This window comes from Pseudorca crassidens, chromosome X (genome assembly GCF_039906515.1).
Source record: "Pseudorca crassidens isolate mPseCra1 chromosome X, mPseCra1.hap1, whole genome shotgun sequence".
NCBI lineage: Eukaryota > Metazoa > Chordata > Mammalia > Artiodactyla > Delphinidae > Pseudorca > Pseudorca crassidens.
Genome location: NC_090317.1, coordinates 133,762,642 through 133,832,850, shown reverse-complemented (window position 1 = coordinate 133,832,850; position 70,209 = coordinate 133,762,642). Strand labels below are relative to the sequence as shown.

At 53.6% G+C, this 70,209-nt stretch overlaps 2 protein-coding genes across 5 annotated transcripts; both read left to right on the top strand.

Moving 5' to 3' along the window:
- Positions 1-38,634: 38,634 nt before the first annotated feature.
- LOC137216320 (A-kinase anchor protein 17A-like) lies at positions 38,635-47,943 on the top strand. Of its 4 annotated transcripts, none has more exons than XM_067722245.1 (6): positions 38,635-38,804; positions 40,405-41,182; positions 41,808-41,956; positions 44,756-44,996; positions 45,994-46,961; positions 47,239-47,943. In XM_067722245.1, exons 2-6 carry the CDS (start codon positions 40,421-40,423, stop codon positions 47,249-47,251), a joined length of 2,133 nt encoding a protein of 710 aa, XP_067578346.1. In that variant the 5' UTR covers positions 38,635-38,804; positions 40,405-40,420; the 3' UTR covers positions 47,252-47,943. The 4 variants fall into 4 exon arrangements, with proteins under 4 accessions (XP_067578346.1, XP_067578348.1, XP_067578344.1 ...); XM_067722243.1 differs by having other exon boundaries at positions 38,636-38,804; positions 47,209-47,943; XM_067722244.1 differs by lacking the exon at positions 38,635-38,804 and adding an exon at positions 39,306-40,011 and having other exon boundaries at positions 47,209-47,943.
- Positions 47,944-60,326: 12,383 nt separating this feature from the next.
- Positions 60,327-69,473, top strand: LOC137216558 (acetylserotonin O-methyltransferase-like). The gene is made up of 3 exons (XM_067722659.1): positions 60,327-63,502; positions 65,473-65,608; positions 68,496-69,473. The coding sequence occupies exons 1-3, from the start codon at positions 63,247-63,249 to the stop codon at positions 68,560-68,562; spliced, it is 459 nt and encodes a 152-aa protein (XP_067578760.1). The 5' UTR covers positions 60,327-63,246; the 3' UTR covers positions 68,563-69,473.
- The last annotated feature ends 736 nt before the right edge of the window (positions 69,474-70,209 follow it).

Genomic DNA, 70,209 nt, shown 5'->3' with positions numbered 1-70,209 from the left:
GCTGCTGTAATGAATTGCCACAAGCTTAAGACAACCGAACTTTATTTTCTTTACAGTCCTGGAGGCCAGTAGTTTGAAATCAGTTTCACCAGCTCAAAGTGTTGGCAAGGCTGTTCCTTCCGGCAGCCCTGGGGAAGAATCAGTTTCCTGGCATTTTCCAGATTCTAGAGGCACCTCCATTCTTTGGCTAGTGGCCCCTTCCTCCACCTTCAAAGCCAGAATAGCTTCTTCTCTCCTCTCTGATTCTCTCTATTCTGAACATCTTCAAATATCTTTTTCTCTGTTCCTGTCATCACATCTCCTTCTCTGACTTTGAGAGTCACACCTCCCTCTTATAAGAATCCTTGTGATGACATTAAGGCAGCTTAGATAATCCAGGACCATCTCCCATGTCAAGATCTTTAACTTAATCACATCTGCTAAGGCTCCTTTGCCATGTCAGGTTACATATTCACAGGTTCTGGGGCTTAGAACCTGGACATCTTCGGGGAACATTATTCTGTCTACTGTATCATTCATGAAAAATCTCTTCTGTTTTCATCATGATTCCTCCTTTGGCCCTTGGGTTATTCAGAAATGTCCAGCAGTTGAAGAATCTTCAGTCATCTTTTAGCTCACGGGTTTCCAGCCTAATTCCACGAAGGTCAGAGAGTGTATCCTGAATGTGTCTCATCCTTTGAAACATGTGAGGTTTCCTGCAGACTCAGGAGATGTTCTGTTTGGGGGCTGCATGGAGATGATCATTATGTCTGTGGGGTCCAGAGCACAGATATGGAAATCCTGGGTGGCCTGAGGCCAAGGGCTGTCCACGTACTGTTCTCCATGGTCTCTGTCCCCTGGGGTGCCCAGCTTCAGTAGCTGACGGGAGAGAGAACTCTACAGGGTGGTCCATGTCCGTCTGCTCCGGAGAAGGCTCCAGCTGACAGGGGCCGTGGATACAAGGAGGTCCTCCTGGAAGCCACGCGCAGGCCACATTTTATTAGGAGGCCAGCGAGGGTGGCTCCGGACAGAAGGCGTCCTCTAGCAGACAACGGTGTCGGTCTCTCCTCCGTGGGACTGGTCACTCTTGCTGAGAAATAACAGGTTAGAACAGGAAGCAGAGAAGAGAGACACAGTGATCGTAGACTCAAGGCTGAGTAGGAACTAGTCCCAGCTGTAGAACGTCTGGTGACTTCTGTAATGAAGCAGACAGGGCGGCTCAAACAATAAACATTTATTCGTTCAGTCCTGGAGGCTGCACGTCCGCGATCCAAGTGTGGGCAGGGCTGGTCCCTCCTGAGGCCTCTCTCTTGCGCGTGTAGACGGCCGTCTTCTCCTTGTGTCCTCACAGGATCATCCCTCTGTGTGTGTCTGTGTCCTAATTTCCTCTTCTTCTAAGGACACCAGCACTACTAGATTAGGGACCTCATCTTAAAAGACCCTATTCTGCAAAAGGACCTTAAAAGATCCTCCTCGGCAAAGACCCTATTTCCAAAAAAGTCATATTCTGAGGTCTTGGGGATGTGGCCGTCCACAACTGGATTTTCCAGGGACACAGTTCAGCTCATGACACCCTCCCACATTTAAGGCAGAGATTTTCTGGCATGCACACATCATCAGCAGGATGCATAGCTAGGTAGACGGTTATTCTGTCGGTTTCCCACTGAATGAATTACATGAAACTTTGCTTCAGGCTCTCGCTGTTTATCTGTGTCTGTGAACCCTTGGAGACTTGTGCTGTGCAGACACAGAATCTGAGGCCCCATCTCCTACCATGCAGAGGCACGGCCTCACGGTGGAGAAGGGCTAGGTTTCCTGTGTGACAAGTGGAGACCAGGGGGCTGATCGTTGCATAATTGGTAAGATCATACGAAGCAGATCTTTATCTTTCTGTGAACGGAGTGATGAGTATCCCACAAGGTGCCTTTCCATTTACCTTGGGGTGTTCACGACCAGACAGCCTATCCCCTTACTGAGTTTCCCAGCGTTCACCATGGCGGGGATCAAAAGATTGACCCTCTCTGTCTCGATACAGCTGATGAATCTCCAAAGGCATAAATAAAGGTTTCTTCACTTTGGCTCTGACCACAAAATTCAGAGGGTTCTCAGTGAGATTAGGAAAAAAAAAATAAAGAAGACTGGTTTGCAAATGAAGGGGTTGTAATTTTTCTCCATTTCTTCCACTGTGGGGTGGCTGTGTCTTTTTGATTTTAATTTCCCTAAGCTATAGGACCATAAGTGGAAGTGCCCTAGGCTCTGTTGCTTTGTTTTTTAGATGTTTCAGGAAACACCATACACTTCTCCAGAGTGGCTGTTGGCAATTTACATCCCGCCCATCAGCATAACAAGGCTCCCTGTTTTCCATGTGTAAAACTTCCCTTCTGTTTCTGAGGTCCAAAAGAAGTATGGGCTTCTTTTATTGTTTCCCATTTCTAAACTTCATAACAGAAATCCATGTTGATTGATACTGAACAAAGCATCTTTGTTTCCTTCTTAAACTCTGCTCCCTCACACTGGTACCCCAATCATCGTGTTGTGCACCTGGGACTCAGACAATGTTATATGTCACTTACATCTCAATAAAGTTTGCGGGGATAACTCCTACATCCTAAACAGTTTAAATATTTATGAGAAGCAAACCCTATGTGTAGGGCAGCTATTGGAGTGAGAGACTTTTCAACATCTTTCTTGGGGACTCCATAAACTGCAAGTGTTGCTTTTCCTTTGGTAGAGGTCTGCCCATCAGTTTACATACAAAATGCCTTTCTGTTATTAAAACAAAGCAGTTTCTCAGGAGCTAGATTTCTGTCTTTGAGGTGATTGACATCATGGTTAAATGTAATAGTGTCCTGAGTTTTGACATCCTTTTAGAACTTAAGTCTAGAAGTTCAGAAATGTTAACTACTGTTTGTATTTGTGTCTTTTGCATATTGTTTGTAGCTAGTGTTGGCTCTTTCTCTCCACTCTAGTAATAGTTTAAAAAAAAAATGTTGGAGGGATAAAGAAAGGAAAAAAACACGTCCACACAAGGACTTGTATAAGACATCAAAACACATGTTCCCCATGCCCTTATCCCCTCTACAGTGAGATGGGAGGTTTGTCACACAGAAAGGAGAAAAGGGCTCACCTCCTTAGCGAGCAAAGATGCCCGTTGGGTGAATGTGAGGCTGTCGCCCACCCCAGATCCCCAAGGACCCTTGAGAGACCTCTCCCCATTGCTGCCATGGTGACCAGAAGCTCAGCCATGTCACCATGGCCCAGTGACTTATGAGTGTTACACTTGAGTCCTTGATATTTCTGTTTTCTGGACACTTGTGGTTCCCTGGGACATGGGTAGGCCCTGTGAGTTCCACAGCTACAGAAGAGGATTGGGAAGGGGCAACTGAAAGGAGACCTGGGGGCCCAGCCTGAGGAGTAAGGAGCTAGTCATAGAAACCCAGGGTGGATATCAGATCTGGGGGCCTGATGGAGGACACAGAGGAGACTTGGGGGCTGGTCTGACCCCGGGACCCAGGCCAGGCTGTGAGAGGCAGGGTCAGCCCTGAGCATGGCCCCACGGACCAGACATTATCCATGTGGATTGCTACCAAACCAAGATGCTGAATTTTGTGTATCGGTGTGGCTGGGCTACAGTATCCAGATACGTGGTCAAATGCCAGTCTAGATGTTGGTGTGAAGGTATTTTTTTTTAAAGATGGAATTAACATTTAAATCGGTGGACTTTGAGTACAGCAGATGACCCTCCATAATGTGGGTGGGCCTCATCTAATTGGTTGAAGGCTTTTAGAGAAAAGAGACTGAGGTTCCCCGAGGCAGAGGGAATTCTACCTTCAGACACACTTCAGACTCAAGCTGCAGCATCGCCTCGTCCCTGAGTCTCCAGACTACTGGTCTACCCTACAGAATTGGGACTTGCCAGGCCCCACAATCACATGAGACAGTTCCTTAAATCTTTCTCTGTCTCTCCTATCTATCTATCTAATCTGTAGATAACTATAGATGTATACATCGATCATGTATCTATCCTATATCTTCTCTATCTATCCATCCATGATCTATCTATCTATCTACCTCTCGCTCAATCTATTTCTATTATCTATCTATCGATCATCTGTCTAATCTATAGATAAATATAGATATATACATCTATCTATCATGTATCTATCATCTATCTTGTCTATCTATCCATCCATGATCGATCTATCTATGTATCCAACCATCCATCCTTTTGGTTCTTGTATTAGCATTCTCCAGAGAAACAGAGCCAATAGGGTGTGTATAACAAGGAACTGGCCCCCATGATGACGGAGGGTGAGAAGTCCCAGGATATGCCATCTACTCTCTACCCAGGAGAGTGAACGATGTAAGTCTCATTCTGAGAAGACTAAAGTCCATCTCAGAGATGGTCAGGTAGAGAGAACTCCTTCTTCCTTACCCAGCCTTTTGTGCTATTCAGGCCTCCAGCTGATTGGAGGATGGGACAAGGCCCACCCACCCTGGGGAGGGCCATCTGCTTTCCTCAGTCCATTCATTCAAATGCTCATCTTGTCCAGAAACACCCTCACAGACACACCTGGAATAACACTTAACCAAATACCTGGGCACCTTGTGGCCCATCAACTTGACACATAAATTACCCACCTGAGTCTGTTTGTTTGGAGAACCCTGACTTATACCTGAAAGTTCACAGAAGCAAGACCCTGGACGACCTTCCTGATTCCTCCCAGTGCAGAGGGAAAACACATATCTCTCTCTGACTTCTGAGACCCTCGCCTTCAAGAGAACCCTCCCACCTCCCACCAGAACACCCACATTACCCTCCCGCCATGCCCCCTAGGACTCCAGTGACAAGACTCTCAATCAATGGCAGAACCAGGTAACTTCAAAGCAACGGCGTGAATTGGGGCAGCGGAAGGGACAGGGTGACCAAAAGATGCAGTTTTCCTGGAAGCATCAGGGGCCCCGGGAGTCAGGCAAAGCCAAGATCTGTCCTGGGGAAGGTTCAAACCAGAGGCCATGTGGGTCCAAGGAGCCCTGTCCCACCATCACGAGGCTACTGGCGACCCCTTCTCATGCACAACCTACCACCTGCCTCTGAGCAGAGCCAGGAAGGTTTAGAAAGTGGGGAGTTGGAGGAGGTTATCCTGGATGGGGGAGCTGGGCTTATCCCAGAAGCCATCCCGTGATCGTGGAGGGTGAGAATTTCCAGGATCTGACAATCTACAGACCGATCACTCATGGACCAACATTGGGACCCCACCAAGCCTCAACACCAGAAAATCGTCATTGAGCTGATAATCAACGTTGCCTAATCTACCGTGTGTCCTGGGATGGAGGCACGGAGCTGATTCAACTTTCAACACCAAAGAGTGCCGGTATACCCATTGTATGGATTGCTAAACCGAGGCTCGGAGGAGCTGAGGACACACCATCGATAGCCGGTAAACCTGTTTCATGGGTGGACACCTCTCGTTTGTGGAGTTTTATATCTATAGAGGCTCGTTTATTAGTACAGCGTCCTTGTGCTGAGAAAGTGGTGTTTTTCTTCTTTAACAGAAGAGGAAATTGAGGTTAAGTCATTAGGTCATGGGGTGGCCGTGGTCAGACATACAGCTGGGGTTGTGTCAAGATCTGCATGGAAGATGCAAAGCCACACGGGTCCCTGCCACACACACGCCTCCTCACGGTGAGGCCAGACCATGCATGGTCCATGTCATGATGCTAGAGGTGGCCCCGTGGTTCTCACCTCCCACCACCACGGCTTCACACAGGGCCAGAGGGAGCCGCTGATTCAGTCTCATGGCAGAGCCCCGGACAGACTCCCTGTGGGTTTGGGGGAAGGACCAAGGGCTGGTCATGGTCAAAGTACATTGGATTCGGTCCAGCTAACACTGATTTTCTGGTCAATATTAGAAGTCCTGGCATCCCTCAAAACCGGGGGCAGTCAGCCCATGAGATGCAGCTGATATTGCGCTTTAACTAGGCTGAGTACCCATCGAGGGCTTTCAGCAATCTGGTCCCCCAGGGGACACTTGGCAACGTCTGGAGTTGTTTCCAGTTGTCACAAGTCTGGAGGGGGAGGTCCTACCAGCAGCTGGTGGGTGGAGACCAGGGAAGCTGCTCCGCCCCCCACAGGGCCCAGGACGCCCCACATCAGAGGGCCACCCAGCCCCACATGCCAGGAGTGCCGAGACTGAGCAGCCCTGACCTAGCATGAGAGACTCTATCTGTCTATCTGTCTGTCTACCTACCTACCTATCTGACATCTATCTATCATCTGACTATCTATCTATCCATCATGTATCTATCATTCATCCGTCTATGTATCATCTAAGTATCTACCTATCATCTGTCTCTCTATCCATCCGTCTATCCATCCGTCTATCCGTCCGTCTATCCATCCGTCTATCCATCCGTCTATCCGTCCGTCTATCCGTCCGTCTATCCATCCGTCTATCCATCCGTCTGTCCGTCCGTCTGTCCGTCCGTCTGTCCGTCCGTCTATCCGTCCGTCTGTCCGTCCGTCTGTCCGTCCGTCTATCCGTCCGTCTATCCATCCGTCTATGTATCATCTAAGTATCTACCTATCATCTGTCTCTTTATCCATCCGTCTATCCGTCCGTCTATCCGTCCGTCTATCCATCCGTCTATCCGTCCGTCTATCCGTCCGTCTATCCGTCCGTCTATCCGTCCGTCTATCCATCCGTCTATGTATCATCTAAGTATCTACCTATCATCTGTCTCTTTATCCATCCGTCTATCCGTCCGTCTATCCGTCCGTCTATCCGTCCGTCTATCCATCCGTCTGTCCGTCCGTCTATCCATCCGTCTGTCCGTCCGTCTATCCGTCCGTCTATCCGTCCGTCTGTCCGTCCGTCTGTCCGTCCGTCTGTCCGTCCGTCTATCCGTCCGTCTATCCATCCGTCTATCCGTCCGTCTATCCGTCCGTCTATCCGTCCGTCTGTCCGTCCGTCTATCCGTCCGTCTATCCGTCCGTCTGTCCGTCCGTCTGTCCGTCCGTCTATCCATCCGTCTATCCATCCGTCTGTCCGTCCGTCTGTCCGTCCGTCTATCCGTCCGTCTATCCATCCGTCTATCCGTCCGTCTATCCGTCCGTCTATCCATCCGTCTATGTATCATCTAAGTATCTACCTATCATCTGTCTCTCTATCCATCCGTCTATCCGTCCGTCTATCCGTCCGTCTATCCGTCCGTCTATCCGTCCGTCTATGTATCATCTAAGTATCTACCTATCATCTGTCTCTCTATCCATCCGTCTATCCGTCCGTCTATCCGTCCGTCTATCCGTCCGTCTGTCCGTCCGTCTATCCGTCCGTCTGTCCGTCCGTCTATCCGTCCGTCTGTCCGTCCGTCTGTCCGTCCGTCTATCCGTCCGTCTGTCCGTCCGTCTATCCGTCCGTCTGTCCGTCCGTCTGTCCGTCCGTCTGTCCGTCCGTCTATCCGTCCGTCTATCCGTCCGTCTGTCCGTCCGTCTATCCGTCCGTCTGTCCGTCCGTCTGTCCGTCTGTATTTGCACCCATTTATCTACCTACCCATCCATCCATATCTCGATGTCTAACCATCCGTCCATCATTTCTCTCTACACCCTTTCATCCATCCACCTACCCACCTACATATTCATCCATCTATCCATCTGTCTCCCTATCTATCTATCTCAGTGGTTGATAACTGGGGGTGACTTGGCCACCCAGAAAGACACTTGACAATGTCTGGAAACATTTTTGGTTGTTACAACTTGGGAGAGGGTCCATCTGGGGGGTGGAGACCAGGGATGTTTCTCAGCACCCCACAGTGCACAGGACGCCCCACATCAGAGCACCATCTAGCCCCAAATGTCCACAGTGCTGAGGACAAGAAAGCTGGCCTGGGTCATAATTCACTGGATTCGATACAACAGACTCTGATTTTCCATGACAACACTGTTGGGTGTTCCCTGAAACGTGAGGAAGCCCCAGTGTCCCTCAATGTCACCGACGGTCAGCCTCTGAGATGGAGTCATGTTCCTGTTTACCCAGGTGGGCGTCCATGAGCTGCGGTTAGATAGATCCCCTGCGTGGGGTCACCCTGACCATGGCCGGGCCATCCTGGGCGGGAGGGCAGGAGTGGCTGGTGGTCCGATCTTCATTATGGCCCCCAGGTGGCGTGGGCATCTCAGGATCAGTCTGCGGTCACTACCGTTAGGACTGAGTGTAGGACGGCGGGGCCAGGAGCAATGGCAGAAAGACTCAAGACCACAGTGCACAGGGAGGGAGGGGAACTGAGGCCGGGAGGCGCAGGGACCCTCCCAAGGGCACCTGAGTATCTCAGGGCCGGTCTTCTCCTCCAGCCTTCCTTTTGGACCCTCTCACTCAGGGCCCATCATAGGACATGAGTAAAATCAACAGGACGCGCCAGGAGGCTTGGTGGTCACAGGCCTTGTAGGTCTCCTTCCAGGGTACAGTCTAGAATACGAGTGTCCTGGGGCTGCTCTAGCAAGTGACCCCAAACTAACTCCCTCCAGAGGCTCCGGGGGAGGGTCCCTGCTGCCTCTTCCAGCTTCTGGGGGCTCCAGGCGTCGCTGGGCTTGTGGCCGCATCCCTCCCGTCTCTGCCTCCGTCTTCCCGGAGCTTCTCCTCTGTGTCTGGGTCTCTCCTCTTCTGCCCCTTAGAAGGACCCGGTCATTGGATGTAGGGCCACCCTCCTCCAGGAGGACCTCATCTCAGACCCTTCACTGCATCACATCTGGAAAGGCCCTGTTTCCAAATAAGGTCCCGTTCCTGGGTTCTGGGGGTCAGGACATGGATGTGTGCTTGGGGACGTCCTTCAATCCCTTACACCAGGGTAATCAATTAGTTCCATTTCTCAGGACTGTCCCCATTTTAGCCCCCAAAGCTCTACCCCCCTGGAGCTTCCTGCTTCCCGGGCAAATCGAGACAGCTGGTGACCGCACACCTAACACGCAGACTGTAAGGGGATGGCGTGGAGACCGTGGGCTGGTGCTAGGTGAGCGGCGAGGAGGTGGCGTAGGGGCTCCGTGCACACCTGGGGGACAGGTGAGTGTGGCGGTGTTGAGTGGGAGCTGGCTTGTGCTTGGTGGGTGTGAACCTGGACATCCGGGGAGGCAGAGACCTCCAAGGACAAGCTGTAAGCACCACAGATGTCAGCCCTCACGTGGGGGAGCAACCAGCCCCCGTCCCTCCCCTACGGGAAGCCCCGGCACGTGGCCTGGGGCTGATGGGCCCCCGCCCCCCAGAGTCCAAGGACAAAGGATAGGCACTAAGGAAGTTTTCTGATGCTCTGGGTAAAATGGAAACCACTTTCGGTGGAAAATGAGGGTCTGTAGCTAATCCGTGCGCTGCACTCGGGCAGAGATCAAATCCTCCAAGTTGGGGTCACTCTGCACGGGCACGGCCTTTTCATGTTCTCAGGGGAAAGTGTGCTCTGCTGTCTCAGAGACCCAGGTGAGATCCCCTGATGGTGGGGCATGAGGCCAAAATGTTCGCAATGTGTCCCCAATAATCTCTTGCCCCCAGTAATCTTTCTGAGGCCCAATATTTTCTCTGGTCCTCTAGTAATCTCTGGTCCCCAATAGTCTGTCTGGTCCCCCAACAATCTCTCTGGTGCCCAATATTTTCTCTGGTCCCCCAATAATATCTCTGATCCCCAATATTCTCTCTGCTCATTGATATTTTCTCTGCTCCTTAGGAATCTTCCTGGCCCCTAATCTTCTCTCCTGTTCCCAGCAGTGTCTCTGGTCCCCGATATCCTCTCCGGTCCCCCATCATCTCTCTTGCACGGTCCGTTTTAATCATTGGCAACGTGGACACAGATGTTTTTACAGAGCAGCCAGCAGGGAACCTGGCTGTGAGGCACCTCAGGAACCCGGAATCAAAGCCACGGCTGCACAGAGCCCCACGTGCAGAAACCTGGCCATCCATCATTTGCATGACTGTTTAGAAATGGCAACAGCCGCGTTTATTTAGAAGGGAGACGAGTGAGCTCAGTGAAGGAAACCAGCCAGCCGAGGCCGGGGAAAGGCACCTTGTGGTGGGGATCTCAGCAACGCCCCTTTACCGGCTTCCTGTGAGTGTGACTCAGAACCTTCCAGAGCTCTCGGAAGCTCAAACCCCCCTTCAGAGAGTTTATAGCCCGGGATGAGGAAGTAAGAGCAGGGCTAACGTAGCGGACAGTTATTTTCTTTCCTCTGTCTGTTTTTTTAAACGCAGATACAACTCACCATTTCAAAGGGAATCATTCAGTGGTGTTGGCTGCATTCGCCACGTTGTGCAGACACGACCCCTACCTAGCGCTAGCACGCTACCCGCACGCCCAAGTGGACGGGTATTTTAGCTTTAAGTACTGTCAGCAGACAGAATGCTCAGAATCCCCGTGCATGGAGGAATCATCATCATCATCACAGGCAGAACGATAGCAGGCAGTGTAGCCCACGGCCTGGGTGGCTTTGAGAAGGCCACGAAGCCACCTGGTGCATCAGTGTCCCCATATGTAAAGGGATTTAGACAGTGCTCTCTGAGGGACAACATGAGGGTTCCACGAGTCCATCTGAGCGCCAACAATGGCCCTACTGGGAATCCCGCATGATTTGGGATGAACTCCCCAAGGAGAATGACATCTGTCAGGGCCTTGCTCGCCACCAGTGTTGAACAGTCTTCACAATGACCCCATGAGGCAGTCTGCGGCCAGGGGTCCGTGAACTAGAGAGGGACTCAGAGTGGGGGCCGCCTGAGCGGGGCCCCGGGTCTCCACACATCCAACGCACCCTCTCTCCTCCTCTGGTTAGGATGAGTAGCACAGGGTTTCGTGGAGAATTTGTTTGAGATGTATTGAAGCCCAATACCTGAGAATGTGGACCTATTTGGAAATAGAGTCTTTGAAGATGTAATTAAGATGTTTACGATGAGGTCATTAGGGTGGGCCTTAATTCAATATGACTGGCGTCCTTGTAAGACTAGAAGACGCACAGAGAGACACAGAAACACACAGACAGAAGAAGGCTGTGGGAAGACAGAGGCAGAGATTGGAGGGAGCTGATCGTAAGCCAGGGACGCCTGGAGCCTCCAGAGGTCGGAAGAGTCAGGAAGGACCCTCCCCTGGAGCCCCGGAGGGAACGCAGCCCTGCAGAGACCTTGATCTTGGAGTTCCGGCCTCCAGAACGTGAGAGGATAAAATTATGTTGTCTCAATCCGCCCAGTGTGTGGTAATTTGTATGGCTGTCCCAGGAAACTAATTCAGGGGAATTCATGGGGAACCAGTCTCATCTCCTGTTTTATCTGTCCACTCATTCATCATCCATCTATCCATCTGTCTATCTACACACCCATCCATCCATCCCTCCATCCCTCCACACATCCACCCATCTATCCATCCATCAGTCCATCCACCCATCTATCCATCATCCATCCACCACCCATCATCCATCTACCCATCCATCCATCCAACCACCCACCCGTCTATCCATCCATCCATCCTTCAATCCATCCATCCATCCATCCATCAATCCATCCATCCATCCATCTACCATCCATCCATCCACCCATCCACCCATCCATCATCCAACAAACCGTCAGTGAGCTCATGCTGATTTATGCTGGCCCCTCACCTACAAGGTCACAGCTCATGCAGGCACCCAGCCCATTTGTTTCCTGTGGCTGTGCCTGAGGGGTTATCTCTGATCCTATCCCACCACGTGCCTGCTGGCTGGTCTGCCCCGTCCCGAGTGCAGAGATGGCCTTGCCCATCCCACCGCTGGCACACGTGCATGTTTCACGTAAAAACCTGGAGACCGGCGCCTCCAGTGGCAGGGTACTCGCAGGAGAAGATGCGAGTGGCAGATGGGCAACGCCTGCGGCAGGGAGTGACCAGGCAGCTGGGAGCTGCATCACCTAATCCACCCACTTCCTCTGTTCCCTTTATAGCACAGGATATTACAAAGAGTCTTCCTACTGGTCCTGGTTTGTCAGAAAAATGCCACTTGTTGGAGCCCATGTTTGGTTCTTGGGCAGATAATCCCACGGGACGGGGATGACACATGCTCAAGCCGGGGCCCTTCCTGTGGACTGGTGGGGATTAAATCCTGACCCATTTGCCCTGGGACGTGGCCTGCCAGAGGGATATTTGTTTATCCTATACACATGATCTCTGTGCCTATCACAGGGTCTTTTTAACTTTAATTATTATCTTATAGGAACAGGAGCGCACAGATAAGATTGAGACAAGGGAGAAAGTGGCCCAGGATGCCCTGACCCAGCCCGGTTCTCTCCCTGAGACCCGGGAGATGGGACCTGGCCCTGCTTCTCCCCCCAGCCCTCTGGCTGCACTGTCCCTTGACCCTTCTTGTGTTTTTCCGGGTCGTCCTGAATTGGGGGCAATTCTGCCCCCCAAAGGACACCTGATAATATCTGGGGGCAGTTTGGGGGTGTCATACTTGTGGGGCTGCTACTGACATCTGGTGGGTAGAAACCAGGGATCCTGTTTAATACTCTACAGTGTGTAGGACACCCCGAGAATTATCCTGTCTAAAATGCCAGTAGTGTGAGTTGAGAGCCTTCTATCTATCTATCTGGCTATCTATCCATCTATTATCTACCAATCAATTAATCAAACTACCATCTGTTTATCTATCATCTATCTATATTTTTCTATTATGTATGTATCTATATTTATCTGTCTATATAATTTATTATCTATCCATCCATCTGTCAATCTATCATCTATGTATCTATCATTTATTTTCTATGTATTTATCTATGAATCAAAAATCTCCTACTTGTCTATCTACCCATCTATCAGCTGTCAGTCTGTCTACCATCTATCTATCAATTATTTATTATCTACCTAATTTATTTATAATCTATTTGTCTATCTACCTAACATCTACTCATCTGTCTATCCATCAGTCATGTCAATTGATGTATCATCTATCTATCAATCATCTGTCTATTTATCGATCATCTAATTTATCTATCTATTTACCTGTCATTTATCTGTCATCTATTCATCTATCAGTGGTGAGTGATCAGGGGTGACTTTGCCCTCCCACCCGGGGACATATGACAATGTCTGGGGACATTTCTGGTTGGGGGAGAGGGAGCTCCTGGCACCTGATGGGTGGAGACCGGGGAGGTTGTTCCACATCCCACACTGTGCAACAGGACCACCCAGCCCCAGGGTCACTCGTGCCACATCACAGAAGATGGGTCCTGACCCTGTAAATGTGACCCTTGATTCTTCCCCAAGACCCCCTCGCCCCTCTCTTCCTGCACCCCCTCCTTCTGTCAGGGGTCCCATGCTCATGCTGCGCCCCCATAAACAACGCCCAGCCACCCCCATGACTACTCAAAGCCCAGGGTCCACACTCTCAGCCCCCTGCCCATTCATGAGCCTCCCTGGGGGTCAGGCCAGCACCACCTGGAACACACACAGCCCGGCCCGCCCCTCTGCCCTGCCTGGTCCACACCACCCTCTCCCCAGCCATGCGCCACCTCGGTCCCTACCTCCTGTCTGGCCCCGTCATCGGTCAGCAAAGCACAGATTCCACCCCTAAGTTGTTTTCCGTTCAGGACACCGTTGACCCCATTGACACCCCTGTTCCGGCACAATGGCCCTGCCCAGAGCTCTTTCCAAAGCACAGTCCAGCATCGCCAGCCATGTCGGAAGCTTCCACAGCTTTTCTGGGCCAGCCGCTAAAGTCTCACCATCCTCCCGGGACCATTCTGTCCAATGCGCCCCAAGCCTCCCTCCACCCAGAACACACCCCCCATTCCCCCCCCCGGCTCCCATTCATGACATCCTTTCTGCCACAGCCCTGCTCTCCCAGCTGTCCCACTCAGCCCCGGCAAATGCCTCCTCTTCCAGGAAGGCCTCCTGGATTCCTTCCCGCCCTGAACCTTCGTGGCCTGCATCTCCCTGTGTGGTCTTTCTATTCCCCGGAAGTGCTCAGCACCACGACAGGCACAGGGTGCCTAGTCCACTGCCTGCATCAACTGTCCAGGCCAGCGGCTGGACACTGAGTTAGGTAAAAGGGCCCTGGAGGGCAAAAGTCGGTGCAAGTTTCCCATTCGGCCCCTCAGAGGCGCCGTGGGCTTGGCCGAGTTCCAGCCTCAGTTTCCCCACCTGGGATGTGGGGATGATGACGGCGAGGTTAGGGTTGGAGGAGACGGTCCACGGGCAGCGTGTGCATTGGGGTCGATGCACACACAGTTCTGGTTCACAGCACCTATCCACAGACGCCCTGGCTCTGGCATGTTGCCCTCCTTTTGCCAAGGAGCCTGGGACGGAGAGAGCCAGCTTCTGCCCCTCAGGCCTGGCCACCTTCCCCCCAGCAGGAAAACTTGCACAGAACGGCAGGCGTTGCTCCCTCACCCAGGCGCCCACACTGATATGGCCCCCAGGTCCCAGCATGGACACAGCCCCCCAAGGTCCCGGCACAGACGAGGCCTCCTGAGGTCACAGCAGATACACAGTCTTCCGAGGGCCCAGGACAGATGTGGCCCCCCAAGGTCCTGGCACAGACGTGGCCTCCAGAGGTCACAGCAAGTACATACCCTCCCCCAGGTCCCGGCAGGAACATGGCCACCCGAGTTCCCTGCATGGCTCAAAAGCAAACCCAGTCACCAGCTGCCTTTCAAAGCATGGCTTTCCCTAGAATAAGGCAGACCCTGCATCCATGGGTCTGTCTGTCCAGCCAGGAGGGTGTGGACACGGCTGCAGAATTTTCCCTGGGGGTTCCCAGTGCTGACCCCAGGGGACGCACTGGGGGAGCCCACCCTGCAGCCCCTCTGTGTGCTCATTCGCCAGGTCATGCCTCCCCGCGGTGCAGTGTTGGCCCTGGGGCGCGTGGGTCTGTGGCTGGCGCCGGGGGCCTGGACAGCTGCCAGCGGTCAGGGAGCAGGGCGAGGTGTCAGGGGAGCATGGGGCTCCCCGTATCCCGCACGCCCAGCCCCTTGCCTCCGGGCCAGAACAGGGGTGTGGGCGGCAGGCCCCCGCTTCTGCCGGCTGGTGGCCACACCTACGGGCGGGGAGCAGACAGGCACAGGGCTGGGTGAGAAGCCGCACCCTGGGGACCGCCATTCTGTCGCTAACCCGTCACTACCCATACCCCCTGCCCTGTCCCTAAGGTGACAGCACAGGCCTCCGTAGGGTTGCCCGGGGGTCTCAGGTGGCCTGTCGAGGGTGGTCCTGCCCCTGCGCCCTCCTCAGTCCGTGTGGCTGAGCGGGGATATTTCAGAAACTACAGCCCAGGTCTGGAGGGTCCTCCTGGCTCTTCCCACGGCCCGCTTCCTCCTGGAGGGGGAGGGGGTCGCCGGGACTCAGGGACAACGCCCAGGGATTGAAGGCCCCTCCCTCCACCAACGCTGGCCTTGGCAACGCCCCAGCAAATGAAAACACCATTCTCGCGCCGTGGAAGCATCTTAAACGGAGAATACACGCGCACGTCCGGCCCAGCTGCCCCCTTCAAATCCAGCCGCTCAAAGGGCTTCCTACGCGGCCATGCGGGGGCGGCCCTCCGGGTCTTGGTTCCTCCTGGCTCCTGTCCGGGGCCCCGCTTCTGACCGCACACGCTGAGCGCACGTGACACCATGACAGACGGCAGAAAAAAACCCCACCTCGCTTTGGAAGCGGAACCACACGCTCCGTAATTCCTCTCGGCCGGGCGTGATCCGAAGGGTGCAGACGGCTGGTGTGCACGGCCGCGAATCCCCGGGGCCGCCGCCAGCCCGCGCGTGCGGCGCCCCTGCTTCCCAGGCTCGTCTGGGACGGTTTGTAAAATGCACCTAGAACTCGGGTTTCTGGGTGAGCCGGGGCCTGAGAGCTGATCCGAGGTCTCACGGGGGGCCCTCAGCGGCCGGAACCGTTCCAGGCTCAGCCTCCCGTCCTCCCTCGTGCCTGGCCGCCTTCAGCGCTCACCTGTACGCAGGTGCGGTTTCCTGAAGGAGTTTGCACAGGAGAGCGTGTCCCGAGCGTCTCCCCGCCAAGTGGCCGTGCGTGTCTTTCTACAGGTTTTCCTGTTCTGTCTGCACCGCGGAGACGAGAACGCACGCAGCCCGCCTCCCAGGCTCTCACCCCGTAAGACCCCCCCCCTCCGCGACCCTCCCTGTTGCAGACAACGCACGTCAATAAAGAGCAGGCATTGAACGCACCTGGAGCGGCCGGGGCTGCTGTAGCGGTGCGCGTCTGCAGTGTAGACGCCGCCGGGACTGGATCGGAAGACGCAGCAGCTGTGCCTCAGGGCCTGGTGTCAGGAAGCGGCGTCCCGCTGCCCACGAAGGAGCCGGGGTGGGTGTCGGGGCGCAGCCCCAGTGCCAGCATCCCCGCCGTCTCTCGGGCTAGGTGCGCGCGGGGCATGACGCGCCGGCTGCACCCTCGCCGGCTGCAAATCCTCCAAGGTCCCCCTGCCGGGCTCCGGAGGCTGCTGTGGAGACCCAGGGCAGGTGGAGAGGAAACCCGTTTTGAAATTTCCTGTGTAACGTCTGTTTGTCTGCTCGCTCCCGTAGTCCAAACCCGCCGGTCCCCGTCCTATCAGCGCGCGCCCTGCCGGGGGCGGGGTGCCGGCCCCCAGAGCTGCGACCTCAGGGCTCGTCCTGTCCCGAGGCGGCTGCGGGGAGACCCTGCCTCTCCGAAAGGGTTCGCTGCCTGCAGACCGGGCCGGGAGGGAGGGCCCAGTCCGATGGTGTAGCTGGCGGTGACCTGAAGTGGATTCCCAGACGGAACAAATAAATGCCTGGGATTTTAAATTTTTTTACGTTTTAAAAATATGCTAAGCGAACTGACTTCCTCTTGCAGGCGAAAGCTGGGTGCCTGGCGACCTCTTTTGGTCTTGCAGCCAGAAGGTGACCCGCCCGGTGACCCTTGCCCGGACACTGCCCTGGGGGGGCCGGGGGGGGCGTGCCCCTAACACATGTTCCCCATCCACCCACCCACCCCCGATGGAGCGGGGTTCACGCCTCCCGGGCCGCGTCCTCTAGGGCAGATAGGGAGCTGGGTGGCCGGCGGGGCGCACGTGCGCAGGTGAGGATGATGACTTCACAGCCAGGCGCGCTGTCATCGGAAAGAGGCAGCTGCTCGAAAGCCCACCCCCACACCCCACCCCCGAACCAAGGTCCAGCCCTGGCGCCCCGGGGTCACTTGGAAGGGGGAAAGAGGGTGGTGATTCTCAGAGGTTGTGTGCCGGGAAGTCATGGGGATGGTGAATTCGCGAATATGGAAACGCTGTTCCCGGGGAAATCCAGGATCATCTATTTACAGAGTATGGAGGATGTATGTACCCCTAGGCATCTGTTGTCTGTCGATCAATCATCTATTTACATTCTATACCTGTATCTATGTTTATCTATCATTTAATTATATTTTTCTATCATGTATCTATCGTCTATATCTATATATTGATCTATTATCTACCTATCAATTCTCTACTTATTTATCTTCTATCTCTATATCTATCATCTATTATCTATCTATATCTATCCATCAATACGCCTGCCTGATGACATATATCCATCCATCCATCCATCTTTCTATCTCTATATTTATCTATTATCTACCTATCAGTGATCTTTAGATATCAGATGATATTATCTACCTATCATCTGTCTTCTGTCTTTGATATCTATTATCTATCTATCCATCCGTCATATCTATCTATTATCTGTGTTTCTATTTGTCATCTATCTGTATCTATTTATGTATCATCTACCTATTATCTCACATGTATGTATCAGTCACTTTTCTATCAATCATTTATTTATCTATCTGCCTGCCCATGCACACACATAACCTTCCACCCATTCTTCTATCTGTCTACCCACCCATCCATCAGTCTGCCTACCTACCCATCCATCCATTCATGCATGCGTCCATCCACCCTTGCATCTATCACTGCTTATTATCTATCTGTCCATCTATCCATCCATCTGTCTGCTTACCTATCCATCCATCATTGTATCTATCACCACTTATTAACTATCCATCTATCTACCTACCTATCTACTATCTATCTATCCATCCAGCATCTCACTGTGTATCTATCATCTATCTGTATCTACCATCCATCAGTCCATCCATCGATTTATACATATCGTCCTTCTATAGACTGTGGTTCTCCCATGTTGCAAGTTCACAGCTAATGGTGGTGGGTCGGCCCCTCAGAGAGGACCTGGCCCCGGGCTGCTACGGTTCTGGGCACCACCAGGGAAGTCCCTGTTTCTTTTTAAATGGCCCAAATGTAAAACGGAAGAAAAGAAAGGACAATGGTGCACATGTGCTGGGCATGTGTCAGAGGAGAATTTAAAAGGTCAGTAAGTTGTGGGTAATGATTGGAACTGGGTGAAGGTATATGGGCTTCCGTGCGCTATTCTCTGGTTTGTGTTTGAAAGCGTCTGTGTTAGCTCAGCTCAGCTGCCATAACAAACACCACAGACGGGTGGTGGCTTAAACGTTAGACATTTATGTCTCCCAGTCCTGGAGGCTGGAATCTGAGATCCAGGCATGGGCAGGGCTGGTTCCTCCTGAGGCCTCTCTCCTGGGCGTGTAGACGGCCGTCTCTTCCCTGTGTCCTCACGTGGTCGTCCCTCTGTGTGTGTCTGTGTCCTGATCTCCTCTTCTTATAAGGACACCAGTCCTATGGGATCAGGCCCAACCTAATGACCTCATCTTAACTTGATCACCTCCATAAAGACCCTGTGTCTGGAGTTCCCTGGTGGCGCCGTGGTTAAGAATCCGCCTGCCAATGCAGGGGACACGGGTTTGAGTCCTGGTCCGGGAAGATCCCACATGCCGTGGAGCAACTAAGCCCATGCGCCACAACTACTGAGCTTGTGCTCTAGAGCCCGCGAGCTACAACTGCTGAGTCTGTGTGCCACAACTACTGAAACCCACACGCCTAGAGCTCGTGCTCCACAACAAGAGAAGCCCCCACTCGCTGCATCTAGACAAAGCCCACACACAGCAATGAAGACCCGACACAGCCAAAAATAAATAAATAAAATAAACAAATTTATATTAAAAAAAAAGAATTTGAGGAGGGGGACACAATTCTGCCCATCACCCCTGATATCTAAAGTTTCCACCTGGTGAGTTTGCACATGATTTCCATTTTCAAAACCATCCTTTCTCATCAAGGCTGAGGAATCCAAAGTAACTTTTGGGAGGTGGGGCTGGGGAGGACAAAGTTCAACCTCTAAGGGGGCTGACTCACTGGAAGGCAGATTCGAGAGGAACTGTTCCCTGGTGTCCATGGCTGATTTCAGGAAACCGTTACAAGGTTCCTGCGGAGGTGGTCAGGTTGGAGGGGCCATGATGGAGTTCCTCATGGGAAATGGGCACCGTGCGTGGGAAACGGGGCAGGTGGATTGGGCCACAGGGCTCAGGTGTGCCCAGGTGTGGCCGTGAGGTGGAGAGGTCCTATGAAGTCGTGTGGAGAAAGAACCACCTGGTCCAGGAGATGGTGGATGGGATCGTTATCTACAGGATGCTGCCCCGGCCATACAGAGGATGCTGAGTGATTAACTTCACCATCCTAAGGTCAATTCTCTCATCTCTAAACAGACCAGGTGGAGTTTACCTGAATCCGCTGTCCCATCAGCTCCAAAGTATGCAGGTCTAAGGCAGACCCATGCCAAGAAAGAAGTTTTTTAAATGATGCAGCCAATACCTCAGAATCCTGATGGGCTGAAGAATGGGCTGAAGGCGTCAGAGACCCTGCCCTGGAGTGTAGACCTGTGGTGAACACACATTGGAACGTTTTGTCTGTAGCGGGGAAGCAGGTACATATTTAAGCTTTGAGCCCCATGTGGTGTCTGCTGAGATCACTGGACTCTGCCATTGTAATGAACAATGTGGTGCTGACACCACAACAGTGTGGTGGACCCAGCACTGTTCCAATAAAACTTTATTTACAAAAGCAAGTTGAGGGCCAGATCAGGTCTGAGGGCTGAGTTTTGGAGCCCTGTTCTGTGGCCCCTGTGGTGGAACGGCGAAGTCCCCTGTGCAGAGGCCACACGCGGGGGTTTAACATAGGGCCATTCGTGAACCCCATGTGTTGGTGGGACGTGGTCTGTGTGTGCCTGGTGGGGCAAATGGACTCATCTTCCTGAGGATCTGCTGACTGTTTTCCCCAGCGGCTGCTCCATTTCGCCTTCCCACCCACTGTACATGAGTGTTCCGATTTCTCCACATCCTCAGCTTGCTTCTTGGTTTGCCTCTAACACAGACGGACCCCAGGACTGGCCGCAGTGTAGACAAGGTACCAGCTCTGGGAAGTTCAGAGGCTCCATGACAAATGGCCCCTGGTGCCCCTTAATTCCCAAAAGGCATTAGGAGGGTGACAAACAGCCCCACTGGAGCCACCTGCATGCCTGATGCTGGACCCCCCCTGGTTGATCTTCATCTTCTAGGGTTTTCATCTGAGAGGTGTGCCCCATCCTGTCCCCAGCGAACAAAACTGGGGTCCAGTCGCCTGCGTGCAGTGAAGCCAATCTACTGACCCTGGGTCGTGGTGAAGGAAAGTACAGCGTGCATTGCAGGCACCAAGCAAGGAGTCCAGGCAGCTGGTGCTCAGAAGACCCAAACTCCCTGATGGCTTTCAGGGAGAGGGTTTTAAAGACAGTGAGGGAGTGGAGCTGTGGGCTGTGTGATCAGCTGGTGGACCTTCCTCTGAGTGGTTGGTGGCGAGGTCATCGGGAGTCCACATCATCAACCTTCTGGTCCCAGCTGGTCTGGCGTCTCCATGCTGGCGAGCAGCATATGAAGGTAACTTCTCCCACCTGGTGGAGGTTTCAGTATCTGCAAAACAGCCCACAGGATACAGCTCAGAATATGATCTACAGCCCTTGAGGAGGAACTAAAGTCCTTGACTTTGTTTTATGGCCCAACTATTATAATTTTGTCTTGCTTGACTGTTTTCCTTTCTTCCTGCATTTTCTCATTCTCTGATTAAATGTATTCTTTGGAACTCGGACGGCCTCGGAGGCTAAAGCTTTTCTACAAATGAGAAGGCATGCGGAGGACATTGCAGGGTGGTGGTGGTGGGGATCTCTTCCCCTACAGGGCCCTGTTCGGTTAGAGTGGGGAGAGAGAAGTCCATTCTCCACGTGGTGTGACATTATTTAGTTGCTGAAAAACACTTTAGGATGACAGGATGGCAATGTGGCAGCCACCCAAGCCCCACAAACCCCCAAACCCCAAGACCCATCCTCTTGGGGTCTTTCCAGCAGGTGAAGGGTCTGCGCTCCATCCTGGCTTGCTGGGACAGCGGTCCTGTCTCCAGCAAACAAACATGGGGTGCAGGAAGAGAAGGGTGATCTGCCACTGGAGAGGGTCAGACCCCCCAGGGTAGACGCTGATGCCATCTGGGTTGAGCGAGTGCCCTGAGCATGTGTTGGGGGAAATCCAGTTGCCCACACTTCCTCATCCAAACTACAGAGATCAGACCCACATGCCGGGTCACAGCCCCAAGCCTGCACTTTTGTTCCCACCCCCACTTTCAGAGCAAAGCCGACCCCAAGAGGCAATGAAGCGAGGCCCCGGTTCTACAGAAACCATGATTGGTTTCTCAGGAAGGTGGGTCCCTGCCCCACGGCCTCCTGGTCTCTGTGCAGCCCTGGGTGGACCGAATGGTGCTGAGAATCTGGTGAATGCACAGGAAAAGGAAGGGACACACCCTCCATCTCACACCACAACATCAGGTCCTCAACTTCTGGGCCGGTTGTTTCCCTCCAGAGGCTGGTACTGACAAAACCTCAAGAGAAAAAACAAGCTCATGGGTACGGGAGGCCCAGGGAAACTGTTTCACTTCCCCATAGCCCTGGCGTGAGGCCAGGCTGGGCGGTCTCGGTGTGTGAGTGATCCTCCAGCTTTAGGGGGTGTCACAAAAAGCTCTCGGCCCCATTAACTGGGACCCAGGAGGCAATGACTCTGTGTTGTTCAAGCAGCATGATTCACAACAGCCCAAAGGTGGAAACAACCCAAGTGTCCATGGATGGATGGGTGGGTGGATGGATGGATGGATGGACGGATCCTTGGATGGATGGATGGATGGATGGATGGATGGATGGATGGATGGATGGACGGATCCTTGGATGGATGGATGGATGGATGGGTGGATGGATGGATGGACGGATCCTTGGGTGGATGGATGGATGGATGGATGGATGGGTGGATGGATGGGTGGATGGATGGATGGGTGGGTGGATGGATGGATGGATGGGTGGGTGGGTGGATGGATGGATGGATGGATCCTTGGATGGATGGGTGGATGGATGGATGGATGGATGGGTGGATGGGTGGATGGGTGGATGGATGGGTGGGTGGGTGGATGGATGTTGGATAAACAGCACGGGGTCCATCCATACAGTAGAATATGACTCAGCCATGAAAAGGAGTGAAGCTCTGACACAGGCTACAACGTGGATGGACCTTGAACACACGATGCTCAGTGAGAGAAGCCAGACCCAGAAGGACACACAGTGTGTGATTCCACTGATAGGAGACGTCCAGAACAGGCAAATCCCCAGAGACAGAAAGTGGGTTCGTGGTGCTTTCTGTGGAAGGGGAAGGGGGATGACTTAATGGGGACAGAGTCTTCTTTGGGGGGGATGAGAATGTCCTAAAACTAGATAAATGTTGTGGTTGCACAGCACTGTGAAAGTGCTAAGTGCCTCTGGACTGTGCGTTTTAAAGGGATTACTTGTATGCTATGTGGATTTCCCTGTAATTTAAAAAAAATAAAAAGAATCAGACGGACTGGCCTCCGTTCATGGGAATGTCAGCTGCACCAGGACATTCAGGTCTCCCACTGGGCCCCCTCCCACCCCGAGCTGAGAGCCCAGAGCCCACCGTTGGGATGGGGGAGTGTTTGATTCGGCAATAAGGTCCCTCTGGCATTCGTATGGTCCTGCAGAGCAGAGCCAGGCTGCACACAGAGCTGATGGGACCCTGGAGGTCGCTCTCTGGAAACAAAAAGTAAAACTGACAATGGATGGAAAATAAATAACCTGCTTTTGACTCACCCCAGTTTTAGTTTCTACGGCCCCATCAGCGTGAGCTCCCCATGAGGATTTGGGACATTGCAATGCTGATCTTGAAACCAAAAGCAAACACCAGGCTCTGTGGGACGCCCAAGGCCCACCTGCACTTGGCTGGCCTATCGGGATGTGTGCGGGCTCCCAGCCAAGGACACAGCCCCGAGAGAGCAAACCCTCACCTGCCAGGCCCGTGCGTGCCCTCTGGGTCTCCTGGCCTGGGGTCTCCAGACCCCAGATTTCTCTACATGTCCAAAAGACCCGAAATCTTGCACGTTTTAAATAATACCGGTGTGTGAGTCTCTTGGGGCAGCTGCCACAAATGACCATAAGCTGGACACCTTAAAATGATTGGAATCCATCTTCCCCCAGTCCTGGAGACCAGACGTCTGAGGTCAAGGTATCCCAGGGCCGTGCTCCCTCCGGAGGCTCCAGGGAAGGGTCCTTCTTGCCTCTTCCAGCTTCTGGGGGCTCCAGGCGTCCCTGGGCTCGTGGCCGCGTCCCTCCTGTCTCTGCCTCTGTCTTCCCGGGGCTTCTCCTCTGTGTCTGGGTCTCTCCTCTTCTGTGTCTTAGAAGGACCCTGGCATTGGAGGTAGGGCCACCCTCCTCCAGGGGGACCTCATGTGGATCATTGCATGAATTACCTCTGCAAAGACTATTTCCATTACGTCCCACAGAGAAGTTCTGGAGGTTGACATGAAGCCTCAGCTTCCAGGGCTCACCTGCGGTGGAGGGGCCATGGGGTTACGCCGGAGTCTCCCCTGGACCGGGGCTTGCTTTGTGGTTGTGAATGGGTTAATTCTGAGGCAATCCGGGGGTTGTGGACCCACCCACAGAAAGCACCCACTCCTGTGCGGTTTGGGGTTTTCCTCTGGGGCAAGTGCTGGGCCACTCTTCATCTGTCTGATTCCCTCTCATCAAGGCGAAGACAGAACTGCTCAGAGCGAGGGACCCCTCCCTGACTCCTCGTCAGACTCCTGGCTTTCGGCAGCTCAGAAACTGAGCAAAGAACCTCATCTACCTGCCTGTCTCTCTATATCTATCTACTACCTATCTATCTATCTACGGCTGTGGTTCTCACCCAGGGATGACTGCCCCCAGGGGACATATGACAACGTCTGGAGACATTCCCGGTTGTCAGCACGGAGGGGAGGGGATGCTCCTGGCATGTGGTGGGTGGAGACCAGGGAAGCTGCTGCACACCCCACAGAGCCCAGCACGCCCCGCATCAGAGAGTCCTCCAGCCCCAGATGCCAGGAGTGCTGAGGCTGAGAAGTCTGCCCTAAGAGGGCGAGTCTGCCCGCACTGTCCTTCCTGGTCTGTCCCGCACTGATCTCCCGGCACAGCGTGCTTTTGGGGTTGCTGAGCTTCCGTGCGGTCACCATCGCTGTGAATGGAGGTTTGGAGACCAGCCGAATAGAGAGACCCTGGCTGTGGCAGATGCACTGGAGGGCTCCTGCCGGCCCTTCTGTCCTGTGACCGGGGCCATACCACCCCCGGGGGCCCTGGCCTGGTCCCACCTGGCTCCGGGGAGGGTCACACTTCACTCACACTCCTGCCGTCCCCGTCTGGGGAGCGGCTGTGACCCCAGAGAGGACAGTCGTCTCCCGGGATTCACAGCCCCCTGGAGGGTGCACATCAGACCCAGTTGGCAGGGAAGGTGTAAGAAACAGCCCCAGGCCCCCAGGTGCCTTATGGACAAGACACCTGGTCTCCAAGGATTCTTCGGTTTCGGGACCAGGGCACTGACACTCCCCCTTGTTTTGCGGGTGGCTCTTCCCTATCAGGGAACAGTCACCCTATTGGGAAGATACGTGCTGTTTAGTTTCTGTAATAACGTGGTGTCATTTCTCAGGATGTTTTATGGGGAAGGAGACCCTGAGCGTGTGTGTGGCTGGAGTGTGGAGGGGTAAGGAAGCAGGAAGATGTCAAGGGCGAGACATTTGGGGTTGATCCTGAGGTTGGATCTGCAATGCAATTAGGAAGGACATTTGGGTCAGGAATTCCACCTGCAAACACCATATACTTTTTTTTTTTTAACATTGGGAGATAATCCAATAATGCTGGGATGATGGGATGTATTCCTTCAACACCGTGTGGCAAAGGGACCTTTCTAAGTTGGCTGCACACCCCGTGAAGTGGGGCTCCCCCCACCCATGACATCAGCAATCTCTGCGGTCAGCCGAACTTCACCCCACTCATCCATGGGAAGCAGGTCCAAACTCATCCTTCAGGGAATCTTTCTGAATTCTGAAACCTCCCTGGGACTCTCTCTGTTTTTCAATACAAGGAAGGAGGAGTTGTGTATCCTTTTATGTCATCAAAGTGAAATACAAGGGTATCTATATTAATTTACTATAATAAAGCCAGGAGGGAAGATCTATGGTGTTACATTAGACGTTGCATAACCAGTTTTTAAAAATTTTTATAGGGGTATAATTCATTTACAATGTTGTGTTAGTTTCAGGTGTACAGCAAAGTGAATCTGTTATAAAAAGACATATATCCACTCCTTTTTAGATTCTTTAAAAAAATAAAATAGAACTTGTATAACTAACACAACATTGTCAATCAACTATACTCCAATATAAAATAAAAACAAAAACATAAAAGCATAAAAAAAGAAGCTGTATAAAGTTTGTGGTATTTTCCAAGTACGTGGGGCAACAAGTGGAAAAAATGATTCTTTCTAGTTATAGTTGCCATTTTCTAAGACTTTCACATCAATTGTGCCTTTCCAAAATTGTTTTCTTCCCCTGTTGTGGGCTTCACCTTTATTGCCTTGTTGCTGCCTCTGCTTCAGTTTTTCTTAATCACTTTTCTTCTAATTGTAAAAAGAACGCCCACTGGAGAAAATTGGCGGTAGGAATGGAGATAAACTTCCCTGGTGGCGCAGTAGTTGAGAGTCCGCCTGCCGATGCAGGGGACACGGGTTCGTGCCCCGGTCCGGGAAGATCCCACGTGCCGCGGAGCGGCTGGGCCCGTGAGCCACGGCCGCTGAGCCTGCGCGTCCAGAGCCTGTGCTCCGCAACGGGAGAGGCCACAACAGTGAGAGGCCCGCGTACCGCAAAAACAAAAAACAAAACAAAAAACAAAACAAACAAACAAAAAAAACCAGTCTGGGCTCCTAGAATGGAACATCTTTGCATTTACTGTTGAAAGGATTATTACTTTGTTTCATGCCCTCTGTTTCTCATGCTACACTTGCTTGAATTATGTTCAGGAATTATTATTTCAGTGTTTTGCAAATATCAACCTTTCCCTGCTGACAGTTGCATTTGCAGTGAGAAGTAACTGTATGGAATCCTGTTTTTAAAAAATTTATTATTATCATGAAAAGCGGACCCCAGTCCACTGTGGACCCCAGTCTGTGGGATGAGAATACAGTCGGGTATTCCAGAGCTAGATCCTATATTTCTTGAAACATTTTACATCTTTTATTTCAAAGTCAGTGTTTTCTATATTGTACTTTAAAAATACATTGTGTTCTAAATTAGGAGTTTGGGATTAACAGATACACACTACTATATATACTATATATAAGATAGACAACGAGGACCTACTGTATAGCACAGGGAACTATATATTTTATATATATATATATATATAAACTGAATGAGTTTGCTGTACACCAGAAATGAACACAGCATTGTAAATTAGCTATACTTCAATTTTAAAAAGGTTAAAAATATATAATGTTCATATTAGTTCATAACAACTAATATGTATAATATTACTCCATTACCATTAATTATTAATTACAATGTAATTATGCCAATGCATTGTGTATTTTTATATATTACACATTTAAAATGTTTTTTGTTAAACTCTTTATTTTTTATGGCAAACTGCCAATTATTGTGTACCAAAGCTTTTCCACTCTAAAATTTTAGATTTCACTTCCTCTCTTCTTTGGCCAGAGTTAGTTTTATGAGATTTTTTTTTTTTTTCCAAAAAGGGAACATTAGGAGCATGTTTTGAATCATGCCTGCAATTTTGTGCTTCCAAGATGACACCTTTTCCAGCACAGGATTTTGGGGTGGAAAACCTTTCCCTGTCAAAACTAGATAGACAGCCCCTGCCCCCGGCCCCCCCCCCAAAAAAAACTGGAGAGACCTGGTCCTTCAGATGTTTGGGTATTTGGTTCTGGGGATGACTGAGGATTTGTTTCTGTAAAGAATCTGTTTATTTTTCTTGGGTTCTAGACGATGTTCTTTATCTTCAGTATTTAAGAAAAATTACCAAGAGGAATTTCTGGGTCTCTTTTCCCTTGGGGGAGGGGTGCTTTGCTTTGCACAGCTGTATTCAGTACAGGGATATTTTTGTTTATTTTTTTTTTTTGATTATTGTTTCTGCTTTATTGGTTTTCTTCATGGAATTTATGTTGCAAATATACTATGTGTAGAGATATGAAATAATAAATATGGCATGCACATAGATAATGTAATCTATGTATACACCGTATGTGTGTATATACACAAACACCATATGTATACTATATTCATATACTTTACATATATTCGTGTAACTCATACATATGTTATATCACATTCATGTAATAATATATTCGGTATTAAATTATCTTTTAATCCTTTTACCTCACTATTCCGCCGGAGTTTGACCCTTCCTGATGGATTTAATGATGGGTGGCCTCCCATCTTTACTGCCCTGGCTCTTGATTTTAATTTGCCTGTTAAGAATTCTCCATGCTGTCCTTCCTACTCGTAACTTTTCTGATCACTCCAGTCCCAAGGACACCCTTCCCCTGGCACTTAGATAAGAGGCGGGGATCTCTGACCACCTGTCCCCCATCTTCGTGCTGGATCTGCAGAAGGAGCAGCTGCTGTGGGGTCTACCGTGTTTCTGAACAATCAGCAGTCGCCCTGCAGGGCTTCCCCGGTTCTCTGGGTTCCCTGTATGTCTGCATCTTTCAGGCAGGGTCTCTGCTCACAAGCAGGTAGGGGGTGGGATTAGGGGGTGGGGGGCAAGCAGAGGATGCTGCCCTGCTCACCGGGGTGACACCAAGGATTGGCCCCCACCTCCCAGAGCAGGAACAGTCAGGGCTGTCCTGTCATCTCCCGACAGTGCTTTCCAGGATCCTGCCCCTGGAAAGGGGGCAGGACCTCTGGCTAGACCTACCGATGGCATCAGGGCAGACGCTGAAGTGAGACACGTGACTTGAACTGGGCCCATCAGATGTATAGGTATGGAGAGAGATTCATTTTAAGGAATTGGCTCACGCAATTGTCGGGGTGCAAGTCTCAGATATTCAGGCTGAAGACCCCAGGGAAGAGCTGAGGTTGGAGCTGAAGCCCAGAGACCATCTGCTGGCAGAATTCCTTTTTGGCTCAGGGAAGATGGGTTTTCATTCGCTTGAGGGCTTCAACTGATTAGATGAGGCCCGCCCACACCGGGGAGGGCAGTCTGCTTTACTCTAAGTTCATCTCACTCACAAAATAGCTTTGGAGAAACATCCAGGATAATATATGGCCCCATATCTGGGCACTGTGGCCCAGCCACGTGGGTACATAACAGTAACCGTCACAAATAGATAACCTTGTATGCTGAGAGGTGGAGGGATTGCCTCTTTGCTCCACATGGAGAATGGAGAAAACCTGCCTGCAGGGAGCAGATCACAGCAGGACCCAAGAGAAATGCAGAGATGCAAAGCGAAGCACAAACGCTATCTGGTCCCTAAAAATTCCCCAGCTCCCATCCCTAAGAAGGGCCCTTTCTTTTTTAGGTGGTTAGAGGGATAGCTCTGAAACCCGTGGTAGTCCCCAGTGATAGTTAACGCACTGGGCAGGTTTCTACACCTGGAAAGATTGTACCGTCCTGCCCCACAGGTCCACGGGCCCATGCTAGTTGAAAGTGTGTAGGCAGATGCTCTCTGCTCTGACCTGTTCCCAGAACATCTACTGAAAACAAACCCAGTTTAAAAAACCAGAAGAATGCCCTGCTGCTCTCTTTAGAGTAAAAATAACTGGCTTTCTTTCCTTGGGGTGAAAACTCAGCCATGAAAAGGACTGAAGCTCTGACACAGGCTACAACATGGATGAACTTTGAACACAGGATGCTGCGTGAGAGAAGCAGACACAGAAGGACACACAGTGTGGGATTCCACTGATAAGAAGTTTCTAGAACAGGCAAACCCACAGAGTTGGAAAGTAGGTTCCTGGTTACCAGGGGCTGGGGCAGTGGGATGGGGAGTGACAGCTCATGGGGACAGAGTCTCCTTTAGGGGGATGAGAAGGTTCTGGAACCAGAGAGAAGTGGTGGTTACACAACATTGTGAATGTGCTGTACGTTTTACATGGTGAGTTACATGTTCTGTGGGTCACCGCAGTAAAGAAAAATACCTGGTTTTAAATTAAGCTTCTTAGGGACCAGGGTGGGGAAGGAGGGCCGTTGTCTGCACTCCTAACACGCCTTGGGCAGCCGTCCAGCGCTTCTGCAAATGGTCACTGCGGCAGTGAACGTCGCAAGACCATGCAGGTGGTCCACGTGATAGAACCACCGGGAATGAGCCTGCGAATATTTACAAAAATCCAGCAGGTCCTGGGACCAGCTCGTGTGGCGCGCTGTGCCCTGAGTCCGTGTTCTTCCTTTCCACGTCGCATCCGAAACGCAGACCCACAAGTGGCGGCCATTCGGTCAGCCACCACGAGTGAATCCACAGCCTTATGAGGTGGAGTCTTGTCTGTTTTTATCTACTGGCGTCGGCTGGTTTGCGTAGACACTGATGGAATGCAACGGGTTCGGGTGACAAACTGCGGTGGGGTCCAGGCTTGGTCACAGGGGGGACATCTGTCCCACAGACAGGCTGTTTCTGGGATGCGGACCCTGTGGTGTTTGTCCGGGGACGCAGTCACCCCTGGAAGGTGTCAGGGAAACACGATGATGACGTTTGCTAAAACGGGACGTTGGACCAGGGCAGGTGGCTGAGTTCTTGCTGCTGCCTTTGTGGAGAGGCAGGCAGGCTTGGGGCTGCTGTCTGTTTCATACCCAGGCTGGTAGGTGTTCATTACCAAAAAGGCTCGCTCTTCTGAGCTTCAGGAAGGTGCTAACTTTCCGTGGACAAGTCTTCCAGTGAGAAGGTGGTGCTCAGCTTTCGGTTTGCCGACAAGAAGATTGAGCAGATACCATTGTTCCTGCGTCCAGGCTAATCTTACCCTCACAGCTTTCCGTGCGCAAGGAGGAAAATCATCAAGCCAGCTTGCGTTTCTGCAGCTGCCTGGGACCAGAGGGTGGTACAGTGAATGCTAGGGAACTGGCTGGTTTATGGAGAGAGCCAGGCGTGGTGGTCCTGGCCACAGTGGGTAGAGGGAGAAGGGGAACGCGGCGGGTAACACTTTCTCCAGCTCTAAACATCCCTGGAATTCTGCATGTCAGTCGTGTCCACAGGATGTCCAGTGAGCAATGAGGTGCAAATGGAACAGAAAAAAGGCAGGAAATGAAGAGCCGGCCCGAGCTATCCCCTTACCTTGGGGAGCCCCACCTCTGAGCAAACCTGGGTGACTGAACAGGGCTGGCAACCCAGCTGTGCGGGGGAAAACCCAGCACTACTGGTGAGAGTTTCCCTGGGTTTGTTGATTGCACGTCCTGGGGGGGGCAAAATAAAAGAAAACTACTGTGCCCCAAATTCAGTCTTCAGCGTAACGATGCTCATGTCATGTGATCACTGACAACAATAAAAATTGATGCAAAAATCCACAAGGAACAAAACATTAGCGTTTTAAATAAGGATGGGACCCATGAGGTGAAGTAAAACATTATGAGAGGTTGATGGTCCCTTGGTCAAGAGAATTTTGTCAAGTGGGGCAATTCTCTCAACCTAAGATGAGATGGGTGAAGAAGGAGACTTTGAGAATATTTTTGATGAGCATTCATCCATCGAAGTTGGGCCAGTAGAAATGTAAGAAGGATGGGTGGGTGGATGGAGAGGACAAAGGTGGCCAGTGCTCTAACACTGGACCCTCGTTCAGTTCACTGGTCGCTGGGATTCTTGCAACCGTGAATGAAAAATATTGCCTGCCCTTTCAGTAAATAAAGGATGTTGCGGCCATGAGGCCACAACAGCCACTCCCAACGGTGCACCCTGGGGGGACTCAGGATGGAGAAAAACAGGATGCTGGCCCCGGACAGCTAAGGTGCACATCAGAGGAATGATTTCGATGAGCCCAGACTCTTGCATCTCCCCATACATAGAAACGCGCTAAATTCATGCACTTGAAATGCCTGATTTTCTTTAATTAACTGGGACCTTCTAATGTTCTGACCACCTGGTCTTCGTTGCAAAAACCCCTAGATACCCTGGCCCCTCCCCGACCTCTTGCAAGCAGTGCCTCAGAGCCTTCTGAGACGCTGTCTCCCGGACTTAAGTCCTCAGCAAGTCCACCAAATAAAACATAATTCTCAACTTTTAGGTTCTGCATTTTTTTCAGTCCACACAATGCTTACCCACTCCCCCCGTCGCCCTCAGGGTCCAGCTCCAGGAGGCGAGAGCCCAGTCCCCGAGGATGAGTCCTTCTCTCGCCGACCTCTCAGGACTGGGCCCTGTCTGTGAGTCTGTCTGGCAGCCCTCACTTGTTGGGGGCCTCGTGGTGTGGACCACAGTCCTGGGCCTCCCCCACCCCCAGCTGTCACCTGCCACTGGAAACTTCCAGTTGACCATCGCTACACAGTTGGCTCTGGAGCCCATGCTTTTTCCTGGTTCTGTTCATCCCGGACAAATACCTTCCACTCTGTTCTGAATTACACCCCAGTTACCCTAAAGAGAAAAGGGAAGGCCCGCACGTTGGTGACAGACCTGAGGACGTCATTTCTGTGAAAGGAGGGACTCTCCTTTATCTCAGTTTTGTACCTTTATCTCCTGCTCCGAGACTGCCCTCTGCTCTGATCTTCACAACATCTGATTTTCTCCTCCTCACACAGGAAATAAGACCCCCCCATAGCATATAAGACCCCACCCCCCATAGCATATCTCCTTAAAATATCACTTGCACATCAACAGCTAATGAATTCCCGGACTCTGCAACACAGGAAGCAGCATTTTCTCATCAGTCTATGTTGTCAATGAAATCTCCCCACTCCCCCTGTTCCTAAGCAACCTTAGGTAACCTGTCGTGGTACCCTGGGTCCTTTCTCATGGAGTGTATTTGATTCTTGTGATCTCATCATTAACAGGGCTAGACACGGATCATCTCTCCTGGTGACCTCACCTCCAGACCACTTCCAGTGACTGGGGTGGTGTCTGTCTCCTGTCGACCACCCCTTAGGTCTCTGTATCTGCAAACCCAAGCTCACAGATGATTAACGTGTTGTAGTGCAGTCGGGGGAAGAGAAAGGGACGGTGGGAGAAAGTCTCCGAGAGAACCACACACATAATACCTTTCCTTCCAAAGACTTGGAGAGGTGAGGCTGGTACCGTTTACTAAAAAAAAGAAAAAAAAATTCCAGCTCTAATTATGCAAATCTGGGGAGGAAATAATGTAGAGGTTTAAGGAACGTTCTTGAGAAATAATGGGGAAGGCACCAAACCATGAAGACACTTTACTCATGCCTACAGACTGGGAACAACCACCCTGAAAATATAGTCCATCTTTGCACAGAGTGAGGAGGGAGAGCCCTTGCTAAACCAACCTTCTGCTCCAGGAAACACTGTGTGTCCCTCTGCGATCGTATGATGGACCACACAGGCGAGGGGAAGTGGGAGATGAAATCGATCTTAACGCAGCAAGATATAACCGCAGCCTCCACTTGGGTGCTGACGGCTGGTGTATGGTTCAGCCTCTCCTGGACCCGCCAGGATCTCGTTGTCCTGGGGACCCCACCGGAGGGCTCTCTGATCTCCCCCAGGGAAAGTCCCATAAGGACATTTGGCCACTCCTGCCTGGGCTTGTGCAGAGGGTGCCTCTTTGCACCAGGAGGCCACGTTCCCTTCAACTACCTTCCACAAGCCCTGCTGTACTGCCCTTAAAGCTCTCGCCCTGTTCTCATGAGGGGACCCCACCCTCGCCCTCCCCAGGCTTTATGTCACCCTTTCTCATCTTCCTTCAAAGCACTGCCATAAATTGTAGCACTCCTGTGCTTTGCTTGTGCGTAGTGAAGACTTAACCTGACCCAGAGACAGGCCTGTCTTTGCCCTCTACTCCCGAGAGGTGACCTCCAGGCCCCTGCAGTGTCCTGCTTCATAGGCGTGTCTTTGTCTGCTTGGGGACGTTGGCTGCTGGACCCTTTAACGATGCGATTTATGATGGGGACTTTGGGACATGCCATATCAGTTCCAAACTCCAGGAGAAGATGGAGACTACAAACATTAGTATCCTGAACGTCTGGAGGGGACTGGAGACTAAAGGACAGCCACGTGGTTGAGTACCAATAATACTGGATGCTGAGGCTCAGGTGAGTTTCCCTAGTGGACAATATTCTGTGCATATTGTCACACATTGATGCGTGCATGCATGGATGGGTGGCTGGCTGGCTGGCTGGATGACGGGTGGGTGATGGATGGGTGATGGACGGATGACGGATGGATGGATGGTTGGATGGATGGGTGGCTGGATGGATGATGGATGGCTGATGGATGGATGACGGATGGATGGATGATGGATGGATGGATGGATGGATGGATGGATGAATTGGGGGGTGGATGGTTGAATTGTGCCCAGTATCTTCTCCTGTACCAGGGATGCACCTCCAACATCATGGTTTTTCCTGCTCTAGACTCACCCGGGGCTCCTGAGTTTACAGGACAGCTCCCTTAAGGCTGCAGGCACCTCCAAGCTAAGTCAACCCTCCTGGACCCACCTGCCTCCTTCCTCTTCCAAACTGCACCTTCTTCTGTTGGTTTCCCCTCAGTGCATGTCATTGACCTCACCCGGTGGCCAGAGCCTGGGACCTCAGAGTCATTCTTATCCCACCACCCCTGACCCTTGTAACCCAACCAGACACCCTTGATCAATCCCTGAGTCCTTTATCCCAACCTAATCCCCTTTCTCCATCTTCGACAGTGATGCAGTCACCCACCCCAAACTACTGATCCCACAGTCTGACGTCACCGTTGAGTACCACCGTATCATCACAACAGCAGGGGCGTGTAACATATCTGCAGCATGAGGTCTTCATGTAACACTCAGAGAGTGAGTGGGTGAGTATATCTGTGCCTGACTCAGCATAGAGGTTGCTGTCACGGCTTACCCAGCGTCCTGTGTGTGTGCGTTAGGGCTGTTTCCAATGTCAGGTCTTCTAATGCAGCCAGAAGTATTAATTGCACATATGCCTTTTATACCTACAGGGACTACATATATATATATATATATACACACACACACATATATATGTATATACACACATATGTACCTTATATACGCATACTATATGTGTGTGTGTGGCCACACGCGCACGTATGCAGAACTTACACATATGCTTTTGTATATCTGTGGGGAATAATTCTACAGTCTGAATTACCCACACTGAGCCTGGAGACTCAGAGAATGTGAGCACTTTAAACATGGTACTTGAGAGATTTTGTGGAATTTACTTTTGAACATCAGGCTAATTTGTACCGCCAGCACCAGCAGAGGTGAGAGTGCATTTCTGCAGAGTCTTCAATGGTGGGGTGCCTTTTTCTTTCTATTGTGCTGCTTACGGCATGATACATTGCGTAGAAAGTTCTGGAATAAATAAGAAATGATCTAACAGGAGACTGAGTGGCAGAAGGTGGACTCCATAAATAGGGGAATGTTCATGGGAAATGACTACTTTGCTGAGGATGGATGACCCTTCAGACCTTGGCTTCACATCCAGACCAGAGGATTAATATGGTGGAGCTCTTGCCAGTGTTCATTAAGGAGGTGGGTGCGCCACCTGGTGGAAAGGGGTTGTTTTGAATAAAGTCTTGAGAGGCATGGATCTGTGAGGTGGATGGAGAGAGGGATGGCTGGATGGGTAGGTGGATCGATGGGCAGATGGACAGTTGGGTGAGTGGGTGGATGGAAGGATGGGTGAATGGATGGGTGAGTGGACAGATAGGCTGATGAGTGGGTGGGTGGGTAGACCAGTGGATGAGTGGATAGACGGATGAATGGATGGATGGATGGATGGATGGATGAAGAGACAGACAGATGGAGTGTAGAGGATGAATGGACAGATGAATGGACACACAGGTGGATGAATGGATGGATAGCCAGACAAATGGTTGGTTGGATGGATGGATGGATGGGTTGTTGGATGAAAGGACAGATAGGTCAATGGATGGATGGATAGATGCGTAGATGAATGGATGGATGGGTGGGTGGGTACATGGATGGATGGGTGATGGACAGACGTATGGGTGGATGGGTGGAGGGTGAATGGACACACAGATGGATAGGTGGATGGATGGATGGATGGATGGATGGGTTGTTGGATGAGTGGCTGGATGGGTCAATGGATGGATGGGTAGATGGGTAGATGAATGGATGGATGGGTGGGTGGATGGATGGATGAACAGATAGATAGATGTATGCATACATATATACATACATTTATAGATGCCCATACTAACACCAGGCACTTTTCTCGAAGGAATGGATTAACAGGGTCCCTCGATATGGCTCAAAGTGAAAGGAATGCTGATACAGAGGGGGGAAGGTGTCTAACCTGGAGGGAAGTATCCGAATCTAGATGGAAGCCAGAATTGGAGTAGCTCTGGGTTCAGAAACAGGTGTCCAGCTTACTGTTCTCAATTCTCGCAGTACCTCATTGAATGCCTACATCCAGCATGAACCTGAGTACCTCTGCATCAGCTGTAATTAGTTACATGAAGATGAGGGCACAGCGGAGGAGGGTGGGTCTAATCTAATGTGTACGGGGCCCTTATGAGAAAAAGACGGAGACACACACACAGAGGGAGGACGATCCTTTGAGGATAGAGGCAGAGATGGCAGGGAAGCTGCCACAGGCCAAGGGACACTGGAGATCGCCAGCAAACCACCCAAAGCCAGGAGACGGACCTGGGACAGATCTTTCCTTGGAGCCCTCAGAAGGAACCCACCCAGCCCACACCTTGATTTCAGGCTTCTGGTCTGAAGGGGGTACATTTCTGTGCTGTCTGGGGTAATGTGTTACAGCAGTCCTAAAAACTGAATCGAGTGATGATAAGAAAATCACTGCTTATTTAAGCACGAGAGGAGGTCATTTTCTGCGTGGGGTAAAGAGGCATGTTTTTCTGTGATTAAGGAGGGCTGAGGATCCATATGTTGATTCCAGATGTAGTAGTCATGTATGGCTGGGTAACAAAGGGCTCCAAACGTAGAGGCTATAAACAACAGATGTTTACCATCTCCCAGTTTCCCTAAGTCAGGCGTCCAGGCCCCGGGCTAATGGCGTCCTCTGCTCAAGGGTTCACCGGGCTGAAATCAAGGTGTCAGCCGGGGCTAGGGGTCTCACTGGGGGCTTGGGCTCTCTTCAAAGCTCAGTGCTTGTTGGAAGAATTTCAGTTTCCTGTGTTGGGGCATTAAGACCGTCATCTCCCAGAAGCCACCTGCCAATCCCTGCCAAGTGGTATTTTTCCACCAGGCAGTTTGCTCCCTCGAGGCAACCAGGCAGTTTCTCTGCTGTTTCAAAGCTCTCCGACGTCTTAGCCCTGACTCCGACACCTGATTAGGTCAGGCCCATCCAGAATAATCTCTCCTTCCATTAGCTCGAATCAGTGGATTATAGACTTAAATTACAACCACAGAATTCCTTCACCATTGCCATATAATCCTGGGAGCGATATCTCATCCTATTCCCAGGTCCCCGTCACGCTCAACGAGAAGGATTTATATACCCACGCATATACCATGCCAGCACAAAGGATTCAGGCTACAGGTAATTGGGAACTTTGTTTTTCTGTTTCTGGGGTACATCCCCTGGAGGAACATTTTGCTCAAAACTGTAAAAGGATTTTCCTTGAACATTTCCCAAATTATTACAATCATCTCTTAGTCTTGCCGCTCCCGAAGAAGGGAATACCTCATTTCTTAATTCACTTTGCAAATTGCTTGGTAGAACACAGCGGAAAAGCAGTTTCCAAATTTAACAGTTCTCCAGGGAAATAAGCAAGCCATCCACATGCAAGCAGCCTTTGGGAGAACGGCTTTCAAGGGAACACCAAACACCTTTACGTTCTCCAGAAGAAGACAAAAGAAAGCAGAAAAGATACATACCCCACTGAGAAGCCTGCCTGTGTTCAAAGAGGGACCCCCCTACCTGGGGGACCCTGGAGCCTCCGTTTCCTCCTTGTCAGGTGGATGTCATGATTATATTTGACTATATGGGTAGCATTTAATTCGACTACATATCTCACCCATAGCAGACACCCAGCAAAAACCCAGGAGCCTCTTTTCAAAACTCCACCTGACATAGGGTGGAGTTACCCACTCTCGCCCCTTCTGAAGCAAATGCTTTGGCACTTTCCGTGTTGAAAAACAGAGGGTCTGTGCTCTTGTTCTCCGACCCTGGGTTGTTTATTTTTTAATAAACTTATTATTTTTATTTTTGGCTGTGTTGGGTCTTCGTTGCTGTGCACTGGCTCTAGGCGCACGGACTTCTGTAGTTGTAGCACGCGGGCTCAGTGATTGCGGCTCATGGGCTCTAGAGCGCAGGCTCAGTAGCTGTGGCGCAGGGCTTAGTTGCTCTGCCGCATGTGGGATCTTCCCAGGCCAGGACTCGAACCCGTTCCCCTTGCATTGGCAGGCGGATTCTTAACCACTGCACCATCAGGGAAGCCCCCAACCCTGGATTTTCAATGTGGGGACTTGTGACATATTTGGGGCATCAGAATCACATGCCTTGTGCAGCGCCTGGCACAAAGTGGGAGCTTAATAAATTGTCATTTGTTAATTTATATCATAAAATTATATGTATATTATTATGCATAAAATATATGTAACATGTAGTTATGCAAAAGTTCATTACATATGAAATACGTTGCATATAACGCCTAAAGCATATTATTACTTATTTACATTTAAATTTTAGATATTATTAGGCTTCACCTTAAAATGATAAAATACATAAAGTATATGTCAAGTAAGTAAAAATAATCGATATGTAATTTGTGTCATTTTCAGATATTAAAAATAAATATTATAGAAAAATAAATGTTAAAATGTAAAACATTCAAAATGTAAAAATACTATATGTTTACACTAACATTGTATTACATATGTAGATGTAATTACCTTATAATATAATAACGTTATGCAACGAATCAATTCCTATAGTAAATAAAATAATATGTAATTAGGTAATAGTTTATAACGAAATTATATTACATATTATGTGCGATGCATAATTATAATAGAAATTTAGGCCCAAACACCTGGTCCCGGTCCTAAGGCAGGTGGCCTCACACTCCTGCCCCAGGTGTGGCCTCCGCCTGGACCTGAACACAGGTAGCGGCCTGGGGGCGGGGTGGGCTCGCGCATGAGCAGTGCAAAGCCCGGGGGGGGGGAGGGGAGGCCCCGGCCTGCACCACCCCGTCGTCTCCGGAAGTCCCGCCTCTGAGGGCGGGACCAGGGCCTGGAGGAGAAACAGGGAGCCGCCGCGCGGCCGTTTCCGCGGGCCCCGGCGCCGGAAGCGGATATGCGTCACAGGGGCGGGCGGCGGCGGCGGCGGTGGCGGAGGGTCGCGTTGGGGTTGCCTCCGGTGGACGGTCGCGACGCCGGGCGGGGAGGCCGCGCCTGCCAGGGTCGTCGGGGGCCCGCGGAGAGCTGGGGCCAGGGCGGCGGCGGCCTGGGACGCAGGCGGAACCCCGCTCCGGTGAGCGCCGCCCGCAGCCGCCTCCGCCCGCGAGCCGGGCGGGGGTCTGGGAGCGGGGACCCAGTGGCCGTGGTATCAGAGGGCCGGGGTCTGCGGGGCTCTCGGGAACAGGGACCCAGGGGCGGAGGACCCAGAGGTCGGGAGTCTGCGGGCGGCCTGGGGGCGGGGGTCGTAGGCCTGGGGACCTGGAGTCTGGGAATCGAGGGCCTAGGTCTGTGAGGAGCCGGGGGAGGGGGACCTGGGGTGACGAGGTAGCAGGGGCCGAGGTCTGCGGGGATCTTGGGGCCGAGGACACTGGGGGCTGGGAGAAGAGCCAAAGGCGTCCGGGGAGACGGGGGTTCCCAGGAGGCCACTGGTACCGGGGGGTGCGGTGCGGGGGGTGAGGGCAGGGCCGGTGACAGAGAGGGAAGGAGGCGGGGCCGGGAGCTGGGGGTTCCGAGGTTAATGGGGTTGGCGGGGGTTACAGGCAGCGGCCCGGGACAGGGAAGGCGGGAACTGAGGGGCGGGGGGGACAGTTAGAGGGGCTGGAGGTACTGGGCACCGCGTAGGGTTAGCTGGGGGTATCCGGGCAGCGAAGGGGCTGGGGGTCGCGCCCAGGATGCAGGAGAAGCCAAGCAACAGGGAAGCTGGGAGTACCAGGGCTCCCGGCAGGCAGGCGGGGGAGGGGGGTAGGGTGTCTGGCGCTCTGGTTCGGGCCCTCCCTGCGGCCTTTGGGGTCCTGTGGAGCGGGGAGTCACAGGTCTCAAACCAGGCCAGAGCTCCTCTGCAGTGCCCCTGACCCTGCCACGTGGCTTTCCTCCAGCTGGGACGCCCGCACCCCTGGGGTTCCTCCTGGATCTGGGGCGGGAGCTCCGAGAGCTAGCGGGTGGGCGGGCAGACCGGCTGAGGCTGCCACCTGTAGGGCTTGGTGTCCGTGGGTCAGGCTTTCTGGAAGCAGGCACGTCTCCCAGCAGGTGGGAAGAGCTGGGGGAGGAGGGTAGGAGGGGCTCCCTCCCCTCCCCCGGTTTCCAAAAGGTCACTTTTTATGCTTTATCTGGGAACAGAGAGGGTGCCTCTGCCCACAGTGGGGAAGTTGAAGTCGATGGCCCTTGGCTGTTTTTTTCAGCCTGAAACTTCTTTCCTGTTTCTTCCGTGGAAACACAGGGCCACCTCCTCCACAGACCCTGCCAGATGCCTGTCCTGGGCCGTCCCTTCCCTCCCCCGTGAGGTGTGTGCACCCTCTGGTGGAGGTGGCGGGTGGAGCCGGCCTGCCCCGTGTTCGCTGAGGGCAGCGACCGACCCCGCCGAGCTGGGCTCCCACTGCCTTGGCCCCGGGAGAGCTGCCTCTGGGTACTGGGGGCAGGTCAGCGCTGCTGGAGGAGTCGGGCTGCCAGCTGTGCCTAAACGTTTTGTCGGCCCGTTTTCTCCCCTGCTTTAGTGTAATCTCATTAAAAGCACCAACGTCTCGGGCCGAGGGCCTTTCCCTCTGTAGAGGCCCGTGTGCCTGACGTACAGAGAGCGAGCAGACTTGCCTCCCTGCTCCGGGCCCGCGGCACCGGCCAGCCTGGGACACCTCGGCCCGGTGCCCGGCCCTGACCCGTCGCGCACGGTTGTTTTTCAGGCCCGAGGTCCCGGCTATGGCTGCGGCTACCATCGTGCACGACACGTCCGAGGCGGTGGAGCTGTGCCCTCCCTACGGCCTGTACCTGAAGCCCATCACGAAAATGACCATCAGCGTGGCGCTCCCGCAGCTGAAGCAGCCGGGCAAGTCCATCTCCAACTGGGAGGTGATGGAGCGCCTGAAGGGCATGGTGCGCGACCACCAGTTCTCCGCGCTGCGCATCTCCAAGAGCACCATGGACTTTATCCGCTTCGAGGGCGAGGTGGAGAACAAGAGCCTGGTCAGGGCCTTCCTGGCCTGCCTGGACGGCAAGACCATCAAGCTCAGCGGCTTCTCCGACATCCTCAAGGTGCGCGCCGCCGAGTTCAAGATCGACTTCCCCACCCGCCACGACTGGGACTCCTTCTTCCGGGACGCCAAGGACATGAACGAGACGCTGCCGGGCGAGCGGCCCGACACCATCCACCTGGAGGGGCTGCCCTGCAAGTGGTTCGCCCTGAAGGAGTCGGGCTCCGAGAAGCCCAGCGAGGAGGTGCTGGTCCGGGTGTTTGAGCGCTTCGGGGAGATCCGCAACGTGGACATCCCCATGCTGGACCCCTACCGCGAGGAGATGACGGGCCGCAACTTCCACACCTTCAGCTTCGGGGGCCACCTGAACTTCGAGGCCTACGTGCAGTACCGCGAGTACGCGGGCTTCATCCAGGCCATGAGCGCCCTGCGCGGCATGAAGCTCATGTACAAGGGCGAGGACGGCAAGGCCGTGGCCTGTAACATCAAGGTGAGGGAGGGGCCCCTGCAGCGCGGGCAGGGCCCCGTGGAGAAGGTCCCCGCGGCAGGCCGCGCCCTGCAGGACGGCAGCCGCGGGCAGGGGAGCGGGCGGCCCCGTGCTTCTCTCACAGAGCCTGCGTCTTCAGGGCGCGCGAGGGAGCCGAACGTCCTCCCGTGGCTGCCAAGGTGACGGTCGCCCTGGGAGGAGCTCCAGCCGGGCCCCCAAACGTCCCTTGAAACGAGGCGACGGTTCTTTTACGGCCGCGCACTGTGCCCCGTGCCGCCTGGGCGGGGGAGGCGCGGCAGCCGGCCTCGGGGCCCCGGGGCCCTGTGGCAGGAGGGGAGAGGGGCGCGTTTCCCGCCGGTACCGGGGCAGGGCGTCGGGCCTCCGGGTACGCTCGTGCTCCTGGCGCTGTCCCTGTGGTTCGTGGTCCCCTTCCCCTCTCGGGAGAAGTGGGGTCCTGAGCGCTGACCGTGAGGCTCGGGGCCCGTGGCCACGCAGGGGAGGGCGTCCCGGGAGCCCCTTCCCTGCGCTGAGTCTGGGGGAGCCGGCCTCGCGCGGGCGGGGCTGTCGCCCTCAGGGAGGCTCTCCGGTCGCCGGACCCGCCCCAACCTGCCCCGTTCTCCCTCTGAAGGTTTCTTTCGATTCGACCAAACACTTGAGCGACGCCTCCATCAGGAAACGGCAGCTCGAGCGGCAGAAGCTTCAGGAGCTGGAGCAGCAGCGGGAGGAGCAGAAGCGCCGGGAGAAGGAGGCGGAGGAGAGGCAGAGGGCCGAGGAGAGGTGCGTGCGGCCCGGGCCGCTCGGGGCTCCCGCCTGGGCCCCGTGCGCGCACCCGTGTGCGCATGTGCGGGCGGCGGCGGCGGCGGCGGCGGTGGCGGTGGCGGGGCCAAGCCCCCTACCCGCGTGGCCCTGCCCAGTGCCCTGGACGGGCCTTCCCCCTCCGAGCCTCCCTGAGTGCCATGCGCGGGTCCTGCTGACACAGGCACGGAGTCTTGGCTGTTTTGCAGGTTTTTGCGTTCAGGCTGAAGCTGCTTTTAAGTGAAGTAGAGAACTGATGACGTTGGCGGGTTTTTGCAAAAACGCCTCATTTAGGTCTGTAAAGTAACTGAGGTTCACGTGTCTAATGGCAAACTCGGGGGACGACCTTTCCCCCTTTTATCTTTTGCTTTATGAGTTATAAGAGCAACCTGACTAATGATACTACCTGGATTTTAGAAAACAAGGAAAGATTCTTCTTGGTCCATCACGGCTGCTGTGCGCTTGGTGTTTCTTTCCAGCGTGTGTGTGTGTGTGTGTGTGTGTGTGTGTGTGTGTGTGTGTGTGTTACAGTCAAGGTGTCGTGTGTTTTGCAGAGTGTTGTTCAGTCTTAGGTGTGCGTGATCTGGGCAGTTCATTGTTCACCAGTCTGTTTATCTGTTGCCTGAATTGACTTACCTCTTGCCCTGGCTGTCGGGTTCCTGTTTTGTTTTCCCTTCTTCACCGACAGCACTAACACAGATGCGGAGATATCTCGGCGGGTAGCAGTTCCTTTGTCTGCACCGGAACCCAGTTCCAGGGTAGTGCGTCCAGACCATGCCGCTATTCTCTGCTCAGCCCCACGTGGCTCCCGCGGGGAGGCGGGGATGCCTGGGCTGCAGACGAGGGTGTGGCCGTTGGTCGGGGGCCAGGAGCCCCGGAGTAAGGCCGTGGGTGCAGAGAGAGGAACGGGCGTCCGGGGAGTGTAGGCTGTGCTCGCTGCGTGGCTGCCCTCAGGAGGCAGCCCTTGGTGGGGACGGTTGGGATCGTGCAGTGAACCGGGCCGCAGCGTCAGCACGGCCCCCTCAGGCAGAACCGGGAAGCGCAAGTGGCGTGCGGACCACCTACCCGCCCTTGTCCCAAACGGGCCTTGTCCTCCCTCTTCGAGGTGGGCCGTGACCACAAGCCCCCGAGCTGGGGGGTGTAGAAGTTCCCCACGGCCTTCCTAAAGCAGCTCTGAGGTCTCGTTAAAGGCAATTTGCTTGACCTTATGGCAGGAAAAGCGGGTGGGGAAACGGGACTGAGAGTGGCCTTGGAGGACACAGAGCAGGACACGTCCTGGTGAGGACCCGGCCTCGCAGCCCCAGGGCGGCACCTCGGCTGTGGCCACGGAGCGTGGCAGGGCTGGCCTGGCACGAGCGGTGGGCCTGGGAGGCGCCCAGGGTGAGCAGTGGTGGCCAGGGCTGTGGGGCGGAGCCTCGGCGTCTGTGCCGCATCACGGGCGCGCGTCTCTGGGTCCTTCGGTGTTCATAGGAACAGAGTGCAACTGCCCAGTAGCGGTCGCGTTCCTGGTCGTGGCACGCCGTGGGCCATGAGCTCCACAGTTGAGAGCTGTGGGCACTTGAGGCCCGTGAGGCAGCTAGGACCCGCAGCTCTTGACGGACACCTGCTGCGGGAGGCCTTCAGGTGTGTGTGGCCTCCTGGACGCCGGCACCCTCGAGCTGTCCTGCTTCCCCGTGTTAGCTCGGCCTCGGTGCCCAGCCCGCCCCCTCCTCTGCGTCCGGATGAGCTTGGGTCCTCCCGCCGCCTCCTCCGGGCCTGGCACCCTGGGAGTGATGTCGGCTCTTCTGCAGACAGTCCGCCTTCTGGCCTCAGGGGTCTCCTCTGTGTCTGGTCCTTCCCGCAGCGACCTCGCCTCTCTGCTGTGCCGGCCCCACCGGCAACTCAGCGAACAAAAGCTCGCAGGAGATGCGGGTGTGCCGGGTGGACACATCCGTTGGTCTTCAGACCTTCCCTGGGGGTCTGGAGCCATCCTGCTTTCGGTGGCATCCTCATTTCCGAACGAGGAAGGATGTTGTTAGGGTCTAGGCTGGCGGGTGTGGTGCGGGGGTGTTTATGGAACAGTCGCTGTCTCCAGGGAGTGTGTACGCAGTGATCTCGCAGGGTTTCCCCAGGCAGTGCGTCCTCTCGGGACCCCTTGATCGGGGTACACCCCAAGGCAGACCGGGTCGGGTTTGCGTCCCCGTGCCTTTGTCGTTTCCACTACTTCCTATGAAAGGCCATGCGGTACAGTCTCTCGTGTTTGGTCTTGCCCTTAGCTCGCTGCTTCCGGAACCTTCCTGCGGCTGTGTACGTTGCCGATTCCCTCCCGCTCAGGGCCCGCGGGTTCCCAGGGTGTGAAAGCCCGGGCCGGGTGTCTCCGCTGCCGCTGGGGCTGGGGACGGTGCAGCACGCTGGCTCTAAGTTCAGGGTGCGTGCGGCCAGCGGAGGGGCCTCGTCGCTCTGCGTCGCAGCCCTTTCCCCGTCCGTCCGTCGTCGCCCCTCCGCCATCCGGGTGCCTCTTGTTCAAAACTCAGCGGCCGCTGCGTCCTCCCTGGCCATCCATCCCTTTCTTCACGATTCCGGGCTGGGGTCGCACTCAGCGAGACTCTCCCGCGGATGACGCCAGAAAGTCGCAGCCCCTGAGCGCCGCGCTCCTCGGGGTCCCCGGATGCGACTGAGGTTTCTCCGGGGAGGAAGCGCCGCGATGCCGAGCCCCGCGGCCGCCACCCGGGTGCCCTGTGGATGGCGCGCCCTCGCGCATGCGGCCCGCGGCCTCACGGAGCCCGTGTCTCGCTCGCGCAGGAAGCAGAAGGAGCTGGAGGAGCAGGAGCGCGAGAGGCGGCGGGAGGAGAAGCTGCGCAGGCGCGCGCAGAGGCAGCGGGAGCGCGAGCTGCGGCGCGGCCAGCGGAAGCTGGAGAGGCTGCAGGCGGAGGAGCAGCGGAAGCTGCAGGAGAAGATCCGGCTGGAGGAGCGCAAGCTGCTGCTGGCGCAGCGCAACCTGCAGTCCATCCGGCTCATCGCCGAGCTGCTGAGCCGCGCCAAGGTACCACCTGCCGCGCCTGCGGGACACGGCGCCCGGCCCGCGGGTGGGGCTCGTTGCGCGGGACGACGCTTCTGGCGTCCCCGGGTCGGCGCTCCACATCCGCGCCCTGTGCTGAGGGAGCCTGCGGAGCTGTGGGTCGGCCTCCCCACGTCCAGGCCTCGCAAGGGCCGGCCTGACGGGGAGGGGGGCGGGGGTTAGGTGGCGGGAAGTGGGGGTGGGCAGAGCCCGCCAAGGGCCGCCCGCCCACCCCTGGGGCTCACTGGGGCCGCGCTGCTCAGGCCCCGTCAGGTCAGCCGCCCTGGGCCGGGGCCTGCCGGGGGTCGGGGCGGAGGCCGGAAGATGCGCGGTCCTCGCCGTGGCCCCGGGAAGCCAGGCGCCTGGAGCCGGGCCGCGCCCCCTCGGTCCGCAGCTGCAGAGCTGACAGGTCTCAGCTGCGCTGTGCGGACGGCCCTCCCGGTTCCCGCACCTGCTTCTCCTGGAGGCCAGGCCGGTAACTGCCGCGAGCCGGGCCGGGGGCGTGGACGGACCTTGCTGGGCGCGCCTGGTGCTCAGGCGGGCCACGGAGTCAGGCGCGGGGCGACCCTAACCTGTTGTCTGGTTACAGTTGTGATCAGTCCGCGGGAAGGAGCGTGGCGGGCGCGCTGAGACCTGTGGCAGCGTGTTCTTGTTTCATGGTGAATATTGAAGACCCTGAGCAGGCCCGGCCCCGCGCCTCCGCGCCGTAATCTCAGTTCCCCGTGGCCGGCGACCTTCGCACCGACAGCAGGCGCAGAAGGCCCGCCCCGGGGCTGCGGCGAGGAGCTTTGCCAGGGCTTTCCTCCGCCGGCTGGGCAGGACGCCCGGGCGCGGGCAGGTGCGGCGGGCCGGGCTCCAGCCGGCCGCCCGCCCGCCCGCCCACCCGCCGGGTCCCCCAGGCCGGCGTCTGCAGAGCCGCGCGCCGCGGAGCGTCCGTGCGGGTTCAGAGCCCAGCTCAGGCGCGGCCCCCTCTGTCCCGCAGGCCGTGAAGCTGCGGCAGCAGGAGCAGCGGGAGGAGACGCTGCGGCTGCAGCAGCAGGAGGAGCGCCGGCGGCTGCAGGAGGCGGAGCTGCGGCGAGTGGAGGAGGAGAAGGAGCGCGCGCTGGGCCTGCAGCGCCGGGAGCGCGAGCTGCGCGAGCGTCTGCTCAGCATCCTGCTCAGCAAGAAGGCGGACGGCGCCCGCGCGCCCGCGGGTCTGGGCGCCGCGCACGCGCACCTGCTGCAGCCGGTGCTGGACATCCTGCACACCGTGTCGGCCGGCTGCTCGGGCGCCGCCCCGCCCACGCCCACGCCCACGCCCGGCGCCCAGCGCGAGGACCCGCCCCGGCCGCCGGCCGCGGGTCCCGCCCAGAACATGAACGGCGGTGCCGCGGACGAGGCCCCGAGCAAGGAGGGGCAGGATCCTCGCCGTGTCGCCCCCGACGACGGCCCTTCCGAGAAGAGGTGCCCCGGCGTCCTCGCCTGCATCCCCGACAACAACCAGCAGCCCAAGGCCGCGCCCGCCGCCTGCGAGCAGAGCGCGCCCAGGAAGGACGCGCGCTCCGAGCAAGACAAGTGCAACCGTGAGCCCAGCGGGGGCCGCGGCCGGGCCAGCGGGGACCGGGGCAGCGATGACGGGCCCAAGCGGGAGCGCAGCCGGCCGCGGCGGGCGGGCAGCCGGGAGGACGTGAGGCTGCCCAAGGAGCGGAGGTCGCACAGGAAGCGCTCGCACCAGGACGGGAGCCCCCGCCGGCGCAGCGCCAGCCCCGAGCGCGAGCACGAGCACGAGCGCGAGCACGAGCACGAGCACGAGCGGTCGCGGAGGTCCCACAGCAGAGACCGGCATGGCTGGCGGGAGAGGAGCCGGGACCGGGACCGCAGGGGCAGCTCGGGCAGGAAGCGCAGCCGCCACCGACGCAGCGAGAGGTCGCGCTCGGGCTCCCCCAGCCGGCACCGCAGCACCTGGAACAGGTAATGCACGGAGGGCCCAGGCAGCAGCTGTCCCGGAGGACCAGGACGGGGGGAGGGGGGGCGCACGTCCTGCTGCTGCTCGCTGCCCCCCACGCCACCCCGCCACCCCCCCCCAGCACACCCAGGGAGCTCCCTGGTGAGGAAGGCACCGCCTCCAGCCTCCTCTCGCTCGTGGCCGTGGGTCTAGTTCAGAGGCATCGTCCCCGGTGACGAGCTTTCGTTTCCCTTAAAACTGTTGATCCAATAGCTTTAACGTCAGCAGTCCTCTCTGAATCAGGAGGAACACGTAGGCCGCCAGCCGTGAGAATTGCAGACCACCCCACCCTGGGCACACAGGCTGGCAGCGCCGAATCCCGCACCTGCTCGGAGACGCCTCTCATAGTCACTTCACGGGAGCTGCCTGTCGCGTCACGGGGATGGACTGTCCGGTGTGGCGGCCACAGCCCCATGGGGCATGGAAAAGAGGAAGCCTCGCCCTGCGGGTGTTTTTTTGTTTTTTGGTTTCTTCCCTCTTTTGTAAGTTTAACGGACTGGGAACAAAGTTTGGGTGGGATGCCGAAGGAAAATGGCTCTGGTGCATTTAAGTCATCGGCGGGGAAGCTGTACGTTCTGCAACGCGGAAACTCAGACGTGCCGTCTTTTTAGGTGTGGGCAGGTGCGGAAGTGGTACAGAGGGTCCCAGAAGCTCACTTTTCTACAAATTCAAGTAATTCAGCGTAAAAAAAAAAAGGTTGATTAAAATTAGTTTTGGTTCCTAGTCAAGGTTAGCCTGTGTGGTTTTTTTAAGAAACCGTTTTGCTAAATTATTTTTACTTGGAGCGTTTCAGATTTAATGCTGCAAACATGTTAAATTTTATAATCGTTGGCTTCTCTGAGTGAAGCTCAGAAATACTTAAAAATAGCTGTTATCGTCCGCCTTAGGAGAGATGGTGTTTATTCCAGTTTGCCTTTTTATGGTGAAATAAAATCCTTTTCCAATGAACTAATGTTTCCCATACTTAATGTGTGTTCGCGTTTTTAAGTTCTTTGGGCTGCCTCACTGACCTGAGCGTGATTTGGCGTATCTGAAATCGCTGGTTTCTAAAGATTCATTTCACATGCTGTCACTTTTGTAAAGTAACTCCCTGGAGGAGAACAGGGGTCCTGAGACTCCTTCAGTTTGCTTGCCGGGAACATAAAAGTGTAGCAAGTTCACGGAAGCAGTCTTTTTAAAGCTACAGTGCCATTAAAAAAAAAAGACTTCAAGTGGTTCTCTCCTCACCTTGAGTTGGGGTAGCAGGTAGGTGTCAGTGCCCCTGCTGGGACCCCGAGCTGCAAGTGATCCCTCCGTCTGTCTGTGTTTTAAGTCAAACGCAGATGTTCTCAGCACGTGGAGGGCAGTTATATGCTTTCTCCACCCTAGTCACATCATCGTCAAGATCTCAGGTCGGCACAATAGACTTGCACTTTCCTTCTCTGCGCTGACATTGGTCTGGTCTGTCACCAGTCGAGGTGTGCGTGCAGGACGTGCTCAGATGCCCAGTGATTGGAGATGCCTCTCAGAGGTGCACACGGGCAGCTGTGTCAGGATTCCTGCAGCCTGGCATTAAGTGTTTTTTGCCCCATCAGCAGCTCTGAGAAAGTCGGAGGACTGGGTGTCACTCTGGGTGCCCAGGATATGTTGCTGGATGAGACAGGCCCCCTGAAACATGGGAATCTTGAAGGAGCAAGTACAGGACTGAGGAGCAGGCCACGTGGCATCGTGTGTGTATGTAGGGGAGGTCTCTGAAGTCAAGGGAGATCTCCGTGAGGTCAGAGGAGGTTTCTCTGAAGTGAGGGAGAGTCAGATCAGCACACATCTCTGAGGTCAGGGGAGGTATCGCTGTGGACGAGAGTCAGGCATCTGAATTCTAAACCTGTTCCACTGATCATGCGTATTCCACCTCCAAAACCACTGAGCTACGCAGCAGAAGGTAGAGGCATAATCAGTGCTGCCCAGGCCAATCCTCCCTTACCGACTGGTCCTCCGCCTGCTGGGTCTGTCAGTTCCTGAGACAGGGGTGGCATTGACATCTCCAGCCGTAGCAGCAGATGCATCTTTTTCTCCTCAAAGGCCTAACAGTTTGTGCCTTTTGTGTTTGACACTGTGTTATTAGTTGCGTACAAGTTAAGGATTGTCACGTCTCCTTGGAGAACTGGCTCCTTGGTCATTTGCAGTGCCCTTCTGTACCTTGATAATTTTCCTTGTCCTGAAGTCTGTTTGGTGGTAAATGGGGAGGAAAGGAATTTGATGGAAAGGGATGTCCGTTACGTGTATGTGTCTCCTAGACACACACACAGCATCCGAGGGTGTCAGGGGAAAAGAAGGTTTTGGCGTAAGCCATGATTGTTCTCTCTTTTCAAGCCAAGCTCCACAGAGGAGAGGACAGTAGTTTTTTGTTGTGACACAGCAGATACTTTTAGAGGCAACGTGCCTAAGAATGAGGATTCGGGAGCCTGGCTTAGAACCGTTTCACCCAACAGCCCCTCTCCTGTGAGGCTGACGGCAGTGACTTGCGTGGGGACCAGGTGAAGAGCACCCATACAGCCCGTTGGGATCCTGCTGGTTTGGACTCATCTTGGGTTTAAGGCACTTGTCGTCCTTATGACTTAGGGTGGGATTTCCCAGGTTACAGTGCAACCAACCCTTATCCACGGGTTCCACATCCATGGATTCAGTGAACCGCAGATTGAATACTATGTTTACCACCCGCGGTTGGTTGAAGCCGTGTGTGCGGAACCATGGATCCGGGAGGTGGACTCTGGGACTGCAGCATCGGCGAATTTTGGTACCGGCGGTGAGTCCTGGAACGGATCCCCGTAGATACCGAGGGACAATTGTGCTTTCGTTTATTTTCTATAAGTTCTCTTGTTTTCTGTAGGAGTTGTTAGCGATAAAAAATAGAGATTAATTGAAACACGTCTGTTAACTAATTCGATTTTATCTTCACAAACCAGGATTTTTCTTAGTTCTGAGGTGACTAGACTGTAATCAAGGGCGCTGTGAGTAAGGAACACGTTCATTGAGGAAATGGAAGGTTTCCACCCTAGAAGCGTTGTCCTGCCAACTTCTGGGGTGAATGAATGGGAGGTTTGCTTCTCCTTTTCTGTCTGTCTCACAGCATTTTGTCCTGAGCCTCGTTCTAGCCGAGTGGGCTCGTTATCTCATTGTAGGTAAATAAAAACCACGCCCAATTTATCCGTTTCACCCGGCGGAGATGTTCTCCAGACCTGAGGGCCTGGGGGTCACCAGGTGTTCTGGGATTTGGGACTTGACTGTGGCTCTTGTGTCCTCTGGAACCTAGCGCCCTGCATTCGAGGAGAGACTGGGACATGAGGGAAGGCGAAGAGCTCTCAGGGAGGGACGGGGCTGACGTGGCGTCGCGCAGTTGTCTCACCCCTGTCACTGCCATCTTCACTCCTGCAGACCCTGCATCTGACAGGCGACTATCGATGCAAAGGGATTTTTGACCTGCTTTCGTTTTGTAGTTGCTTTTACTTATCTGGATTTTTAAAGTTCTGCCAAAGAGGAGGGTGTCACCACTGTAACCATGCCTCGCTCCTCCAGGCACCTGTGCTTTTCCTCACCATGCCTATCCCTGCTCAACACACACGGCGGAAACCCCGCCGACTCACCTGAGTCACCTAGGCTGCTGTCTTGCCAGCTAGAGTCCCCACTTCCTGTCTTTGCCCTGTGATCTCCCACGTGGGGCTTCATGCCAGCTCACGGGGTCCTTGATGCACACACGGTTTGAAGGGGATCGGGGCCATTTCTCAGTCCTCGGCTTCGCTCTAAACTTGTTCTTGTAACTGATCGTCCTGGGAATGTGCCTGGCTCCAGCGTCCCCCTTCTCCTCCCTCTCGCGGCCCCCGTGGAGGCACCGTGCCTCCTCCTTCCTCATACTTGGGCTCTGCTCCCCAAGGTGACACGGCTTCTAGGGTCCCAGTGTCACCTGGAGAGGTGGGTCTGGGAGCGACACGGTGACAGCGGAACGGAAGAAGGGCCTCCTGGAGGTGTGTGCTGGGAGATTGTTAAAAAGGAAGTGACACCCTTCTGTCCATGTTTCTGCTCCCACCAAGTACATGAACCAGGTTCCCCCAGACCCCAGGAAAACCGGGAGAAAGTTCACTCTGAGCCATCATGAGAGGAAGCCCTGTCCACCTCGTTTAGAGGACGCATTTCCAGTCGAACATCAGTTATTAACATTTGCAAAGTTTTCATTTATACACCTGCTCACGATGAGTCAGAGCACAGAAAACACATAAAACCTGTTAACAGTAAAAAACCCAAAAAACGTAAATTCTCGTACAATTTCAATTTATATATTTTATTTTTTCTAGTTTTATTGAGATATAATTGACATATTGGTTTGAAATTTGTGTATACTGCAAAACGATCACCACGAAAAGGCTAGTTAACCTCCGTCACCTCGTGTATAGACATCTTACTTCACAAGTATGATGGGATGACCAGGTACATTTCTAAGCACAAAACATAGAGCCCAGAACCCTGGCGGGGAGAGAAGTGAGTTGAGAACGTGGATAGAACTAGAAAAGGAAACCGCACGACATTATCATTTTAAACACGCTGTCTTGTGGGTTTAAGTGGATGGATATAGTTATTAAATCGCTAGGGTGTTCGGGGTCTATCAGACACTCCAAAGAACGCAGCAAATTGGAAAAACGTCTGTTATATGCCAAGCATTGCGCCGTTTGCATTTGCATTTAGATGATATTAAAAAAAAAAAGCGTAGCGGGCACCTGAAAGACCCCTCCCCCGGGATGGCGGTCTGGTTTCAGACTTCCAGGTGTTCTGGGCTCACCTCGGGGTGAGAGGAAAAGGCAGGATTCCACGCGGCAGGTGTGTGGGGGGGTGGAGCTCCTGTAACAGCTGTTTTCCAGGTGATGCTCTTGCTCTGTCGGAGGAGGGGGTGCACTTCGTGGAGCGTCCCTTCCAGCCCCTCCCACCTGCCCCACTGCCCACATGCACATGGCGTGCCCGAGGCCCAGCCCCCTCCTCCGGGCAGGCCCTTCCCGGGTGCTATACGTACCCGCCTCTCTCATCAGGCCCCTCCAGTCAGCGCGCAGACAGGCTGACGTCTCCATCCCCGAGCTGTGTACGTGTCTCCCCACACCCGCTTCAGCCTGAGTCCCCCCATCTCTGCTCTCGTCCATAAAACCCCTGCAGGAGGGTCTTCTCTCCTGCCCTGCAACTCAGGCGCTGCCCTCACACTCCCACCACCCTCACCGCCCCGTCAGAACGCTCGCACCCAGGCGCTGTAGACGGAACGTTCGCGTCCCCCCAAATTCAGACATGTTGTGGGGGGCCCCTTACCCCCAAGGCGATGGTGTCAGGAGGTGGGGCCTCTGGGAGGTGATGAGGTCATGAGGGTGGAGCCCCCGTGGATGGGATTAGTGTCCTTAGAAAAGAGACCCCAGGGAGCTCCCTCACCGCTTCCTCCATGTGAGGACACAGTGAGAAGACGTCCATCTAGGAACCAGGAGGAGGGTCCTCACCAGATGCTAAATCTGCCCTCGCCGGGATCTCGGACGTCCAGCCTCCAGGACCGTGAGGAATCAGTGTGTGTTGCTTATAAGCCCCCAGTCTGAGGTATTACAGGAGCTGCAAGTAACGAATACCAGGTGGTCTCCAAGTACGTCTGAACTCGCCCTTCTCTAATCACGTTCCCTCTTGCTTTAGGGCAGCAAGTTAAAGCATCCTGCGGCCCCAGGCTCCAAACTAAAAAGCAAACAATTTGCTCAATTAAAAAACCCACTAGAACGGCAGTACTACTATGACTACTAGTCACCCCCACTGATAGTAATAATAAAAGGGAAATAAACACTGACAAGGATGTGGAGAAACTGGGTCCCTGTGCACAGTTGGTGGGAATGTAAATAGGGCAGCTGCTGTGGGAAGCAGTATAGCAGTTTCCTAAAAAGTTAAACATAGACGTACTGTGGGACCCAGTCATCCCACTGCCAAGTGTACACCCAGAGGAACTGAAAACAGTCATCTAAGAAAAGCTTGTACAGGGATATTCATAACGGCAGTATTTACAACGGCGACAAATGTGGAAACAACCCAAGTGTCCATGGATGGATGGATACACAGCACGGGGCCCATGCACACAGTAGAATATGACTCAGCCGTGAAAAGGAGTGAAGCCCTGACACAGGCTGCCACGTGGATGGACCTTGAACACACGATGCTCAGTGAGAGAAGCAGACACACAGTGTGTGGTTCCGTTGGTAGGAAACGTCCAGAACAGGCAAATCCACAGAGACAAGAAAGGAGATTCATGGTTGTCGGGGGCTGGGGGAGGGGGAGGGGGAGTGACTTTTCATGGGGACGGGGTCTCCTCGGGGGGATGAGAAGGTTTGATAGAGGTGATGTTTGCACAACACTGTGAAAGTCCTAAACGCTTCTGAGCTGTTTACCGGAAATGGTTAAAATGGTCAGTTTTGTGTTACGTGCACTTTACACGACTGAAAACCTAAGGATCTGGTGTTCTGGCTTTTTGTTTGATTTCTCCTTTCCCGGCTTCTTGGTCTAACTCAGTAACGGAGCCAAACTCGGGTCCTGTGTGCAGTAAAGCCAGTCTCCTTCACCCCTGTGGCGAAGGAAAGTGCAGCCTTACTGCAGGGCCCAGCAAGGAGAACGGGGCTGGTGCTCGAAAAACCCGACCTCCCCGAAGGGCTTCGGCAAAGCATTTTTAAAGGCGAAGCACGGTAGGCGTGTCCCAGGATGTGCGATCAGCTCCTGCACAGTTCTCTGATTGCCTGACGGTGAGGGACCAGGACAGGGTCACAGGGGTTCACGTCATCAGTCCTCAGCTGCCAGGAGGTCTGGGGGCTGTGTGCTCATGATCATCAGGTAGTTAATTTCTTCCACTTGGTGGTGGTTTTAGCCTCTGCAGAGCAACTCCGGAAACGTGCACCAGATACTGTTATCTAAGTACTTCAGGGAGGAGCTACGGCAGAGGGCATGGGGGAGGGGTCTGTCCCGGAAGGCCCCAGAGGCTCCTACTCGGTTACAGTTCCCTGGGCGCCTCGATCTTTGAAAAGGTTTAGAAGGCTGGTTTGGTTCAGGGACTGGAGGGTGTACAGCTCTCCAGACATCGGCCAGCCCCGCCCTCCTGGGCCGCGGCGGGGAGCAGAGGATGGTGTGGCCGCTGCCCACCCGCCATGCTTCGGCCTCTCCAGGCTTAGGCCCACGCGGCTCACAGCCCGGGGCGTCTCTCCTGCTCATGCGTCGTCCTTACACCAGCTCGGTATCTCCTCGGCCTTGGACCCCACCCGCTGCAAGGCGCAGAGTGAGGGGTGCACCTCTGAAACAGGAACGCTGCCGTCCAACGCTGATCCGTGACTCGCCGCTACTGGTGAGAAATCTGTATGGGTTTTCTGGGGCGTCTGTGACAGATGGACACAAGCTGGGGGCTTAAAATAACAAACAGTCATCCTTCCCCAGTCCTGGAGGCCAGGCATGTGAGGGTCAAGGTGTCCCAGGGCCGAGGTCCCTCCAGAGGCTCCAGGGGAGGGTCCTTCCCGCCTCTTCCAGCTTCTGGGGGCTCCAGGCGTCCCTGGGCTTGTGGCCGCATCCCTCCCCTCTGTGCCTCTGTCTTCCCGGGGCTTCTCCTCTGTGTCTGGGTCTCTCCTCTTCTGTCTCTTAGAAGGACGCTGTCATTGGATGTAGGGCCACCCTCCTCCAGGAGGCCACCTCATCTCAGACCCTTCACTGCATCACACCCGCAAAGACTGCATTTCCAAATAAGGTCTTTTCTGAGGTTCCAGGAATTTTAGGGGGACAGTCTTCAACCCAGTGCAACCTCCCAATTTCAGAGATGTTAAGTGTTTGGGTTTTTTAAATGTACATTTTGGAATTGATACAACCATTTCTCACCTAATGACTAGATCACGTTGAATCTCTGATTTAACATCTTCCTTGCACGTCAGCCCTGGGAGTGTTTAAAAAGCCGGAAGCTTTTTACATTTGTGCTTACGTTTAAGTTAGAGATTTAAAAAAAAATTTATTTTATTGAGGCAGAGTTGATTTACAATGTGTTAATTTCTGCTACAAAAGTGTTTCAGTTATACGTATATATGTATTTTATTCATATTCTTTTCCATGATGGTTTATCCCAGGATATTGAATATAGTCCCCTGTGCTCTACAGTAAGACCTTGTTGTGTATCCATCCTAAATGTAATAGTTTGCATCTACTAACCCCAGACTCCCACTCCATCCCTCCCCCACCCCCCTCCCCCTTGGCTACCACAAGTCTGTTCTCTACGTCTGTGAGTCTGTTTCTGTTTCATAAGTGTTTGTGTCATGTTTTAGATTCCATGTATAAGTGATATCATATGGTATTTCTCTTTCTCTGGATGACTTGCTTCACTTAGTATGATCACCTCTAGGTCCACCATGTTGCTGCAAATGGCATGGTTTCATTCTTTTTTATAGCTGAGTAATATTCCTTTGTGTATGTGCGCCACATCTTCTTTATCCAGTCCTCTGCTGATGGGCACTTAGGTTGCTTCCGTGTCCTGGTTACTGTGCATAGTGCTGCTATGAACGTTGGGGTGCATGGATCTTTACCAGTCAGTGTGTTACTGGACCATATGATTTAGAGATGGTTTTAGAAGGCGTATGGTTGTTTGCAGTGAAAGCAGAAGAGGCTGTTTGCAAGCTCGTGTACTGAGAAGCAGAGGAGCAGTGGGGATAGCCGTCTCTGTCCTGCACGTGTGTGTCTTCAACACTGATGTGCAGGGACCCCCGGAGACAGAGGCAGGGCAGCCACGCAGCCCAGAACAGGCCGTGCATTTTCATCCGGCCTGTACGTGCGATCACCTGAGGCTGCTTTGGTGTTCTGGTTCTTCCTAAGTTTCCACGGATGGGCAGACCTTGTTTCGTCATGCTTTGCTTTGCTGCATTTTACAGATGGTGGATGTTTTAGAAATGGAAGGTTTGGGGCCCCCCTGTGTCGAGCAAGTCCGTTGGCGCCATTTTTCCAACATCATTTGCTCACCTTGTATCTCGGTGTCACATTTGGGTCATTCTCGCAGCATTTCAAACCTTTAAATTATTTGTTATGGTGTCTGTGGTTTTTGATGTTATTACCATGACTCACAATATTTGTTTTATTGGGGTGGCCTGGAACCGAACCCGCAATCTCTCCAGCGGATATCTGTGCTTTTTTCTTTTATTTTCTTTGGCCTCGCTGCACGGCATGTGGGATCTTAGTTCCCCAACTGGGGATCGAACCCACGCCCCCTGCCGTGGAAGCGCGGAGTCTTCTTAGCCACTGCACTGCCAGGGAAGCCCCTAGGCTCATTTTTAAAGAACACTCGTCCACATAAATTCTTTCCTGGCCGATGAGAATAGCCTTCTGTCAGGATGCCGTCTTCCTTCTTCCGGTATAAATGGGGACCGTTGAGGGCCTGGCTGTGCAGGGCAGATGCTGATCCAATGAACAGCTCAGCACGGCCAGGCACCTTGGGGCTCTCGTGGCCTCTAAGTCCTTTTGAGACAGGCTGGGACCTGGGACCCTTCGCTGCAGGGCTTGCACCTGGACACACCTCTCCTGGAGCAGCAAAATACAAAGAAACTAAGGGACGAAAAATAACTGCGTGCATGCGCAGTTGGGGCAAATTCTGGACAAAAGATACAAAGAGACCAAAAACCCACCTGTGATCTCTGAAGAGCCGGGAGCAAAGGCGGGTACTGCGCACGCCCCCTGCACTCACACCACCAAGGCAGGGCACTGCGCACGCCCCCTGCACTCACACCACCAAGGCAGGGCACTGCGCACGCCCCCTGCACTCACACCACCAAGGCAGGGCACTGCGCACGCCCCCTGCACTCACACCACCAAGGCAGGGCACTGCGCACGCCCCCTGCACTCACACCACCAAGGCAGGGCACTGCGCATGCCCCCTGCACTCACACCACCAAAGGGGTGGGCAGACCCCCTAAGCCTCCCCTCCGGCCCGACCCCTGGACACACCCCTACCCTCACCCCGTAGAAGGACCCAGCTGCCCCCGCCTCGGGGAGCGGGGCAAGGGCACCTGTTACTTGTTCTCGCTCCCCGCCTGCTGCAGCAGGGACCTCAGTAAAGCTTTGCCTGAATTTCTTGTCTGGCCTCTGATCAATTTTTATTGATTAAGGAGGCCAGGAACCCCGGTCGGTAACACTTTCTGCCCCTGGAAGAGTAAATCCAAGCCCCGACCTTGAATTTCATAGGTTCCTTCTCGTCACTCAATCTCGTTACTAAACTAATCACCTTAAGTGAAGATGCCGGATTGATCCTGCAGCCGAGGGGGATTTGGCTAAAAAAGGGCTGCTTGCGTTTTAATCAAGCAAATGGTCTCCAAGGCCAGTCCCTCTGGCCTCCTGTGGGTCCCTCCCAGGGATCCCCCCGTCGCTCTCGCCTTCAGGCTGTGTCCACCGTGGCATGGTCAGCTGACACTGAGGTCCTGCTTGCCGGGGTCCAGGGTGAGAAAAGGAGGGCCACCACGGCGGGGGCAGGTGCGGGGGGGAGCTGCAGCCCCCATCTGGGCTCTGAGGGTTTAAACTTGAGTGTCAGAAATGGCTGGAAAAGGGGGGAGCAGCTCCCCAGCAGGGCTGGGCCATGGCAGGACCCGGTTCAGGGCGGGTTCTGGGCTTCCTCTGGGATTAGCATGGCTCACCATGGTTCATTGGTGATTGAAACGCCTTCAGTGGAAATAATTGATCACCCTGGTGTAGCGGATTAAATGATGGCCCCCCAAAACATATGTCCTTGTCGTAACCCCCAGAACCCAGGAACGGGACCTTATTTGGAAAAGGGGTGTTTGCAGATGTGATGTAGTGAAGGGTCTGAGATGAGGTCCTCCTGGATGAAGGTGGCCCTACATCCAATGACAGGGTCCTTCTAAGACACAGAAAAGAAGAGACACAGACATAGAGGAGAAGCCCCAAGACAAAGGCAGAGATGGGAGGGATGCGGCCACGAGCCCAGGGACGCCTGGAGCCCCCAGAAGCTGGAAGAGGCAGGAAGGACCCTCCCCTGGAGCCTCTGGAGGGAGCACGGCCCTGGGACACCTTGACCTCAGACGTCTAGTCTCCAGGACTAGGTGAGGATGAATGTTTGTGGTTTACAGCCCCCCAGTTTGTGGTCATTTGTTACAGCTGCACCAGAAAAGTGATAGACCCCCTCTCTCCCCATATGAAGGGCCCAGAGCCTGTTCAGTCCATCCAATGGGTTATCAACGCCAGGGATTAGTGGGCATACGGGTTTGGGACCAGTTCCACAGCTGATGGTGCAAGGGCGGGCAGGGGCTGGGGGTGCAGGTGATTTTAGGGCTGTGTGCTCATCAGGGACAGAAGGAGTGAGCGGAAACCCCGGGGGTCCCCATAAGCTTTGTCATCCCCTTAATCAGGCTGATGGAATTTTCTAGAATAATCCATCTTGGGCTCACTCCTGGCCCAAGCAAAGAGCTTGGGGCATCAGCACTGAGCCCCTGGCCGTCCCCTCAGCTTGCTCAGAGACCCGTGATTCTCGAAGCCAGGACGTTGGGGTCCTCCAAGCCAGGCTGGCCTGGAGGGAAGACGGGTTCCCCCTGGGGAGGAGAACTGCGGTCTCCTGGAGGAATATTCCAGCGCCTTCGTGGTCGCCCAGGTGGGGGGCTCTGAGAGCTAGCGGCTGGGCACGTAGACAGCCTGAGGCTGTCACCTGCACTGTCTGCTCTCCTCCAGGGGGATGAGAATGTCCGGGAACTCTGGACAAGACTGTGTGCAGAAGCTTGGCCATCGGGGCCTGGGGCCCTTCTGGGGATCTGTTGACCCCCGTGGACTCCATCTCAGAATGATGTTCATGCAAGCTTAACCTGAACTAGATAAGATTACAAAGGAAATGGTGGTTATTGGAATACAGGTATCAACTTATTTCAAACACTTGGTGATCGAGGAATACGGGTGCTCGTCTGCTGCACCCTAAGGTGATGCGTTTAAAATCGAGGCAGCTTTGAAAGGTTCACCCAGGAGGTAGGAGACGTAAGTGTTTCATCCCTTCTCGTGGCTGAATATTATGTGCAGTGAAAGTGCCAGACACAGAAGGTCCCAGGGTGTGTGACTCTGTTTATAGGAAACGTCCAGGACAGGCAAGTCAGACGGGCAGAAAGTGGGCTTGTGGCGCCAGGGGGACAGGCAAGTCAGACGGGCAGAAAGTGGGCTTGTGGCACCAGGGGCTGGGGAGGGGGATGGGGGTGACGGCTCGTGGGGACGGGGTGTCCTCTGGGGGGGTGAGAAGGTTCTGGAACCAGATAGAGGTGGCGGTTACCCAACGTTGTGGATGTGCTAAACGCCGCTGAGCTGTTTAGTCTAAAATGGTTAAAGGTGATTCTTGTGTTACTTGCATTTTTGCTTCAATGAAAACTGGAGGGAAGTTGGAGCTGGATTTTGTGTTGTAGAGAGACAGGGGTGGCAGGTGTGTTGAATGAGGTTGTGAGCGGCGGGTGCAGCCCTTCGGCCAGATTCACTGGGAATCCAGTCCGTCCTCGCTTTGGGGTCCAGGTGGTGCAGCTCGCCGTGCGCAGTCGCTCGGAAGCAGGTAGGGGCAGGCCAGTCTCCGCTTGCTTGAGGGCGAGGCTGGGCCTGTCTCTCTGAAGAGCACGAGCCCTCCAGGCTTTCTCGAGTGAGGCTCCGCCGTTGAGAACACACAGCCTCACCACGTGGCAGCTGACTGTCCTTGAGGCCTAGAGATGCCCCAAGCTTGGCCACGCTGGCGGGAGGGGAGGGGTGTGTGGGTCTGTGGCAGCAAGACGGGGCGCTGTCTGCAGCTGGTGGTCCATCCAGACCCCCGGCTTCAGGGAGGGCACTGCCCGCCGGCAGGGTCCCACGGTCTCTGCGGCTGCTGTCGTGCCCCTGAGGACAGTGTAGCACCTCCTGGCCACGTGGTCACACATGCATGGTCTGGGCGGACTTCGTCCTCGAGGGGGGTGCTTAGATTCAGGAAGGGTGGACCGAAAAGGGGAGTGAAGCATCTTCCCCATCCAAGGTCCGGATCCCCCGAACACTACCCGGGGACCCCCCTGGGCTACGACGCCTATCTTAGCGCCACTGAGATATAGGGAAGAGGACCTTACAGAAAACAGAGTAACTTGCTGCCTTCCCCTGGCTTGAAAACGTGACCTGGCTGTGCTCCCATCCCGTCCCCAGCCGGCTGGGGCTGCCCGCTCTTTACTCAGTGCCAGCTGCGTGCTCACAGGGTGTGCGGTGGCTTATAACTCTTGGGAGGAAAGTCGCTTTGGTACACGCAATTTCATGCTGTGTACTGTCACCTGTAACAGAATCAGAGCAGATGCAATTTTAGTTTTAGAATAAAACTTAATACAGCCTGAACGGAACGAGAGAGTTAATAAACTCTCCGTAGAAGAAAGCTGAATGCAAGCTTGAAAGAATAAGTCAGTAACCTCTCAATAGAAGAGTGATTACAGCTCTACTATAATAAGAGTTAATACAACCTCACTACATAAAAGCGAACACCGTCTTAACCAGATAATACAACCTTAATAGGACAAGAGTTAATAGAATCTCAATACAAGAGGTTCATCCAACGTTAAGAGCATAAAACTTACTACAACCACATAGAATAAGAGTTCGTAAACTCTTCACACACAAAGAGTGAGTACAGCCTTAATACAGGAGCTCATACAGTCATGACAGGGTAAGAGGTAATGCAAACTTCACAGAGCAAGAGTCAACACAACTTTAACAGAAGAAGAACTAGTACCATCTTTAGAGAATATACCTTAACACATCCTTAATAGAATGAGACTTAATAAAACCTTAATAGAAAAAATCTGAATACAACCTTCGTGGAATGAGAGTTGATAACATCTCAGTAGAACAAGAGTGATTGCCATTTACTATACCAAGAGTTAATACAACCTCACTGCAAGAGCTAATACCATCTCAATAGGATAAAACTTAGCACCTTAATACAGCAAGAGTTCATGCGACCTTAATAGGATAACAACCAATAGTACCTTTGGAAGAGTAGATTCAATCTTAATAAAATAAGAGTTAATGCAATCTTAAGGGAATAGGAATGGATACAATCTTAACAAGAGTTAATATAAAATATAATCTTAGTAGAGTGAGAGTTGATGGAACTTTAATATAATGGTTCTCAAGTGGGGACTGTGCCCCCGGGGGCACACTTGTCAGTGTCTGGGGACATGTTTGCTTGTCACAGCTGGGGAGGGGGGAGGGGAGCTCCTGACATCCGGTGGGTGGAGACCAGGGCTGCTGCTGCACACCCCGCAGTGCCCAGGACGCCCCACATCAGAGGTTGATCCAGCCCCCCACATCGGTAGCGCCGCTGCCTTAATAGAATAACAGTTACTAGAACCTTAATAGCAGAATTAGGAATTAACACAATAGTATTACACTCCCCTCTCGCACATGCATTTGGAGGGCTTTCCAGTGTCATCGTGGGTCGGGAAGCAGCAACTTCCCTAGTTAACGTAGACACAGGTCTTATTTTTATGCTGTTAAAACAAACCTAATCGTAAGTGTGGGAAACACATTGTCTCAAGAAACCATCTCTCCACTGCACACCTGAAACTTAAGACAACACTGTAAACCAACTACACGCCAGTAAAATTTTTTTTTAATTTTTAAAAATGAAAAAGAATAGATAAACAATAAGGACCTACTGTGTAGCGCAGGGAACTATACTCAATATTTTGTAATCTATATGGGAGAAGAATCTGAAAAAGAATGTACACGTGTATTCTTTTATATATAACTGAGTCACTTCGCTGTACACCTGAAACTAACACGACGTTGTAAATCAACTCTACTTCAAAAACAAAGAAATAAAAATTGTACCCGAAATCTAGGGTACAATTCTGGAAAAAAGAAAAATAACTGTCTCTCCTCGTGGGGCGTTAATGGATCCACCTCTCATGGCCAACGTTATCCCGAACCTTGTGTGCGAGGGAGAAAAATGCATTGATGGTTTATTCATTATTTTTACCCTTTTTGTATTATTTGGAGACACCCCATTCACTTCTTTAGATGGAGAGAGAAAAAGAGAAAATAAACCGTCTTAAGACTCTTGACACCAGCAGGTAGGGAACACCACTGACACCTTAAGGAAAAAAAAAGGACTGCGTATATTTCCTTGTTTGGAAAATGCAAACAATGCAGAAGGAAGGGCGTGGAATGAAAACGCAGAAGGCCCTGTCTGTCCCCCATCCCCCGAATTTCTGCTCCCAGGTGACCAGTGTGACCAGCGAGGGACAGAGCGAGGATTATAGGATTTTGAAAACTCACGCGTGGCTTCCCGTGGTTGCACGTGCCCCTCGATATCCCTCGGGCGTCCCCTTTGGGGACCTCAGGGTCCCTCACGGGGGGTGTGCATTTCCCAGGACAGGTTCTTGCTGTTCCGGGCAGGTTCCATGAAGAGCTTCTGTGGACCGACAGGGCGGGGGCAGCTGCTGCAGACGCCTGGACCTACCAGGCTCCTGCCCGGCTGGCCAGCCCATGAATGACCCCCTTGGCCCCTGCCCCTAGGGGGACAGCCCCCCCCGGGCCCTGGCGCCCACCCTCCCTGGGGACCGATCCATCCACTCCCGTGGGGCAGGATTAGGGCTGAAACAGCAGGAGCGGTCTCTTCGTGGGTGCAAGGTGGAAGCGTCATTTAAAAACTGTTTTTATTGTGGTAAAATAGACGTACTATAAAATCTACCATTTTTAAGGGCACAGTTCATTGGCATCAAGTCCATTTATATTGCTGGGCAACCATCCCCACCATCATGTCCAGAACTCTCCCATCTTCCCAAACTTTGTCCCCATTAAACACTGACTCCCCCTCCCCCAGCCCCTGGACCCACCATCTACTTTCTGTGAATGTGACTCTTCTAGGGAACCCCGGTACGTGTCCTTCTGTGTCTGGCTTCTCTCACTCAGCATCATGTCCTCAAGGTTCATCCACATTGTACCTGAATCAGAATTCCCGTCTTTTCTAAGACTGAGTCATGTTCCATTGTTTTTACACGGTATTTTGTGTATCCATCCATCCATCAGTGGACGCCTGGGTGGCATCCACCTTTTGGCCATTTTGAAGAATGCTTCACGTGAACACACGGGTGTCCACGCTATCTGGCCCCCTACTTTTGGTTCTTTGGGGTCTACACCCAGCAGTGGAATTGCTGGATCCTGTGGTCATGCTACGCTGAATTTTGTGAGGAACTGCCCTGTTTCCCTGAGCACTTGCAGATGCACGCTCCCTCCCCATGGCGTGTGCGTCTGGTTCTTAAGAGAATTGAAGCTGAGTCTGGTTTCTGCCGTTGCCCCGAGGTTCTCTTCGCCGCCTGTGAGCTGGGAGTCTTTGACCTTCTGGCCGAGGTCCTGGAGGCCCTGGGCTCGGCTGCAGTGGCTGCACGTCTGGGCGTCAGCTCCCGGGGGACAGAGCTACTGCTGCATGCCTGTGTGTCCCTGAAGCTGCTTCAAGTGGAAATGAGGAGAGAAAAAGGTAAGCATCCTGGCTAGTTCGAAGGAGGCATTTTAAAGGTGCACCCTCAGCACTTTTTTTTTTTTTTTTCTGTAAAGGGCCAGAGAGTAAGTATTCTTAGCCTTGTGGGCTGGCCGTGTGGTCTCTGCAGCTGCCACCCATCTCTGCCCTTGGCGCACCCAAGCAGCTGGAGACAAATGGGAGGGGCTGAGTGCCAATAAAACTTTATTGACAAGACAGGTGGTAGGCCAGGGTTCCAGTAAAACTTTATTAACGAAAGAGGTGGTGGAACGGGGTTCTAGTAAAACTTTATTGACAAAATTGGTGGTGGGCTAGGGTTCCAATAAAAGTTTATTGATAAAACAGGTAGTGGGCCAGGGTTCCAATAAAACTTTATTGACAAAAACAGGCAGAGGGCCAAAATCAGAGAGCAAAGGCGGGATGTCATTTACCAGCTCTGGATCTAGAGGTTTCCTCAGGCTGGTGTATGCACTGGAACCCCGATGAAGTATCCAAGGAACAAGATAAAAATGTGAAAAAAAGAAATCTCAAGGGAGTAATTTTCCATCAAGCTGAACTGATTCAGTTCAGGGGTTGCCATTTATGAGAGTATATTATTTTGGTGTTGAAGCTGCTTTTCTCTTATGGAAGATGGTGATGGTAGGGTTTTTTTTTCTTTTTTTTAATGTCCTTCCTTTGCAAAATTCAAAACTGTCAACCCTATGTCGGTCATCCAGATGGTTTTTTAGAGTTTTGTCAATCCGAGAAATTGCAAAGTGTAGGGACTATCGCTTGATAGAACAGGAGTGGGTGGACCAGAGGTGTCGGGGGGTAGCTGGTGGGCTTTTTTCTTGCAGCCAAAGGACTTGTGTACCTGTTGGATTTCCGGGGTGCGGCCGAGTTAACTTGAACAGGGAGACATCATCTGAGGGGTTGGTGGTGCTCAGATAGCCCGGCTTGGAAATCAAGCAGGTACCAGCCACACCACGGGAACAAGCTTTGCAGGTCCCCCTCCCGGCCACCACTGGCAACACTGCCCCTGAATGCCCAGCCCATGCTGAGACCCAGCCGGGATACACCTGTGGAGGATGCTGGCTGTTCTATGGGAAGCACCTGGGGGTGGGAGGAGCCTGTGGTTCCCGCTGACATGCGGCCCAGGCAGGTGAGGATTTGGGCAAGCGCACAGGCTGGAAAGCCCCGTGACGGCAGCGTCCACTCCGGCTGTGCCTCTGGGGTCCCCGTGGAGACCCACAAACATTGGGCAGGTACGCATTGTGCAGGAGAAATGAAAGGCTAGATCCTTCCTCCTCGTGAGTGGGACAAGGCCCTCCTGTCCTAGGAGGGATGCCATGACCAAGAACAGGACCACGCCGGACCCCAAGCACCACAGCTGGGCCCCCAGGACAGGCCCAGGCACCGGATGAGCCGTTCGGACATGTGGCCCCGAGATGCCCAGGGCCGTCCCCCCTTGTCGGGGGCTGGAGGGATGGAGTGGCTTAGGGTGCAGCCGGGGAGCACGGTGCCGTCTGCCCCGGGGGGCTGTGGGCATCCTGCACCTTGTGGAGATGATGGCCCCACCAGGCTCGGGTCCCTGCTGCACAGCTGAGCTCACCCAAAAAGCGCCCCTTTCTCCCCTGATCTTTGTTTCCTCTGCACGAGTCGGGCTGTTGCCCCCATATGTCCATTTTAGAATCAGGTGTTGCTTAAAGGTCCGCAGACTGTAATATACGTTTCCCTCGGGCTCGTTGGCTGTTCACTGCTCCGCCGGATCTTCCCATGGGATTTGCCGAAGCTGAACCCAGCAGGTGCGCCTGCTGCCCACAGGTCAGCCGGCCCTTCGGGACGAGGGTCCAGCTGTTGGGACTTCCGTTGTCCCAGGCAGGAATCGCGTTTCCATCAGGGTGTTCCCAGTGCTGGTGTCAGCATGTCGGCGGTGCCTTGGTATCTAATGCGTTTTTGTTTTTTTTTTCCTCTGTTCTGTGTGTTTTCAGCTGTGTATGAAAACACAGAGCTCGCCAGCACCTACCTGGCCAGAGCCAGCCCCAAGTCCCAGCAGGACATGCTGCTGTACGCGGCCAGGACCACCTACCTGGGCTGGGGCCACCTGGCCGCGCGGCTGTCAGGTGGGTGCGGTGTCGGTGGCGCTCCTGAGTCCCAGGGCTGCCTGGGGGCTGGTTTTCAGGGCATCCGAGGAATCGAAATGCCGGGTTTCTTGTAGAACCAAACGCGACATCATTAGATTTGGGAATCCGGAGCAGATGTGTGAGGTCACCTGGTGTCGACCGACGGGATTACTCTAATGATGTCGTGATGAGAATCCTTGTGCTTCAGGAGTCTCCAGGGGAAGCGGGGGTGCCCCAGGGCAAAGCAGGAAGATAATCTGGAACATACGGTGGAAAACCCTGCGTGCTGCTCTCTGCATGTGATGGCTGTGCCGCACACTGGGCTTCTCAGCCTCACCCCACTGGCTGGGTGGGGCTGGGTGACCCTCTGATGTGGGGCGTCCTGGGTCCTGTGGGGGGCGGAGCAGCTTCCCTGGTCTCCACCCGCCAGGTGCCAGGAGCACCCCCTCCCCCCAGTGAGACAACCAACAATGTCCCCAGACATTGACAGGTGTCTCCTGGGGGCAAAATCAGTTGTAACTGGGAATCACTACGGTAGAGACAGATGGATAGAGCTATAGTTAAGTGATAGATATTGGTAGATCAATATTATTAGATAAATACTGATAGATAAGTAATGATACATTATAGATGATAGATGATTGATAGACAATATTGACAGTTTGATAGGTGATTGATAGATATAGATAGATATTGATAAAATGATAGCTATTGTTAGGTATGGATAGATGATAGGTAGATAGATGGATCTATAGATAGTGAATCTATAGGTAGATGTTAATGATAGATAAATATTGTTAGATAAATGCTGATAGATAAGTACTGATAGATAGTGATCAATAGATGATAGATATTGACAGATGATTGATAGGTAATATGCATAGTTTGAGAGATAGATGATGATGGATGGACATTATTGGTAAATACTGATAGAAGATGATAAATATTGATAGGTGGGTCTAGATAGATGATAGAGAGATAGATGAATACAGCAGTCCCCAACCTTTTGACACCAAGGCCCGGTTTCATGGAAGACAGTTTCTCCACAGACGGGGCGAGGGGGCTGGCAGGATAATTCGGGCAGTAACGCAAGCGAGGGCGGGATGGTTCAGAAGGTAATGCGAGCCGTGGGGAGCGGCAGATGAAGCTTTGCTCGTCTGCCCCCTGCTGTGTGGCCCAGTTCCTGACAGGCCATGGACCGGTACTGGTCCGCGGCCCAGGGGTTGGGGAACCCTGGCTGAATAGATAGATAGATAGATAGACAATAAGCGACAGCTAGTGGAATTATAATAGGTGACTGATAGAGAGAATCTCTGATGCTAGGTCAGGGTTTCTCAGCACGACTGACATCGGGGCTGGGTGACCCTCTGATGTGGACGTCCCGGGCCCTGTGGGCTGTGCAGCAGCTTCCCTGGTCCCCACCCGCCGGGTGCCAGGAGCTGCCCCTCCCCCAGTTGTGACAACCAACTGAAGACATTGACATTGTTGAGAACCGTGGCTCTCCATTTTCTTTCTTAATTATTTTAACTTAAACCCCATCTTGAGCCTCCGGTAGCTTAGCCGTGAGAACCCGAGGACCCAGTTCTGCCGCTGGTTTTGGAAAAGGTACAGCTCATCAGATTCACTCTTATCGTCACTGTTTGATTTCACGTTTCTCTTCCAAGATCACACCCACGTGAGACTCACCGCGCACGTGGCGTCGATGCTGTTCTGAGCGTCCCCAGGTGGCCCAGGGCCGGTGCACAAAGTGCGTCAGGGTCGGGCCCACAGCTTGGAGCCAAGGGGACTCTCAGTGAGTCTCTGAGGGAGACCAAAGCGTCAGGGGTCTCGTGTCACAACCAGACAAGAGGGCACAGTAGGGGCAGTGGCACGGCAGAGCGTGGACGCCCGTCTAAGGGGTCAGCCCCCCGTCAGCTCCCACACGTTGTGCCCACGCGGCCATGGGGTGACAGCCGCCCCAGCTTCCGAACTTTGTGTTTTACGAGAAGCAGGATGTCGCGATTTCAAGGGGACGCCCCCTGAGCTTTTGACCTTGGGGCCCATTCAGTTAAAGAAGGAAGCCGTGAGGAGCTGGACACAGCCCAGTGGACTCCGCCCGAGGGTGCGAGTAACCAGCGGCGCCGCCACATCTCCGCAGCCCTTGCTGGACCCTCTGGAGTCGGTCCGAGGGACTTCAGTGCTTTGCCCCACGGGCAAAAGGAGCCTCTGGTTTCGGAGCAACGGAGAGTAACAGGCTCCTTCCTCCTGCCTCGTGCTGGTGTATCTGGGTCCCACGCGGAGGCACGTATTTCTGCTGCTGTGTAATTTTCATCAGTGTCTCCCGAAGGTCAGGTGGAAAGAGATGCCTCACCTGACCGAAGGCTGGGTCACCTCATATCCATGAAAGGAGCAGGGGGCTGACTGCAGCCAGACTAGATCCAGGATGGAAGGAGGACACACCGCGGGGAGCCAGCTCACCTGTACATCAGGCAGCGGGGCCCAGGAGGACCCAGAAATCCCCCCCCACCGGCCTCAGGGGAGTAGCAGGAAGCTGTGGGTAGACCCGCTGGCCCTCCAGCTACAAGGACGGCCCCATCCCCAGGTGCCAGGGGCTGAGTCCTCCTGGACCGAGGCATCGCCTCATTTCACGGCATCTTTACACTGTCTTTAGACTGTCCCTCGTTTCTTCTTTCCTCACATCAGAGAGGCCTGCAAGACGGGTAACGTGCAGCTCTGAATGTGGAGTTATTTTTTGCAAACTAGAAATGAATTCGTGAGTGTCTTGGGTTACTTGTTTCCTGTTTGCTCTGTCTGCGATGTAAGGATAGGGTCTGTGAGCACCAGTGTGTGGTACCTAATGTGCAGTAAAGTCTCAGAACCCGAGTGATGCGCGCCCCCGATTTCCGAGACAGGAGGAACCGGTATCTGAAGGCCTTTGGGGTTCCCTCCGAGGAGCTCTTCACTGCCATCTACAGGTAACGCCAAGCACCTGCTTTTTTTTTTTTTTTTTTTTGGCCTCGCTGCGGGCTCTTAGCTCCCCAGCCAGGGGTTGAACCCGAGCCCCCTGCAGTAGAAGTGCAGGAGTCTTAACCACTGGACCGCCAGGCAGGTCCCAAGCACCTGCTCTGATAGGGTTTTGCTTATATTTTATAATTTTATTGGAGTGTAGTTGATTGACAGTGTTGTGTTACCGTCTGCTGTGCAGCAAACCGACTCAGTTATACATATTTATACAATCTTTAATATTCTTTTCCATGATGGTTTATCCCAGGGTATTGCATGTAGTTAGTTCCCCGTGCTCTGCAGTAGGACCTTGCTGTGTATCCATCCTATATATACGAGGCTGCATCTGCTAATCCTGACCTTCCCTCCCCCACCCCCTCCCCCTTGGCAACCACTAGTCTGTTCTCTGTGTCTGTGAGTCTGTTTCTGTTTCATACATAAGTTCATTTATGTCATATTTTAGATTCCACGTAGAAGTGATATCATATGGTATTTGTCTTTCTCTGACTTACTTCACTTAGTATGATCATCTCCAGGTCCGTGCATGTCGCTGCAAATGGCATCATTTCATTCTTTTTTATGGCTGAGTAGTATTCCACTGTATATATGCACCACATCTTTTTTATCCATTCCTCTGTCAGTGGACATGTAGGTTGCTGCCATGTCCTGCATGGAAACAGTGCTGCAGTGAACATTGGGGGTGCATCTTGGGATCTTCTCAGATTATGGTTTTCTCCGGACACACGCCCAAGAGTGGAATTGCAAGTTCATACGGCAACTATATTTTGTAGTTTTCTGAGGAACCTGTGTACTGTTCTCAATAGTGGCTGCGTCAATTTACATCTCCACCATCAGTGCACAAGGACACCCTGGTTTTAATAGTTCCCGGTGACCCAGCGAACGAAGAAGATGGATATCCCAGTAGGACAGTGGGGAGCATCTTTCTGTCACTTCCCAAAGGCTGTTGTGGTCCTAGCTCCTTTCACTGCAGCCAACTAGCACCGGCTCCAAGGACGAGGGCGTGGGACACAGATGTGGTTCTCCGTGTAGACAGCAGTGAGAATCCTCTGGGCGGGGTTGCAGGCTGGTCTGCTGAAACTCCGAGAGCAGAGTCTTCTCACGCTGCCTTCCTGTTGGAGGAAAACACCGTGTGAGCCTGCAAGGATCAGGAGAGTTTACTGGGGTCCTGGGGGGCAGATGTCACTCCTCCGTTGTGATGCTGGCGGGGATGAGAAGGAAGGCCGGCCAAGCCTGCACGTTGGACACTGGGAAGCTCCCAGAACAGACGCAGGACTGGGTGGGTGGTCGTTCTCCCTGTCTTACGGGATAAGGGGGTGGGGCTCGGTTGAGGGCAAAACGGCAGCGGTGAGCACCAACCCTCGGTCTGGTTTCAGGAGACCCCGCAGCTCCCTCCTGACCCAGCACTGCCTTCCCATAGAGGAGGGACGGAAAGCACGGGTCGCCCTTCGGGTAGGGATGTGAGGCTTCAGAAAATCATCTCTGGTGCACAAGGGGTGTCTTTGCCATGTTCGCTGGTAGCAGGCTCCTCTAAGCAAGAGCAGGCTTGCAATTGCTGGGCATGAAAACACAAGACAGGAGGGTCTCCAGGACCTGGGACGTGCA

What these genes read in the sequence shown, in the direction of transcription:
- LOC137216558 (XM_067722659.1), top strand. Translation starts at nt 63,247, where the DNA reads ATGCACGCTCCCTCCCCATGGCGTGTGCGTCTGGTTCTTAAGAGAATT. An exon ending in GGAAATGAGGAGAGAAAAAG is followed by an intron (nt 63,503 to 65,472) that starts GTAAGCATCCTG and finishes GTGTGTTTTCAG; the next exon opens with CTGTGTATGAAAACACAGAG. An exon ending in GCCGCGCGGCTGTCAGGTGG is followed by an intron (nt 65,609 to 68,495) that starts GTGCGGTGTCGG and finishes TTTCCGAGACAG; the next exon opens with GAGGAACCGGTATCTGAAGG.
- LOC137216320 (XM_067722243.1), top strand. Translation starts at nt 40,421, where the DNA reads ATGGCTGCGGCTACCATCGTGCACGACACGTCCGAGGCGGTGGAGCTG. An exon ending in CCGTGGCCTGTAACATCAAG is followed by an intron (nt 41,183 to 41,807) that starts GTGAGGGAGGGG and finishes CTCCCTCTGAAG; the next exon opens with GTTTCTTTCGATTCGACCAA. An exon ending in AGGCAGAGGGCCGAGGAGAG is followed by an intron (nt 41,957 to 44,755) that starts GTGCGTGCGGCC and finishes TCGCTCGCGCAG; the next exon opens with GAAGCAGAAGGAGCTGGAGG.